The 72,089-nt window shown below is 40.3% G+C and overlaps 2 protein-coding genes across 5 annotated transcripts in view; one reads left to right on the plus strand and one right to left on the minus strand.

The window, feature by feature from the left end:
- Positions 1-5,616: 5,616 nt before the first annotated feature.
- adamtsl2 (ADAMTS-like 2) lies at positions 5,617-57,877 on the minus strand. 4 transcript variants are annotated; one of them, XM_055660326.1, is made up of 19 exons: positions 57,626-57,877; positions 52,487-52,604; positions 50,645-50,787; positions 49,525-49,600; positions 45,946-46,048; positions 43,360-43,505; positions 43,143-43,266; positions 38,690-38,770; positions 34,765-34,940; positions 31,121-31,445; positions 27,956-28,349; positions 25,087-25,190; positions 22,108-22,234; positions 16,819-17,032; positions 14,138-14,293; positions 12,326-12,496; positions 10,028-10,204; positions 8,373-8,517; positions 5,617-7,039 (listed from the first exon to the last, which is right to left on the minus strand). In XM_055660326.1, exons 2-19 carry the CDS (start codon positions 52,601-52,603, stop codon positions 6,921-6,923), a joined length of 2,898 nt encoding a protein of 965 aa, XP_055516301.1. In that variant the 5' UTR covers position 52,604; positions 57,626-57,877; the 3' UTR covers positions 5,617-6,920. The 4 variants fall into 4 exon arrangements, with proteins under 4 accessions (XP_055516301.1, XP_055516300.1, XP_055516303.1 ...); XM_055660325.1 differs by having other exon boundaries at positions 49,525-49,603; XM_055660328.1 differs by lacking the exons at positions 49,525-49,600; positions 52,487-52,604; positions 57,626-57,877 and having other exon boundaries at positions 43,407-43,505; positions 50,645-50,776.
- Positions 57,878-63,191: 5,314 nt separating this feature from the next.
- Positions 63,192-72,089, plus strand: part of mymk (myomaker, myoblast fusion factor) — a 12,701-nt gene continuing 3,803 nt past the window's right edge. The window contains exons 1-3 of the mRNA XM_055660329.1: positions 63,192-63,511; positions 63,795-63,909; positions 67,150-67,298. Coding sequence (XP_055516304.1) covers positions 63,377-63,511; positions 63,795-63,909; positions 67,150-67,298 — 399 coding nt within the window. The 5' untranslated portion in view covers positions 63,192-63,376. The remainder of the gene's footprint in view (positions 63,512-63,794; positions 63,910-67,149; positions 67,299-72,089) is intronic.

Here is a 72,089-nt window from a genome sequence, read left to right on the forward strand (position 1 = left end):
AAGACTGTGCATTCACCCTATCTACTGCAAATCAGAGGAAGCAGAAGGGGCTATAGTGGCTGTGGTGAGATAGAACTGTGACTGCTTAAGAAGGAACTGCAGATGCTAGAAAATCGAAGGTAGACAAAAATGCTGGAGAAACTCAGCGGGTGAGGCAGCATCTATGGAGCGAAGGAAATAGGCAACGTTTCGGGTGTGAAGAAGGGTTTCGACCCGAAACGTTGCCTATTTCCTTTGCTCCATAGATGCTGCCTCACCCGCGGAGTTTCTCAGCATTTTTGTCTAGCCTAGAACTGTGACTGGTTCTATTTCTTTGGATAATTCTGCTGATGTTATATGTAAATGCTGTAATTCCAAGTGCACCATGTGATGTTTGACCTTTTTTTCACTCATGCCCTTGCGGAGAATTGCAAAATACAGGGCAGACATGCCCATCGGGTGCCGACTCATTGATGCCAAGTTGTGATGTGATTATCGAGAGGGTTTAACGGACTGATTAGTGCTTTCCTGTTTGTTTATTTCATGTCAATAACAGGGTATTTGAATAATAAAACACCGCCCAACACGTTGAAGGGCATTCGTGCATGCTTGAGTGTAGTGTAAGCTCTGGCTTCACATTTAAAGCTGAGATATATTACAACTTAGAACATATCAACGTACAGTATAGGAACAGGCCCTTCGGCCCACAGTATTTATGCCAAATATGATGCCAAGATAAACTGATCTCATCTGCCTGTACATGATCCATATCCTCCCATTCCCTGGATATCCATGTGCCTATCTAAAAGCCTCTTATGTATACATTGTGTTTCCAACAGCAAACAATGATCATACTTCAAAGACATTTCATTGGCGGGGCAAGGTCCTGAGACTTTCTGCAGTTGTGAAATTGTTACATAGGTTATAAAACATAGAACAGCACAACAGATGAACAGGCCCTTTTATTTGTCATGTTTGCACCTACAATTATATCATTCTAATACCAATCCCATCTGCCTGCAATGGTCTGTGGCCCTCTATTTTCTGTAGGGAGGAACTGCAGATACTGGTTTAAACTGAAGATCGACATAAAAAGCTGGAGTAACTCTGCTGGTCAGACAGCATCTCCGGACAAAAGGAATTGGTGCCGTTTCGGGTCGAGACCGATATTCAGACTGACAGGGAATAGAGAGATGTAGAATAAATAATTGAAAGATATGCAATAAAGTAACGAGGATAAAGGAAACATGCTATTGTTATCTCTGGGCTAGGTGAAAACGAGTTTTAGACAACGAGACTCAACAAGACATCTTTGAAGCTTGGGTGGGGGAGAGACGGAGAGAGAGGGGATGCAAGGGTTATGAAGTTAGAGAAATCAATAATCATACCACTCTGTTGTATGCTGCCCAAGCAAAATGAGAGGTGCTGTTCTGTTTATTTATGCCTTAAACATTATTTTTGTTTTGTTTTTACCACCTTCCCTGACAGCACATTCCAGGAACCTCCTATTCTCAGGATAATAAACGCCTCGCAAATCTCCTTTAAACTTACTCTCAACCATTCTGTCCACTTGTATTCCCACTTTCAATCAGCTGTGGACTTCCTCCCTCAGAGTTGTGGCTGATCTTCCCATCAAGACCCCCTCAATGATCCAAAGCCCCTCCACCCCCCCCAATTCACTGTATAGTTTAATCCCACATTTGACTTCCTCCTCCCTTACTGCTTAGCCTGAAGGTGGAGAAAACTTAAGATAGACACAAAAAGCTGGAGTAACTCAGTGGGTCAGACAGCATCTCTGGAGAAAAGGATTGGTGACGTTTCGGGTCGAGAACCTTCTTCAGACTCTTCAGTCAGGGGAAAGGGAAACGAGAGATATAGACGGTGGAATAGAGAGACATAGAACAAATGAATGAAAGATATGCAAAAAAGTAATGATGACAAAGGAAACACTTGTTCTCTTAGCTGCATCCTGTCTTTTGTAATTGCTGTTCTGTAAGTTTAATATTTTGTTGTTTTTTTTCTCTCGCAGTATTATTGCTGTAAGCGAGAGGAATGGGATGGAGATGAGGAGGAGCCGGACTTTGCAGTGCACTCCCGTCTACCGGCTGCTTACTACAACCACAATGCCGGAAATGGACTTCACTTTAGTTCTGTAGCCTATCCCCAGGATCACGGCCAGTCCCGAACTCTCTGCTCCAACTGCAAGCCACTCTTCTATGTGCACCAGATAGAAGAGATTCGAAATGGGGGCGGAAAGATGAGCTGCAACTCTGTGAGGGAGGAGGATTTTGAAATGCTGGATAATCCTCAGGAACTGCCCCTGGGCAGGGCCAAGTTAGCCAGAGACATTTTTAGCAGAAGTCGAAGTATCAGCACTGACGTGTGAAGGTTTGTTACGAATGATTTTCTACCACAGCTGCTTTCACATAACAAAATTAGACCATTAGTTTACACATTTCGTGGAAAAAATGGATGGAATGATTGAATGCAATTTCTTAAGCATCATTAAATTTTTTTCAAACCCAAACTACGAAAAAACATTTACTAATCCTATAAAAGGAGTGGCCTGAATATTAGAAAATGTAATTGAAACAAATAGTTATTGATGTATTTATAAATTAATTTATCTTCTAATGGATGAGATGTTTGTTTAAATGAAAGTTTTATAAACTGCTGCTTTAAATGGGCCAGATACATTGTAGTAATTTTTTTTGTATAATAATGGCTGCTAATATTGTTTATATGTTCTTTAGTACGTCTGATCTAATTTTGCAAAAGGAGTTAGTTAGTACACGGCTGGTAATGTATTCTGTGGCACTGATTAACATTATGTTGTTCAGGAACATTATTGTTCAACTCACATGAATAAACCAGAGAAATTTATGAATCAAAAATAAATTACCGCTTATCACTTTATCTGCCAGCTATAGATTTACAAAAGCATCCTTGTTTTCTTAGTTTATGATCTCTGTGCGAAAGGTTAAATGGAAATCAATGGGGGAATCTGGAAAAAATGGGCTGGAATAGTAAGAAGAGATAGTGCAACATAAAACATTTACCGGCTAGTGATCTTATTGATCTCTAAATTGATCTTAGACGTGTACAAATTCATGAGCGGAATAGATCTCGGTAGACCCTGTCGCTTGCCCAGAATCGAGAACCAGACGGCATAGGTTTAAGGTGAGGGGGGGGGAAAGATTTAATAGGAACCTGAGGGGTAACTTTTTCACACAGACGGTTTCAGTTTAGTTTATTGTCATATGTACAGAGGTACAGTGAAAAAGGTTGTGCGCTATCCAGGGTGGTGGGTGTATGAAACGAGCAGCCAGAGGAGATGGTTGAGGCAGGTATTATCGCAACATTTAGACAGGTAGATAGATAGGGCAGGCTTAGAGGGGTATGTACCAAATGCAGGCAGGTGGGACTAGTGTAGATGGGACATGTTGGTTGGTGTGACCAAGTTGGGTCACACGTCACATGGAACAATTTGCCCACTCAGAGTCCCTCTACACAAGTGCAAGAAGCTTACTGCCATTCAGCTACCTCTACAAAAGATCTAAGCTTCAGTGCCTGAAGAGGGTCAAATCATTGATGATGAGTAGTTTCTGCTTGTGCTACAATGGAAGTTGAGATATTGGCAGGCACAGCAACGCGGTGTCTAATAGCTGGAGTTTTCCACCACTTCTTTACTTCGAAGAATGTGCTCCAACCGAAGTGCACTGTGCTCCAGGATATTTTATGCAGCCTTTTTGATGGGCTTGTGAGTGCTGGTCAAGTATCTTGTGAGTGCTGATCACCACTTGTAAATGATTCCATCAAAGTTCTCATCTCAGTTTTCAAGCAGAAATCCAGTGACACTGGAAATACTACTAGGGACAGAGTCATACAGCGTGGAAACAGGCCCTTTGGCCCAACTTGCCCACACCGGCCAACATGTCCCAGCTACACAAGTCCCACCTGCCTGTGTTTGGCCCATATCCCTCTAAACCTGTCCTATCCATGGGCCTAATTGTTTCTTAAATGTTGGGATTGTCCCAGCCTCAACTACCTCCTCTGGTAACTTGTTCCATACACCCACCATCTTTTATGTGAAAAAGTTACCCCTCAGATTCCTATTAAGTCTATTCCCCTTCACTTTAAACCTATGTCCTCTGGTCCTATATTCACCTACTCTGGGCAAGAGACTCTGTGCATCTAGAATGGTTAGATTCTAGATAATAGGCCAAGTGGGACCCGTTCTCCCAACGCAATATTCCACCACTCACCCATAGCCCCCAACTGCGCAGGCACGGCTGATGGATTCCCATTGTGACACGAGTCACAGCAACCCTCCCACAACTGCGCCTCAACATCCCTCTTCCACCCGTATCCTCCTCCAATCCCCCTCGTCCCCAGCACTCCCTCCCCTTCCTCTTCTTTCCCCTCTCCTCCCCCACTCCCTCCCCTCTCCCTCCCTCTCCTTTCCCCTACCCTCAGTCATGCCCTCCCTCCATAACCCCTCTCCCCCTCTCTATCTCCCTGCTGCCCCACTCTTCACCCCCCCCTATCCCCCCCCAACAATTAAAATCATGATTTTTTGGTAGATGAAACCTCCCCCCAAGAATTTGATAAAACTGAGGTTTTTTTTAAAATCGCAATCTTTTATGTAAAGGAGTATCGGGATCCCATTGTGACGTCATTGTGAATGAAAACGGAAGAATTTGAATAAAACAGATTTTTTTTTTTTAAATCGTGATTTTTTTAATGTAAATGAGATTTGGGGTCCCATTGTAACGTCATTGTGACTTCGTACGCTGCTAACGGGCAGTGCAAGTGGAAGTGATTTTTGTCAAAGTGGTTTTTGTAAAGTTTAAAATCTGAACGAAATGCCACAGCACACCACAGGACAATGGTGAACAAGGTGGGCCAAAAATTGTAGTGCTATTGTGTACCGTTTTGGCATAGTTTCGGGTCACACACACATATTTACAAACAAGATGAGAGTTTTAGTAATATATAGATTATATTACGGATACCATTAATCAGTTAAAAACAGTGATACTCGCAATAAAAAACATGTAAATATGAGTTATTGTATGAAATTAATGTCAAAACTCTGCCTTGTGGTCAACAAACATGTTTATTATTATTTTTCATAATGTAATAGTTTAAAATATATACAAACTGTACATAAAATATTCCAATTGTCTTTTTTTCCATTTCCCTAACTTCAAGTAGCCAGGGTAAATACTCTGGACTGAGTTAAAACTTAAGACTTCAACAGTTTATCTGATTCATAAAATGCCTCTGGGAAAAAAAAGGAAATCACTTTATCATTAATAATAATAGAATTATAAAATTACAGGTTACGTTATTAAATATCATAATAAAACATGATAGCCTCAGTCAGCATGGGTTCTTTTGCACATGCTTACATGATTTATAACAGAAAAAGAACATTATTTTCTTTACAAAATCACATCTGCATTAACCATCGGAAAAGTGAAACAACTGGGATTATCTGTAACAACCGGTAACATTCCAGTGGTGAATCAGGAACTTAAAGATATTTGTTGCCAATATTCACGAGGAGGAAGAGGATATCATGGAGTATTTATTTTCACATGCACTTTGTCAGCAAAATGAAGGGTCTGTCAGCAAAATGAAGGGTCTGGAGGGTGTCTTGAGTGCTGCTGGGTCAAATGTTGTATCAAATTTAACATAAATACTGGCAGATACAGTATAACTAATATACTGGGAGGTCGTTATTTTCAGGTCGATCAGATGATTCCAATTTCAATACTTAAGCATGATATATGTTTGGCTTGCGTAAAGTAATTATCCAAGAAAAATCAAAATTCTTTGACTTTGATGTAGTAGCTGAATTTATTAATATTTTTTACGAGATGAAGATCTTTACTGTTATAATCTATGACTGTTATATTATACCTCACAACATACTGTCACTGGCTGTTAAACTGAGTCCTTTCTAAAGAGAAATTGTAGGGTTTAGAGCATTTTATCTGTGGAAAGTAAGAGGAACTAAATATGGTTATTAATGATCATAAAACAGAGTGATTGCTGAACAAACTCATTTCCTATCCATGCTACTTTTTGATGGAGAGTTATATAATATTACATCTGAGAATACTGTGAAAAGCATCAGCAGTTTCACCAGTTGCTGACACAATGCAGATATTTATTGTACTGCTTTGAAGGTAAAATTCACTGATAACATAGGATCTAACAAGGTTCAGGAATGTGTCAGAAACCTAAACACTGAACTAACATTAATCCCAAAGGGTTAATGGGTCTCAAGTGCAGACATACAGGTAGCACCAGGGCAGACAGACTAAAGCTGAGGGGCAGGACTGACTGAGGCAAAGGCAATGCACTGAGGCTACTACTTTAGTATGCGGCATCTTTGATACTTGATGCCTTGTCCATCCTTATGGGAGTCAATCACCGTGAAAAATAGTTGCGTATTAGACGCGATACGGAATGTAAAACCAAGGTTTAAACATCACCTAATCTATCATTTAGCTTGTAATAAAGAATCACATTAAATTAAGAGGGAAATAACATTGTGGTAGCCCATTTTGATTGATAGTTTGAGAACTAGTGACCATAGTTCCAAAATGTTCAGTAGCATTAGTTGGAATGGCTTTGTACTGAAATAATTTATTATATGATACTGTAAGTGGAGTATGCTAGCTTTACCATATTACTGATAGGTAGATATATATGGTGGCATGTACCGGTGGGGGGGGATTAACTGCGCTGAATATCCAGGGAACTGACAGCCGCTCAGAGTAGCTTGGTGCAGCTTAAATGCATTGTTAAAATCAGGTAAGGTATTCTGACAAAAGAAATGGTTAAATCCTTGCAGTAAAACTAATTCCACCAGACACATTGTTCTTTTGTTCACTTATAAAGAGATACAATTATTCTGCCAGTCTGTACTATGAATTAGCAGCTCTACAAGATCTGCAGCATGCCTTACTGTAATACCAGTGAGAGCACAGATTGACTTTTATTGCCAGCACACAGTTAGTCCCAAGTTGATCTTGACAACTGTCATCTGTGGAACAATAATTGTGATAGTCAGTATCTTAAGAAGCTGTCAACTTGGCTTACGAGAAATAAAAAACATAGTTTTAATCCTTGTCGTGTTGTCTTGAAATCCAATCTTTTGGTCATCAACCTGAAGATCAAATTCAGAGCCCTGTTCTGAGACTAAGATTGCACAAACTGGCAGTGAAGACGTTGATGGATTCACAATACTGAACAGAAATAAAATAGGAATAGAGGAAACAGCAATATCACTGAACATGGTCGATCCCAAATCTTTTGGTGGCATGCAACAATGCAACAACTCAAAATTATTTTGATGACACCAATCTCTCCCAAACCTTAAAGTCTGAGAAGTGCAAGAGCACTGTTACTTTAAAATCCCCCTTCAAGTAACATGGCATTTTAACGAAGACATGTTTCACTATACCTTAGATAGGTGTAAGATGCTGGAGCAACTCAGCAGGTCAGGCAGCATCTTTGGAGAAAATGGATAGGTGAGGTTTTGGCTCAGGACCCTTCGAAGGGTCCCGGCCTGAAAAGTCACCTATCCATTTTCTCCAAAGATGCTGCCTGACCTGCTGAGTTACTCCAGCACCTTGTGTTTATCTTTGGTATAAATCAGCATCTGCAGTTCCTATTTATTACAATTTCATAATATCTTGATCTATTGGATACATTTTAAACAGTCTACCTAACACCAATGAAGAACTATTTTTAAAATCAAGAACAACAGAGGAAGACAATTTGCCAACAGCTTCTTCGATGCTAAGGATGGACAATCGAAATGGCCTTACTAATATTGACTATAACTTGCGAATAAATTTGTAAAAAGATTAGTTGTGTGGCTGAGTGCACTGCATTGTGATTTGTCGATCTGATTTCTGCCATCAGCTGCTCATATCCTGGTCTGCTGCTGAGGGAAAGCTGCATAACAGTGGCATAAATGGGTGGATGGTGAACTTAATCAAGAGGTCCACAGCTGTCCCCACTATGATGCAGCATGCTTGGAATATTGCCCGAAAACATTTCAGAATGTTTCTCAGTACAATGCTGCATCGTCTTCCACAGGCTTTCCACTGGAATGGAGTTAACCAACAGGACAAATAGGGAACTGTTCGACCCATGTCACCTCCACTCCTGAATTAGGGGTACTCCAATTTTGGTTATTGGGCTGCAGTACTCAGACAAAGTTCATATGTGCACACGTTCAAAGGCTGACTTTGAAGTCAGGGTTCAAATTAAAATGTGTAGAAATACAATAGAAATGAATCTGCAAAACCAGCTCACTATGACAAGTGTAAGAAGCACAGCACACTGGAATTTAATGTACACATTATTACCTGGGGGCTGCGTAGGGCAGGCCTGGAGGTCACAGGTTTGCTTTGCAACAGGTTTCAAGAGTGGATCACATCCTCGGACAATTTCTTTTCCCTGATAACATTTCACATCTCGCATTCTTATTCCAACACCACAGGTTTTAGTGCACTACATAAAAGCGACAAAAGAATATGTTGTTAAATTGAGTGCAAGAGCAAGAAATCCAAACACAATTTGGAAGGAAATTGAGAATCTCGTAACCTGAGACAAAAACATTTCCCTCAACGTTAGCAAGACAAAGGAGATTGTGATCGACTTCAGGAAGTGAAGCAACACATATACCTCGGTACATATAAGTGTCGCTGAAGTACAGATGGTTGAATTCTACAAGTCACGAAGAGTAAATATCGCCAACAAGTTGCCCTGGAACAGCCATATTGAAGCAATGGCCAAGACAGCACAGGCTTAGGAAGTTCAGCATGTACCCAAAAACCCTTGCCAACTTCTATAGATGTACCGTAGAAGCATTTTATTGCATCACAGCATGGTTTGGGAAAAGCTCTATCCAAGACCGCATGAAATTGCAGAGAGTAACGGATGTAGCCCAGACTATCATGTAAACGAATCTCCCTTCCATTAGCTCCATTTACACTTCATACTCTCTCGGCAAGGCTACCAGCATAATCAAAGACAAGGTCACTCCCGGTCACTCCCTCTTCTCCCCTCTCCCATCAGGTAAGAGGTACAGAGGTTTGAAAACACATACCTCCAGATTCGGGGACAGTTTCTTCCCAGCTGTTATGAACCATCCTGTCACCAACTAGAGAGTGATCCTGACCTACCATTTCCTTATTGGAAACATTCGGACCATCTTTACTGGATTTATCTAAACTTTATTTCCATTATCCTGTATTCGTATAATGTGGACGGCTTGATTGTAATCACAGCCATGGGGCAAGGGAATAAAATTATCACACCAACTAATGAAAATAACATTGTTTTAACTTGAAAATACATCATATAAACTAGTTCCCAAACTTTGTTGGACCAACTTGGCTCCATAAACTCATGGCCAGTGCTCCCTACCCTACACTATAAAAAACATTACTCAGTATAGTGGTTTACATGTCCACTAAGGAAGATAATAACACAACACAATTCAGAAGAGTAGCAGTTAATTACATATATATTCAAAATCCAATTCCAACTTTTTAATTTAATTAATTTAACAAAATTGATGAACTTGACCTAGTGACTTTTCAAAGTCTGAAGTCATTTAGAAGGAGCCTTAGATACATTTAGTAGCTATTTCACTGTTCAGTAAATTCTCAATGGGATGGATGGGTTTCATGAAGTGATACCAGTTCCCCAAATTTGAAAAGTTCCAAGAAATACTATTTTGCAAAACAGTGCGCCCTTTTATAGGTCAGAGGAGCGCACATCAGAACAACCTATGTTAAGGGCGTACAGACACCTCTTGCCCATTGCCACGCCCATCTCCGGCACCCCCGTCACCTCCTTGTTTCTTAGCGTCCTCCCTAGGTAATCCCACAGCCCCCCAGAGGGCAATACTGCTCATTTTAGAAACCACTGATATAAACTATTGTCATTGTTTGATTACAGCTGATACCTGTTTAAAGCTTTGCTTGTATCAGTTTCTAAGGTTTGCACTAATTACCTCAGACCATGAAGTAGTGAACCATTTGAAACATGGGCGCTCGAAGCACGTTGTTTCTTCAATTAACTTTTGAGCTGGGTCGCATTCGTCAGAATTGAAAATGTTAACTTTTCCATTCACAATTCCCACACACAAAACAACTCTCTTTTTTGTCCCTCGGCCGCACGTTGTATTACACTGTGGAAGTAGATCAGATTGAAATCTTCAGGTTAATGTTATGACTAGAATCTTGAATTTAATGCAGCTGGAATTTCATTAATATTACTACACAGTTACTTTAACAATGTTCTAGTGATCTCTGGTCAGGAAATCTCCAACAAGGACCATAAAAAGAAACATCAATTTCTCAGTTTGATTGAGATTCCTAACAATTTACAGTTCAAGTGAGCTGCAGTCATAGAGTTGTACAGCATAGAAATGGACCTTTTGCCCCACATTGTCTATGCTGACTTGTTTGCCTAACTGCACTTAAATCTATTTGCCCCTATTAGGTTTACATTCTTCAAGGCTTTGTCTGTTTGAGTGCCTGTCTAAATGCCTTGGAAAAAATAGTGTTGTACCTGACCATCATTTTCTCAAGCAGCTTATCTAAATATCAAACACTGTGAAGATCCATAGAGCCATAGTGCTATGGAGAACGGAAACAGGCTCTCCAGCCCACTTTGTGCATGCCCACCGTTGGCATACAGGGCTAGGCCTGCATTTGGCCTATAGCTCTCTAAACCATTCCTATCCATAAACCTCTAGGTAAAATATTCACAGATCATTTGATGCAGGGAATGCATAAACAAATATTCCCCTCAAATCCCCTTTAATACTCATTTCTCTCACCTTAACACTATACCTTCTTATTTTTCAAGAAAAATATTCTGATTACCTACCCGTTCTATCCCTTCTGCCTTTCGCTCAAGGAAAAATAAACTACTATCCAATCTCTAGAACTAGTGTTTAGTAAAGTTGCATCATAATGTCCCAACTCTTATATTCTATGCTCCAGAAGTCAGAATGCCACATGCTTTCTTTAAAATCCTATCTATTTGGGTTACCAACTTCAGGGAATAATGGACTTGAACCTCAAGGTCTCTCCTTTAATCTCCTTGCACACTACAATTTACTGCGTATGTTCTACTCTATTTGACTTCACTTAATGCATCATTTCACACTAGTTGGGATTAAATTTCATCGGCCAAAGTTATTCCCAAGTTTCCATCTGATCTGTATCCTGTTGTAGCCTTAGATAACCTTTCCTTACTGTCCTACTAATTTTCAGGTGATAAGTAAATGTCCTATCATTCTCCTACATTCACTTCCATGTTGTTAGTATATCACAAACACCCAGCCCCAGTACCAAACCCTGCTACACAACACTGATCACAGAATTACAACCAGAAAAACATCCTTCCAACACTACCCTCGGACCTACCAAGGAATGTTGGATCCAATTGGCCAGCTTCCCTTGGATCCCATGTACCTTAAACTTCTGGACCAGTCTACCATGTGAGATCTTGTGAAGTGCCTTTCTAAAGTTCATACAATGTTTCCAACCTGCTTTCATCAGTCTTCTTAGTCACCTCTTCAAAAAGCTTAATCAAATTTGTGAAGCAGGATTTCCTGTTGACCTGATCAGATCTTCCCTTTCCAAATGTACATAAATCCTATCCTCTAGGATTTTCTCCAATATATAAGGCTCACCGGCCTGCAGTTGCATGGCTTCTCTCTGCTGTCCTTCTTAAGTAAAGGGACAAACATTAGCCCATTCCTTCTATCCATAGATGCTGCTAGACTAAGAGGAATGAGCCTCGAGCATGAGGCAGTTTAACTACGCTTCATAATCAGTTTTAACCTGTCATTCAAGATGAACAATAGTACACAACCATATACTAACGAAATCAACATATAATCCCTCTAACCCAGTAACGTTCACAAGTTATAAAATATACCCAGGAATAAAATTAGGCCATTCGGCCCATCGAGTCTCCTCCGCCATTCAATCGTGGCTGATCTCTACCTTGTAATCCAATTTTCCTGCCTTCTCCCCATAACGTATTCTAATCAAGAATTTGTCTATCTCTGCCTTAAAAATATCAACTGACAGCCTCCATGGCCCTCTGTGGCAATGAGTTTCATAGCTTAACTACCCTCCGACTAAAAATGGTACAATGAGAAGGTAACATGAGAAGGCTTTGTAGAATGAAGTGAAGGTTATACAGTATATATTTAAACTATGACACTTACTTATACGTAACACACAATGATAGCTTACACCTAACAAAATGTAATGACAATTTCTTAGCTCACCCGATCCCAATCCTGGGCCAGCCAATGGGGAGAGCAATCTTTGGCTCCACAGGGATGTATTCCATGGGGTTTTGTCTGTGGGCTGCACTGTGATTCGGGCATTACCCTGCCATCTGAATTTCTGCAATATACGTGCCTTATCATTCTTCCCTGTCCACAAAGTCCTGAACACTGATTGGAGAGGAAATAAATGATCAAATTAGCATCAATGTACAGACCACAAAATATAAGAATTACTTCAAAAACTAATACAAGGGTACTGTTTATAGATTGCTATTGCGCAGGGAAGACCAAGTATGGTACTGAATCATAAACCCATTAATATACCTTTGTTAACAGTAAAGTATCCGCCGGAGACTTTACATAACTACATTAAATTGGTAAATAGGCTTAAAGACACGATGGGAGAGATACTGAATCCTGAACCTAAAAGTTGGTTTGGATGTGTTTACTACAGGGATGCATGCTTTATCCAGAGTGGAACACGATGGTCACAAGTTTCATGTTGAATTGCACCATTCCAGGTATTTGATCAAGTTCAACACTTTTATGAATCTGATGCAATTTCTATGTCAAATGATCGCCATCTCCTATGCAATTCATGTTTTGGACAACTGCCAGCAAAAACACGTCCCCTTTATCGTCCATCGTCGAATCTCTAAGGGTAAACGTGCCTTCATAGTTTGGGACTGGGACCCTATCCAGTTGACTCCCATTACTTACCTTTTCTCTTTAAGAACCTGCTGTCAAAACTTAATTGAGAAACAAGATATATATAAATCTTTCTGTTCCCTCTCATAATGCCTAATACTTCCCTATAACTAATTTTCCTAAGTATTTCAAATGAGAAGTAAATCATGGCCTCTTTACTGCCTCAAGGGAGCACATGCAAAGAACCAAGGGTACTATTTTGAACAAGAGCAGAGAATTCTCTCCATCATCCTGGTTAATATTTATCCTTCAAAAGAAGATGCTGTGCTCGTAAACATACTGTTATTTGTGCGAGCTTGTAATGTTTAAATTAGTTGCTGTGTTTCTTACTTTAGAAAAAGTCACTACACCTAGTCCTTAAATGACTTTAAAGCACTAGTGGATCCCCTGAGGTTATGAAAGTCCCTGTACTAATGCCAGAATTTGAATTTTCATTATAATTCTTCACAACAGATGGCAATTTAACGGGTCAAGAAGAAAAGTATAATTGCACTCCAATTACTCTTTATGACAGGAAAATCAAGCTCACTGAAAAATCTGGAAATTTCTGAAGGAAACCGAAAACTTATTTGTGAACTTATTTGAAAATTAAAATAGGTTGTTTTATGCACATGATATATGAAAATATATAATTGAAATATATAATTTAACATTTTAATTCCAACACAAATTAATAAAAATTTTAACAATACTAACGGAGAAATAGATTGCATTGGTCTGTATGTAAAAGTCCTTACAGCATAATAGCTGTCAACATGAACTTGATTATTACGCCTGTCATTGTTAGGATGATGTAGCCAGTAATGTAGCATGTCCAATGAGTGAACTGATTTCTGCAGTCATTAAAATGGCAAGTGGGAGTCAGTGAGCTGGAGGTCCAGAACTGAATTTGTTTGTTATTTAAAATAAATGGCTCTGCTGGAAACAGTTGTCAGTCTAACTATTTGTTTTCCTTTAACAGTCTGAACTATTAATTTCTGCCAGTGAAAAGATCATTTATATATCAAGGTAAAATAAGGAAGTTCAAAGTTGAAAGAAGACAATTCAAAGCTTTTGGATAGAAAGTAAACACTGTTCAAAGGGTCCTGCGGTTGGACTTACTGGCCCCCAATCTGAAAATGTCCACTGGCGATCACAAGGGGGTCCAACACAATCTTTCTGAGATGTTGGCTTTGTTTTTTCATCACACCTCCATTCTTCATTTGAACATCTCACTTCCCTGGTCACAGCAATCCGTTCTGCACACTTTGCTGTACACTGAAAAATAAATGGCATTAGTTGTTTCTACTAACGATCTACTGAGTTCCTCCAGCTGTTTTTTTTGTAACATATTAAACCTTGGCTGTTTTCATTTATGTTGCCTTTGAGAATCTAATACCACAATTGGACAGAATTACATTTACTGATATCCTCTGGATGAGTAGTATGAAAGCTATCAAATTGATATATTTCCCACCAGGCCACGGCTACGGACTCAGAACGCGGCTGGAGGCCTTTATCGAGGCGCCGCGGTCTCTGTGCCTCCAGGATGGTCGTGAGAAACCTGGGTCGCAGTCTGGCTGGGGCCTCGCATGTCGGAGGAGCCTCGCCTTGCTGGGGCCTCGCGGGTCGGAGCGCCTGGGGCCCGGGTCAGGAGAGGACCTGACAGCGATGTGGAGAGGTCAGTGCGGCGGCCGATGATGGCGCCGACTGACGGATGAGACGGACACATGAAGTGGGGCGTCGGCAGCGGTGATGCCTCGCAGGTCGATGGCCAATAACAGCGTGGAGAGAGGGGGAAGGACAATGGAGGACCCAGTGAGGGAGGACTGCCATGAGGAAGGGAGGGGGAGGGGGTGGTTGGGGAGAGGAAGAACAATGGAGAGGGAGGGATAACAAAGGACAATCGGGACCCGGCGTGGGGGAACTGCTGTGGGGAGAGGGAGAACAAAGGAGGAGCCGGTGTACTTTGTAACTTTGTCTGTACCATAGGCGGCCGCTATTTGTATACATTGGGTATGCAAGCAATGAATTAATCTGTGCCTTGTCACATGTGACAATAAAGTATTCCATTCCATTCCATATTTCTCAGCATATCTAAACGAGCTAGCCACAGTAAACTTATGCAGCCACCAAGTTATGTTGTGCACAGCATAAATAACCAGAGTTTATGATTTTGATTGATAGCAAGTGGCCGTCAAAGAACAACATGTTCAGCACAAGGTTTGTACTGATAATATACTGCCGAGCCACAAATGGAATATATGCAGTCATACTCGTAGATCATGAATTGATTTCACATTACACGAAAGAGTAGATGAATGAGATCTGTTGTGACAAAGGCTCAGTTTAATCAGCCGCAGTGTGAGCATTGTCAACTCTTTCTATCACAGCACTGCAACTGCTTTTGCTTGTACGTCCAAAGAATTTAATTCTATTCATAAAGGATTAATTTGGGTTTTTTTAAAAACCTTTTTCAATACATTATACGATGAGGTATTGTGTTGTCTGCTATTTGTATTCAAAAGACATACTGTCGTTAATTCTGCACCTGAAAAAAAAAAGAACTAAATATCCTCAAGGATAAAAATACACTGCTGAAAGCACTCTGGCACCTTCTGTGGTGGGTAGAGTCCGACCCGAACATCACATGCCCATTTCTCTCTATGAATGCTGGTTGACCCAACTGAGTTTCTTCAGCGATTCGTTTTTTGCTTAAGTTCCCAGCATCAGTAATCTCTTGTGTCTCCATTGCCTTATGGATGATTCCTTGCCAGTTTATCCTCATAGCAATGGAGGCAGAAGTAGGCATCTCTGGAACTATACAACTGGAATTTCTCTAAAATTTCTTATTGAACCTAGCTTGGAATATCCGTCAGAATAAATGAGGTGCTCCATTTGTAACTATTTAAAATTTTGACTCCATTAATATTTTAGGCTAGAACTTATTTTACTGCACTTTGATGGCACTAAAACAGCAATGAGTCTCATGTTAACAGCCCCATCAACAGTGCGATCTTCCATTATGAACTTCCCAGCTCTATGTTGTCAGGCTTCCTGTGTATGCTGCTGATTTTATCTATTGAAAGATTTTGCAGCAGCCAGCACTTAGTTGTGAAAACAGCACCCAGCCCTTAAAGAAACAAATCACAACATAAGCTGTAATCTTTCAGTTACTATAACATTGTGCCCCTCAACAGATGAATTCTCAAAGGAGACTGGGAATGGGTGCAAGATGCTAATACAAAATCCTGCTGAAACGTCAGGAGCCACGTTTCCCAAGGAAATTGGTTCAACTTTGCTCTTCGCTACCTATTTTCAACTGACCAGCACTGTTTCTTTATTGCGATTGTGTCCATTTATTTCAAGGCTTTTGTACATATGTCCTGATGTATTTGGATCAGAACTCATTCTAGTCCTGTAAAAAGGTTTCTGAATTCTGCAGAAAACACCCGTCTACACCAGTAGTGATGTGAGTGCAATGAGATGAAAACAAATTTGTAGAGAAACTTGCAAAAACAAAAACATAAAAATCACTTGCACTTAGGGTCAACAATCTGTGTGCCAAGACTCCTAGACGTTGAGTTACCCCAGCATTTTGTCTATCTTCAGTTTAAACCAGTATCTGCAGTTCCTTCCTACATACTTCCAGAGATCTGCTTTGGTGTAAAATTAAAACCTGGATAACTACACAAGGCATGTATATGTCCATTATCTTCCATGCACACAAGGTAAGTGGAACTTATCAAATAGATAAATGAAGACTGGATAAATTATATGTAAACACTTGAAAATAAACCTACCTCTGACCAATCTGACATCTCCCACTGTGGGCCACAGGCTGGATTTTTGCAGATTTTACGCTCTGATGGCCTGAAGAGATCAGCAGATTCACACATTTCATTGTACACCGAGCTGTCAAATCCTGCAGAAATAATTTTCCAGCAACGGACTATTCGGAATTGGTATCCTTCTCCACAAGTTCGTGAACATTCACTCCAACTACTTGTCTCCCATCTGCAATGAAAGTGGACAAACCATATAAATAATCATTCCCAGCCATCTACTCCAGAATAAAAAGGATCCAAATAAGGGGAACATTTTGTAGTTTTGAGGACTTTAAAAGCTTAGCCATGAAAAACTTTGCATGCCATCACAATCTATGAGCCGGGAGATCAGAATAAGAATGTAAAGATGGAATGAAAATAAATAAGTCCATCATAATTTTTGGAATACTAGGATTACTCAAGAAAGACAAGCAAGGGCAATAATATCAATAATTCTAAGACTATTGGATAGACATTTAGAGAAGTTCATTGAATGACAAATGTTTTTTTTAAAATTTGGGCATTGATCAGACTATTCAAAATAATCCTAAACTTGGACCTCCTGCTTTTACCGCTCATTAGTAACATTCTGTAATAAAAAAGTCAATAAACTAAATGTGGCTTTCCATTGATTATTTATGGACTTTCTGCTAAAATCAAAAGATTCTCTTTCTTCACGAGATAGGCCAGCATAAATGGATTTTTCTTCTTAGGTAAACTGCTGGAATCTCAAGCTTTATCCTTATTAATTCTTGATTCTTGTGTGGTTTCTCACATAACAGTAGGTCCATGGCCATAAATAGGCCCAGGCACATTTCTACTCTTATGACTTCAATTTTTAAGTCAATTTCCACTAGCCCAGTCCCCTCAATGTACGGCTTCATGTAAATCCTTCCCATATTAACAACCAACCACTATATAATGTCCCTGTTTAAACCACACGTGGTCATCTTTTCCAACCTCGACAATTCTCAGTGGTCTCCACTATAATTGTCATCTCATAATTCTCCTTTTTCCTATATCTGCCTTCCTCTGTGATTCAACCCATGCCATCAACTCTGTCTTGCAATCATTGCCTAACTGACCTTCACTTCTGCAGATGCTGGTTTACAAAAAAGGCAAAGTTGGTGTAACTCAGTCTGTAGAAGTGTACCAACCGACCAGGAACGACACCTATCCATGTTCTCCAGGGATGCTGCCAGACCCACTGAGATGCTCCAGCACTTTTTTCTATATTTGTCCACTTCTGAATGGTAGGTGCGATTGAACGATAAATCTTTGTGAAGTTCTGCATGCAAGGATTTTTTTGTCATGAACAATACTTAAGGCATTGTGCACAATAACATATTGCTGCCAGAGGACTTAGTGCTTAAATTAGCCTAAGTCCTTCACACAACCCCGCTTTAATCAGGTCAAAGCACATTATAATCTCTAAAGTAACTAACTATCTTACTTTAATTTTTTCGCTTTTCTCCCATATTCTAATACAAAATGCTTTTTCCAATCATTGGCATGGGCTTTCCTATTTCAGATCCTCTGCCTACTTTCTCATGAACCTACTTAGTTCAACTATGGAAGGCTAGTCTTGTTGGTCGAGGTGGTCCTAGAGCCAAGTGGCAATAGGTACCAACTGACAATCATGTATTCTGGGCAGGCCAAAACAGTCTTTCTCATGAAACTACTCCAGAAAAGTTAGAAGGAAACTCGTCTGGAAAAATTAGACAGCAAAACCATGCCCTCAGATTGTGATTTTTTTCAGTCATTCTGGATTTAGGGGTATTCAAAAATCATTATAAAGTACTTAATTTATTTTTAATAAAAATAAAATCAAACTTAAAAACCTTAAATAATTAAAGATATTAAACCACACACCAATAATTAAACATAATATAACCTACCTCATTCATAGGGCCATCATTCAAATGGATGTGCTTGATGATTCTATGCCAGGTCTAACTGGCGCAGAATCTGAGAGCAGATTCTCCAGGGCAAGTGCTGGAGAATCTCAGCAAGCTCCTGCCACTGGACTTTGTGAAGTTTAGCAGCTGAGAGCAGTTGGGAAATTGCCAATAGAGCTCGGCCAAATAAGTTCAGAACTTCTGCATTTGCTCAGGCTTTCTGAAATTTGCCAGCACTTACTCTGAGAAATGCCAGGCAATACTGCCAGTAAAAAAAAAAAAAAAAACAGGGGATAATTGAACCTCTCCTTTACTTGCTAAAGCATTCCATGGCCTGTTAAACATCTTGGAGCTAAGACTTCTAATTTTCCTTCAGCAAGATTCAGTCCTATTCTCTCTATAGCCAAATCAGTTATCTAGAAAATCAGCATCTAGAAAATTGAAAAGATTCTAGCAAAGAGCAAAGAAAATATTCAAATCTTATCAATCTAAACACCAATTAGTCTTTTCTTGTCTTCCAGCTAGCTGCCAATTTACTATATTTTCTTTAATTATAGTGCCACAGCTCTGTATTATATGAGGTGCAGAGTCCAGCCAGAGGGCCTCAGACCCACTATTGTGGCTGACATAACACTCACTGTTGGCTCCAGCAGGATAATATATAATTGATTGAAGGTAAAAACAGATCTAGGACACAAAGCACAACGTTCTGGGAAACTCAGGGGGTCAGGCAGCATCTGCTGAGGGAATGGACAGATGACAATTTGGGTTGGGACCCTTCTTTAGATCAATGCCAAAAAATTGGCAGATGGCACCAGTGTATGTTTGAATTAAATACATTTTATTAGCCAAGTGTGTATACATACAAGGAATTTGCCTTGGTGCTCTGCTCGCAAGGATAACAACACAATATACAGTAGACAATTAAAAATAAAACATTATAATTAAAACATGTGAAGAATAAAATAAAATACCAGAGCCAAAGGAGGCTACAGACATTTGGCTGTTGAGTAGAGCAACTGCTCGTGGAAAAAAAGCTGTTTTTATGTCTCCCTGAGGGAAGTACTTCAAAGAGTTTGTGGCTAGGATGAGAGGGGTCAGAGATGATCTTACCCACTCGCTTCCTGGCCCTTGCAGTGTACAGTTCGTCAATGGGGGGGGGGGGGGGAGGTTGCAGCCAACAACCTTCTCGGCTAATCGAACGATGCGCTGTAGCCTCCGGATATCGTGCTTGGTGGCCGAGTCAAACCATGATGGAGACGGTGAGGACAGATTCTATGATGCCAGTACAAAACTGGACCATCATTGCCTGTGGCAGATTGTGTTTTCTCAGCTGCTGCAGGAAGTACATCCTCTGTTGGGCCTTTTTGAATGTGGAGTCAATGGTGGCCTGCCATTTAAGGTCCCTGGAGATGATGGTTCCAAGGAACTTAAATGACTCCACATATGTGACTGATGTTGTTGATGGTGAGTGGGTGGAGGGGAGGGGAGGGGGAAGCTATCCTAAGGTCTACAATCAATTCCATTGTCTTAAGAGCATTGAGCTCCAGATTGTTGTGATGGCACCAGGACTCCAGCTGTGTCACTTCCTGTCTGTAGGCAGATTCCTCCCAATCCTGGATCAGTCCAATCAGGGTTGTGTCGTCCGTAAACTTGAGACGCTTGACAGAGGTGTCTGTGGAGGTGCACTCGTTGGTGTAGATAAAGGAGGGGAGAGTATGCAGCCTTGTGGTGCTCCTATGCCGATGGTCAGAGGGTCCGAGATGTACTTCCCCATGCTGTGTGTAGTAAGTGTGTAAGAAGGAACTGCAGATGCTGGTTTAAACCGAAGATAGACACAAAAAGCTGTAGTAACTCTGCGGGACAGGCAGCATCTCTGGGGAGAAGAAGCGTCTCAACCCGAAACGTCACCCATTTCTTCTCTCTAGAGATTCGGCCTGTCCCGCTGAGTTACTCCAGCTTTTTGTGTCTATCTTCGGTTTAGACTGTTCGATGTCATTTGAAAATAGGACTATTCATTAAAACTGACAAAAAAGATTAGCTAGGGCCATTGCAAGTGCCCGTGGCTCTGATGAAGCCAAGTTTTAGTAAAAATATAAGAAGATATTAAATTGGTTTCTGGGCTAGCTTACAGCTTATATTTAGTGTCAAATTAGGCTTGCCTTAGGTTGCGGGTGTGTGAGATAATAAATCCTATAACATTGTCTCCCAAGTGACAGGCAGAGAGAAGGAGCTAGAGAGATATCTTTGAAAGTAAGATGCCATAAACCAAATGACCAATGTTTATGGGGAGGAGGCAATAAAGGAAGAGAGAAATAGCCAGTCACATCTTTGTAAACAAATGACCTATGTTTATGAGGGACCAAATGACAGAGGAAGCAGCGAAAAGAGCTATGGTGGTCTATTTGGAGATAAAATGACCTAAAGCAAATGGCTAATGTTTTTAGTATATCTTGTACCGTGTAAACAAAAGGTTTGATGTGATGCATTCTGTGGAAACCTTTTCCTGTACCTCTGACCATGACTAATGTCTGTGGAATGTGCTAAGGGGACAAAAAAACCCTATTTAAGGCAATGTAATTCTGTTGTTAAGGGAAGGTGGCTGAGCACAGTCAAGTGTCTGTGTTGGTCACTTGACTGGAATTCTCGCTCCCTTCCATCGGCCGATGTTAAGTAAAGTTTTGAACTGATCTATCAAACAGTTTGTGTGGTGTCTGTTTATTAAGAAGCGAACCTGGTTTAGTAGTTAAGATAAGTAACTTTTTCAGCTCCCTATTTGACTTGAAGAAAGTGAGAGGAGTCAAAGAAACATTTTAGGTGACATAACATTAGCTGCCAGAGGAGATAGTTGTGGCAGGTACAATAACAACGTTTAAAAGAGATTTGGACAGATACATGGATAAGAAAGGTTTAGAGGAATATTGAGCCGTAGAGAAGTGTGGGCAATTAGGAGTAGGAAAGAACTGCAGATGTTGGTTTAAATCGAAGGTAGACATCAAATGCTAAAGTAACTCAGCGGGACAGGCAGCATCTCTGGAGAGAAGGAGTGGGTGACGTTTCTGGTCTGAAGAAAGGTCTCGACCCGAAACGTCACCCATTCCTTCTCTCCAAAGAAGCTGCCTGTCCCGCTGAGTTACTCCAGGATTTTGTGTCTTCCATGGACAAATAGGACTAGCTTAGATGGGGCATCTTGGTCAGCATGACGAGTTGAGCCAAAAAGTCTTTGTCTATGGCTGTACGACTATTCATGCTGTTAATTTTTGTCAGGCAGCAATATTTGATGCCCTTCAGCTCTAGCCACATTTTGAAAAATATTTACTTCAATAATACCAGGAGGAATAATATAAAAATAGAACAGAGTGCTTACCTTGGTTGACATTCTCTTCCTACACAAAACTCGTGAATTGGCTCTGGTCGAGTTGAAGAATCACAATACGAATCTTCAACTTCAATGCCATCATAACGAATACACACTGCAAATGAAGTGACTACCCCTGCACACAATAAACAGTGTTTAAAGAAAAGTACATGATACAAATTTTATTTCTGCTCCATGGATAAGGATAGGAGAGCTAATGTTAGCTCTCGTCATTTTATTGTGACGTAATCTCAGTACATTACAATCTGACTGCAAGGTAGTTTTACTTCATCATGTTTAAGCTATTTCTTAGTGAAGAATTAAACAAAGCTAACATTATAAAACTATCCAAAAATAGAGTCTAACAGATAGTGTCACATGGCTCTCCATGTGTCTGAAGATTCTGAATGTCACAGGATTAAATATGCTTTCTTAACCATGCTCTCCCATCTTGAAATAATTAGCTACCAAGTCCAAATCTCAGTAGCCTGTGGGAAGCAATTTAAAGCTGCTGACAGAAAATCAGTCCAGCAGAAAAACTGAGAAGACAATGGTCAGGAAACTTAGTCTCTAACAAAAAAATTGTTGTTCTGTTAACTTTTCTCATTGTCGGTTGTGGATTGCCATCATGAGGCGATCATTGGTACACCTAAACCTCCTACATTAAAAATGAAAATGGTGGGTAATCTGAAATGTGAATGCTATGCAAGAAGTTCGAACTATCTCCCATACTGTGCAAAATTGCTCTTTCTACCGAAAAATTAGACAAAGCTATGGAGCAACTCAGTGGGTCAGGCAGCATTTCTAGAGAACATGGATATGTAATGTCTTGGGTTGGGACCCTTCTTCAGATTGATTGCAGGGGGAATGAAATGTTGTTTCTACTAGTATACATTAGATACTACAAGAGTTGGTGAAGTAGCATCAGAAGCATTGAAATGGCTCTCATTATATTAAAAAAAGTAACGCTTGCTTAATATTAAGAATGGAGAGAACCAAAATATAATCAAAATCAGTTGAGTGTAGGTATATAATAGTGATTGTTTAGTATAGCACTGAGGGGTTAGTTCCAAATATTGATTGGGTAAGATTATTATCCATTGCACAAATGACCCAATAGTTGCTTAACTAAACAACCAGCAGACAAACATAGATGCCTACATTGATTTCCTAGTCAAAATGATCAAAGTTGGGGTCATCTCAGTCTTTGAAATCTTGCCTCAGTATTCCTGCCAGATATCTCTGGTGATATGTGCCAAACATAACACTTTGCTACTGTGGTACAGAAGCCAAAAGAATCTCTACTGTCAAATGGTTAGCATTCACACGTGGAGTGAACATTTGAGGGCATGACAAGGCTCCTCAAAGTGTAGGTGTTCATAGGAGCACTTATATCCGCATATACAAATTACTCTGTTTATTAAAACTCATTTCTGATCTTATAGACCTAACTTCTGATCTGTGAACATATAAACACTTATCTTATTGCAGGATTTCATCTGGCATTTCTTAATTTTTAAAAGGGAGCTTGTAGAAATCACCTCAGCGTCTGCTACCAGACATCCAAGTTTGAGTCAGTATATTTGAGATTTGTTTGACGGAGGGTTGTGTAATAATCTGCCTTGCCAAGAGTTAATGGCATCTGCCATGATTCATACTAATGCTGTTGAACATCTCTCACCAGAAGTGAATTATGGGCTCTGAACAAATGTTGATGTCTCAATCTGAAAGTCAGGTAGACACCATTTTGGTACCTAGAATTATTACACTACGAAGTATGAACTTTCATAATGATTGATGCTCTTTTACAGAAATATGAATTAATATGATTTTATATGTTCAATGGTAGTTATTTATTTGCCAGTATGTCAGAAATTCTAGTTGCAAGCCGATCATAAATATGTGTGCAGTGATTTTGCTGAGAGGCAGTTAGTAAATGACAAAAAAGCAGCATTTATGTAAAAATTAAAAATACTTTGGATACACATAATGTGAACTTTGCTTTAGGCGTGTATGCATATGAATTATAGTGATGAAGCAACTATAATCTCTATAAGCCCACAATAATCATGCAGGAGTTTCAGTTCATCTAATATTGCAACGACCATGGATGCAGAGGTCAGACTAATCTTATTACATATAAACATATTTTCACCACAGTGTAAACTTAGGCAGAGATTAGTTTTAACATATCTAAAAAATCCCTTTGAATACAACCCACTGGGAAAACGTTTCTTCCATTCTGAAATGGATAGAAAGCAAATATACTGATCAAGCTGTTTGGGAAGTGTACTGTGAAGGAGATGTAATGGAATTTCTTTATTTGGAGTTTCAATGGTTAGATTTCACTGTTTCACCAAAACATCCCAAATCTATGACATTTATCCATGCAAAGAAAATGAATAAAGACTTCTATTTATTTGGTGCCTATTTAAGGACCTCAGAATATTTCAACCATTTCTCAGCTGCAAATTCCCTGAAGGCTTTTTTGAATGGCCACCACTATTTTGGCAGAACTCCCACTTATATAATCAACTTTCCTCTGCTCCACTGGGAAAATCTGCTGATTCCCAATTATTAATTGGGTTCTTGAGTCTCTGAAATGGGAAATGAACCATGACCACCTGACTTAAGTTAAACGTCCCTTGTCAATTCTGACACCAAGTAGTGAAATGCTGAGACTCAGTGGGGTTTGTCAACAAAAGTCAATGATAATGCTTGATTTTTTGGAAGATGTTTTAGAGCCTGCATGTAATATGATGGGTTGCTCATAATACCAGGTAAATTATTATACTTCAAAAAGTCCTTTTAGCTGCAGAGACTTAAAGTAAAAGGTCTAGTCTCATATACCAGATATATTCATTATAAATTATTTATAATTGTGTTATTAAATAATACTAATATATTATATAAATATACAAGATATACTATATTATACAGTAAGTTGTGGTACTGAAGCACAAATTTTAAAAAAAGTCTACAGGATACCGGTTGTGCAGGTAGAACTGCAAGGTTCATGAGAGGACAGTTTCCATCGATACATGTCTGCAGGGCTCACACCCAGACCCTTTCTCAGCAGCTTGAGTCTGTTCCTGAAAGAAAGCAATGGAGAAAGAAATTAGAGCTGAAGCAATGTAAAGCGAAGGAAGCGCTGCACAAACATGTGAGTTACAAACCTACCTGTCCTGCTGTTCAAGAAGAATTCCAAGACCCGTTACAAGCAGAGCTTCAGCTGGCTAGAAACAGAGAGAATGTAATAAAAATACCCAGCTTTAAAGAAACAAAAGACCATTTAAATATCAGACAGCGGCACTTTTTAAATATCATGTGTTATGACTGATATTCCAATATCAATATACCGGCCCAACAGATGACTGATTTAATGAAGATGCTTTGACTGTTGAAATAGTTTCTGACTGTAATGCTGAAACTTTCAAATTACAATATTTTGGTTAAATATCATATTGCACCTATGATTAAATATGCCTTTAAGATTTCTGCTTCAAACAATTTGATATAGCTGTAAAAGATTTAACTATGTGCATAATATTAAAGCAAATTTGTTACTGCACATATCTCCATATATAATCTCTAGACAGCAGAAGCTCTGACATGAACGACAAACAAGGAAAAGCACTGATTCCAGGAACATCATCACTGATGCACAGCAGCATGAAATTAACGTCCTCAGGAATGGCTCACTATTTATGCACAGAGCTTCTGTACAAACTTCTGTGGGCATTGCTCGTATTGAGATTTCTAAAACATTGTGATGTGAAGTTTGGTGTAAGAATTAGAGACGTTCCTGACGTTCTAACTTTGGTCATGCCTTCCCATTACCTTGCTGTGAGCATAACTCTGCTGGCAGGTACAGCTCTGACAACACTTTCAATAGTGGACAAATCTGACTTTCCTAGATTTAGGGCTACATAAAATTGAATTTGCATCAAATTTACATTTAGTCCTTCACAGAGTTCAGTCAAGTTCACAATTATTTAAATGATGGAAAACTGCAAATAGAGGCCATGTAAATTAGTTATTTTTAAATTTGGATTCTCCGTGTTTATATTGTTAAATTTTCTGGAGACGCTGTATGATGCAGTGTTAATCTGATTTACTATTTTAGTTAAAGGTGGCACTGAATGTGCTTGCAGTAAGTGTCAATATTAGCTTTTGTTAAACTGCATAATGAAAGTAATAAAAATCTCCATCTCTTCAGATTTGGATTCCAAGAAGAGAACTACAGAATTTTTGGCAAATCTATATTAAGGTTGCATGGGCATGTATTTTCAAGGTTGCATGGGCAGCATCCAGGTGTGCTTAGCTGAAGGGTGGAATATTTTTGGCAGTGATCTCAGACAACATATAATACTTTGCAGGCATATATCCTTGTATACGGGTAGGAAGGAACTGCAGATAGACACAAAATGCTGGAGTAGCTCAGCGGGACAGGCAGCATCTCTGGAGAGAAGGAATGGGTGACGTTTCGGGTCGTGACCCTTCTACGGAACTGTAGATGATGGTTGACAAAATGTGCAGGAAGGAACCGTAGAGAAGGAACACCTTCGCTCAGTCCGCCTTGGCCTACATGATTTCCCGGTTGCCAAACACTTTAACTCCCCTTCCCATTTCCATACTGACCTTTCTATCCTGGGCCTCCTCCATTGCCAGGGTGAGGCCCAATGCAAATTGAAGGAACAGCACCTCATAATTTGCTTGGGCAGCTTCCAACCCAGCGGTATGAATATTGATTTCTCTAACTTTAAGTAACCCTGGCATTCCCTCTCTCCGTTCCTCCCCCATCCTAGTCATTATACTAGTTTCACTGTTATCCTGTTGAGTTTCTCTGTTTGTATAACTTGTTATCACCTAGCCCACAGCCAACAGTGGACCATTGTGGGCTCCACCTTTACTTTTACACCATCGTTACTTTTTGCATATCTTTCATTCATTTGTTCTATATCTCTCTATATCACGTTCTATATCTTTTGTTTCCCTTTCCCCTGACTCTCTGTCTGAGGAAACCCGAAACGTCACCCATTCCTTTTCTCCAGAGATGCTGCCTGATCCGCTGAGTTACTCCAGCTTTTTGTGTCTACCCTTGTATAAGGGAATCTAAAAACAGGCGGTATCTTTAGGGAATCAACCAATGATCTATCAGTCACTTGGCATGCACCAGCCTTTCTACAACATTTTCGAAAATAAATCCCATCGGGTCCTGCTGGCAGCACTTCCCAGGAAAAGGTAGCAACAAAAGGCACTGAATTATCTAATATTGCCGCTGGTGAGCTTACACACAATAAGGAAATATTAATTTTCGGATCAATATTTCCATAGCTTCTTGATTCCCTGTGTGCACCTTGTTTTGTGGAATTTCACTCATCTATTTATGTACTCACTATTAATGTCATATTTAGCTCCTTGGTTCAATAAAAGACTGAAGCACTCAAGATTTTACAAGTAGGGTTGTTATACCATTTATCAAATAGAGCTTGCTTTTCCAGCTTTTTGATATTGCTGAATGATACCTGACTGTGTGACTCAAGCACAAGAGGCCAAGCATTGTAAGGCATTGTACAGCTACAGGTCAGGTAAAATTTATAGTTGACAGCTTTTCACACCATTTCTTGGCAAGAGAGCAGTAATGAATGGGCAGGTTTCTATTTGATTACTTGAAGGTCACTGAACAATAGCAGCCAAAGGATATATGTGGCCTTTAACAGGAACTAATGCATGTAACATTTGGCAAGAAATTGTGCAATTCTCAATAGATTTTTTTGATAACATGGTAATAAAATTTCGGAGCATCAATAGATTAAACAATGCAAAATCACAACTGTCAATTATTTTAACTTACCGTAATTTCTGTGTTCGGTTTGCATGTTGAATAATGTGCATAATTGTTTCATTGGAGAAGAGAATCTCTGCAGACGTATTGCCAAAAGTCAGTTCCAAAAATGTATCATTAATTTTGTAGCTCCCCAACTTTTCGTTTTCGTCATAATACATCGGGAAACTAGCAGCAGTGGACTCCGCATTATAAAATGGGTTTTCTTCTGTATTATCAGTCACGTTTACACCAAATTCAGTTTGTTCCTTTATATTTGAAGAACGTCCATTAGCAAGTGCGTCTGTCAAATGATTCTCCGACGTAAATATATATTCTTGCGTGGTCAACTTTGAATCTGTGTAATCTATTGCCGTGTAATCATTGTCTTCAACACTGTTAAGTTGGGTGTTATTTTTAATGTCTGTAGCAAAAATAGGAACATGGATTAGGCCAACTAAATATTATGCAATGGTAGAGCAGTACATGAAACTAGTAAGCCACATTAAACAATGATTTATATGTAGAAAATATTAAAAAGCTGTTGCAGTTACTAAAATCTTAATTATAAAACTGGGTTTAGATGGTTGTGGAAAGTGAGGAGACAGGTAAGGGTGAGAATTACAAATATGAAACCTAAAGGATTAAGGATCAAATACCAAAGTTAGGTTGAAGGGGACATATAAAAGTATTTAGCTGTGGGTTGTTGGACTGGAAGAGATTGCAAGAAGGGACAAGAATTAAATTAAGCATGAACTTAAAAACTTTAAGTTGACAATTCTGAGCCAGTGTATATCAGTTATACCAGGATTACTGGCTGAGCAGAGATGGGTGAAGGATACAACATAGGAAGATTTCTGGATGATCCTAATTTTAAGAAGGACAGACGATTGAAGTGTAATCAGGAGAGAGTAGTATTATCAAGTCTGAAAGTAACAAAGATTAGACGAGGATTTCGGAATCAGAGGTCCTTGTGTTGCAATTGGGACAAGTAGTAAATGATCATACCCAGCAAGCTGATCACAAAAATGCTAGACCTTGGTCTCAGCAGTCAACTGTGTCGGTGGATATTGGACTTTCTCAGTGGACGCCCACAAACAGTGAGACTTGGACCCTACACCTCGACATCCCTGACCCTCAGCACAGGAGCACCGCAGGGCTGTGTGCACAGTCCGCTCCTCTACGCCCTATACACACATGACTGCTTGCCCCATCACCCCGCAAATAGGATCATAAAATTTGCGGACGATACAACCGTGGTGGGGCTCATCTCAAATGGGAACGAGGTCGCCTATAGAGAGGAGGTGCACAGACTTTCTGAGTGGTGTGCTCACAACAATCTCTCTCTGAACACTAAAAAGACAAAGGAGATCATCACTGATTTCAGGCGACATAGAGCGGAGTTCAGGCCACTGGAGATAGGGGACGAGGAGGTGGAGAGGGTGCCTAGTTTTAAATTTCTGGGGATCAACATCAGTGAGGATCTTAAATGCATTTTGTTGTCTCTGTACTGTACACTGACAATGACAATTAAAATTGAATCTGAATCTAAATGGTCTGTGAACTCTGCTGTAGTTGTAAAAACGGCGCAACAGACTTTACTTCCTCAGAACACTGAGGAAGGCCCATCTGTCTGCTAAATTGCTGGAGTCTTTCTACCGCTGTTCGGTAGAAAGCATACTGACTTACTGCATAACTGCCTGGTTTGTGAACTGTTCAGCAGCTGATAGAGCAGCTCTCCAGAGGGTGATAAAAACTGCCCAGGGTATCATTGGACTCCCCCTGCCCCCTCTGGAGGACATTTACCACTCCAGATGTCGCAGCAGGACCTGTAATATCGTGAAAGACATTACACATCCTTGTCACCACCTTTTCACACTGCTGCCCTCAGGAAAAAGGTACAGGTCGCTAAAGTCACGCACTGCCAGACTCAAGAACAGCATTTACCCATCAGTAATCTTGGAACTGAACTCTGTCTCGGGAGCGGGTTATGGGGAAGGAAGGGGGGGATGGGAGACAATATTAATTTATGTAAATGTGAATCCATGGGTGGGTTTGGGGAGGGAGGGAGTGTAAAAAGTATGAGTATGTGAATGTTTGAAGTTCTTTTAAATGGAGAGACACAGTAATCTTGTTGTATGTGACACATGCAATGACAATAAAGCATTCTGATTCTGATGTGTGTAAGCTCAGTTCACAATCAAGTAGCATGGTGGGGTTGTACATATAAATTCTAAAGGTAACAGTATTAAAGTGATTATGTACAAACTAGAAAACGACTGATTTGATAAATATTATTGGAAAGAGTTTTCCCTATTTACGTACGCCGATATGGACATTTTATTATAGAGAATTGCCACAACAAGAGACTTCTTGGGCCAAAACAAACTTGGAAAAACTCAGCGTGTCAGGCAGAAAGTAGCAACAGCAAAAATAGAAGGATGGTCACTGTTTCGGATCAAGACCCCGCATCAGGGTTTTTGGTTTTTCCTCCAGACGTCAGCAACTGCAATCTCAAATGTTCCTTGCCTGGTTTACTGTATGACCTCACACGCTGTCTGACTGAGTTCTATTTACCACTTTTGTGCCTACCAGAAAGAGAGATCAGCCGTGATTGAATGGCGCTGTAGACTTGATGGGCCGATTGGCCTAATTCTGCTTCTATAACTTATGAACATGAAGAACTTTCTTCCAATTGAACATTGCAAATTTCTTCATTGTGGGAGTATAAATTATTTATATATGTCATAAAAAGCAATGGCTTAAAGCAAATTAATTACATAATTCTCACTGCTCTCACATTGCCATGGATAATTAGTTTAGAGATGCAGCATGGAAACTGGCCCTTCTTCCCACTGAGTCCATGCTGACTATCGATCACCCATTCACGCTAGCTCCATGTTATCCCACTTTCGCATCCACTACTAACTAATCCAAACTGACCATCTTTGATTTATCTGGCAGTAGTATTTCATACATGGATAGATTCAGAGGTTGTCACCCAAATTTAAATATATATTTACATAATCTGTCTTGAAGCTCCTCATATAGGAAATGTTGCACAATATGGAAGAAGACACTCAGAGATAATTAAAAAAAGAAAAAAAAGCAAGGGGGAGAATTTTTCATATCACACATGAAATATTCCCTCATATTTTCTGGAACCCATTCCTTTGTTTTGATGCAAAATCTCACCTTCTGATTCAGGTTCTGGACCTTCCCCATTATAGATTGTGTTGGTCACATCATAATCAGCCAGATCATGTTCTGGTCTCAACATCTGGTTTTCCTTTCTTGTAATTCCTTTTGACAGTTTCTCACTGTAACTTGCATTTGTATAAACGACACCCGTACTCTCATCTCTGTCTAAGCCAGTCCTTTCATCATTTTCTTTGCCTTGAGTATCTGATCCAGGCGTAAGATACGAATCAATTGAAGGTCGAAGTCGTTTGAAGTGCAGAATCCGTGGCATTGTGTACTCGAAGGAAATGTAAGGATTCTTCCCACTTTGAATTAACAACTGTGAATGTAATAAAATCTATTAGAATGTGGAGAGCACAGAGGGAGCAGCAACCGTTACATTATATTTCAGAATTTCGGCAAATATAGCATTTGAACAATGAGAGAACATTATAAATTCACTGGTAAATATACCTTTAAAATCACCCAGTCACTGTAATGTGGTAATGAGACCAGCTGTACATTTTCGCATGGATTACCTGCTCCTAAGTAGGAGAAGGTTTGGTGTAAGCCTATGACATCATTTTCTATCATTTAAAATATCATATTCCAAGTCGTAGATTGAAAAAAAATCTATTTTTTAGGGAAAGGAGAAGGGAATTAGAGAAGATAAAGAGTAAGAAAATAATACAAAAGGATTAGAATAGTTAGAAGAACAAAAAAAAAATCACATCAGGGATAGGACAATGAATAGTTGTGCAAGATACAGTATAACAGACATTTATAAGACATGACCTTAGAGGAAATCAAATATAAATGGAGACATACAAGATAACGAGAGGAGATAATTGTTAAACTGATTAAACTTGGAGAGGATAAAACAGTATGTGTTCTGGATGGTGTCGATACTAAAGGAAGCTATAGAGGCAGCAACATCCTATTTTATGCATGTAGAAACTCACAAAAACACTGGATAGTGAAAATGACTGGAAAATAACAAATGCTGTCCTTATATCATAAAAAGACTGAACAATTCCAACTGGTAAAAGAAAACAGATTATTTAGGTGAAAGCACCCTAGAAACTTAAAATGAAGAAAAATCAATGAAGATTTCAGAAGGAAGAATATTCTTGATCAAACTTTCTCATTGTTTGAAGAATTAACAGACTGGAGAAGGAAAATGCTGCAGAAGTAATATAGCTAATTGAGCTTCATATCTCAAACGCTGTCTGTGTGAGGTATAGACTTTTTCCCCTGTGAACACGTGGGTTTCTTCTGGGTGCTTGGGTTTCGTCCCACATCCCTAATATGTGTGAGTTGGTAGGTTAATTGGTCATTATAAATTGACCCCAGTAGATAGGTGCTAAATAGAATTTAGAGGCAGTTGAGAGGAAACATCGGGAGAAAAAGGATTAAGTCTAAATGAGTCCTTGATGTTAGCACATTCTCAGTGAGCTGATGGACCTGCTTTCATACAGAATGAATGTATGCCTCCTGTTAATACAAAGGATCAACAAAAACCTTTGAAGGCTGAGATTGGGGTGACCTCCCGTGGCCTTCCATCACAGCGATGTGATGGATGTTTATGTAAATTATGTTCTGTCTTGGGTCTATTTGTTTGTAATGTATGGCTGCAGAAACGGCATTTCGTTTGGACCTCAAGGGGTCCAAATGACAATTAAATTGAATCTTGAATCTTGAATCTTGACCTCCTTTCTACAAAATGCGCCCAAGCCAAGCAACTCTACGTGCTGGTCCCATGAGTGGATCTGCAATCGTTCATTACAATCGCTCCACTCTTTTAAACCTCTACTCCAATCTATACAATAATTAGTCCAAACTAAATACAAAAGCAAGGGAACAGATAGAGGCACTATCAGAATTGGGCAGCAGGTTAGTAAGGCAATAAAATAGCAAATTAAACAACGGGGGTCCAATTCTACAGGAATAGAATTGAAAAACACGCTAAAATGAATGCTGATTTGATTATTGAGTTGACAATGCACTGTTCTGCCATCCGTATTATGAAAGCAGTAGATTGCCATCAGGAAAGAATAAAAAACATATTGCAACCATATTTATAACCATCAGGAAGGGATGAACAGCCTGAGATAAGGAGGAAGAATGATCTTTTAAGGTAATTAAATTAAATTAATTGATGGATCTGAAGATATTTTCAAAAGGAAAGACCATAAATATAAGACATTCACAAGTAAATACAGTAAGGAATTTAGGATTAATGCCTTTTGTCAAAGAAAACTAGGAAAGGCAGCCTTGGCTAATAGACAAGGCAAATAACAAGACAAGGAGATGCTGATAATGTAAGATAAAAGAAGCATCTCGAGTTTGTGTGGAGCATAAATGCTGGCATTGAAATATCAGGTCAAAGGGTTCAATTCTATGCTGTAGATGGAACGCTATAAATTTGCATAAGAAACTATTTGCACTTCCGGTGTTATGAAGTACAACACACTAATATCTGCACAGAACTTCAAGGAACACAATCAACGTGAGAATGTGGCCTACTGAGTTTCTACCTATTCTCCTCCATTTCACGCTTATTGAGACTAGTTTTCAACACATTGGACATTATATCTGGGTCTTAAATCTTAGTGGCCACTGGTCTCAGCCATACAGCTAGATAGTCATAAATTATAGTAGTAAAGTTTTAATGAAAGAGTGACATTTATTCTTGATGATACCATCTTCGTAAAGCTAGTTTCTACTGATCTGTATTTAAAACCACACCCTTCTGTTCATTTGTCTATTAAAATAGTAAAGTCTGAGATTATACAAATATTGAGCTTTAGTTTTATGTTTTATAGTGAAGCACATTAACAGTCTGATTATCATGACAATGAAAAATTGCATCAGTCATGTTACTGGATCAGAATTTGACCAAGTCAGAAGGAATGTGGGGCAATGCGGACCAAAGACAACGCAATGCAAGGTTGGGATTAGAGCCAAGAATCATGGAAGCTGATTAAGAATTTGAAAATCCTGTAGGTAAGATAGGGAGGATCAGGGATAAAGAAGACCTAAAGATTTTATTCATAGGCAAGTTACTTATTTTCTTTGTTATGGGTGATCCCCATGGCTGATTTTCTTAAGTTATTAGCCATTATGGGGTAATCCACCCCTGGTATCCGATGCACTTCAGCAAGTAAGGATCTAGATGCTAATTCTAGCACAGATCTCATCACTGGATGGTCCATACATTGGGCACTTCTGATTTGACTAAAATAATAAGTTTTATTGTGCATCCAGATCCTGGCCTGTGAAATTAGGTATGTAGTTATTCTGGGTTATTCTTGAATATCATTAAACACATGCTTGTTAACTGCTGACAGGAGGTGGACAGGAGTGGTTGAATGGATTTTCATATTTTATGCTCTGCCTAAATGATTAGCTTGTTTGTTCAGAGAGTGTAGTGGGGGGGGGGGGGGCGGTGCAGAAAGAAGCAGAAAATAAATCCTAAACTATCTGCCATTTTGATTGACAACAATCAGTATAACCAGAAATAACACTTCAGCTATTTCAGGAGAGAAAGAACTAGTTAACATTCTCCAAATTACAGCGCTACTATGATGATAGACGTTCACTAAATAATTTGTTACTTAGAATTTGTGATTTTTTATTTGAAATTATTGAAGTTATACCAGTATATTAAGTCCCAGATCTGTAGGTCCTTGAGCCACAATATATTCAAGACCAGTTTCAAATACGTCCATTGGCCTTCTATATTTAAAAATTGTGCCGGCAAGTTGGATGTTTCTTGGGCCTTCTACCTTCAGATCACCATTCACAAAGAAGTTTCCAAATTCATTAGCAATAGCTGCAACAAAAATAACAGCACAGGTAAAACACATTTTTCCTGCAGCATGTAACAATTTTGGCTTTCAAGACAGGAGAGAAAAAACAAAAGTTGTAAATAACACTGGACTGTGCATTGTTCCAGGTAGATGAATTAGGCCAGACTTCAGAAGGTTTTGATTAACAGTAATTGACCTTAGACATCACTTCTGATTCTGTCTATGGAGACTATCTTGCCTGCTAAGCATTTCCAGCATTTTTTGTATTTACATTACAAGTATATTGCGAGTGGCAGTTAACTGTGCAAGCGTGCAAACCAAATTGATATTGTCGTCGATGTAAGAGAATGGGCTTCCTGTTTCCTATATTCAACTTTTGAGGTTAGGGAGGAGCAATAATGATGACACAAAAATACCTCTCATATGGGAGGAAATGAAAAAAAATCAAACATAGTTTCCAATAGTGCCTGAAAATTGTGAGCTGAAGCTCACTATTCTGACTGACTACTTCTGGTTGCTCACCTGATATCATTTCTGCAGCTACTGCACGCAGCATGAAATCATAACTTCATCATATCCTACCCCACTGCTTGATCCAATTTCTTGCCAATGTCATTCTTCTCTTCCCAACTCAGGTCTTGTGTGGAGTCACTCTCCTGCTCACTTTTAGTCACCAACTGGATTCCAGCTTCTGATTGAGCTTATGACCACTGATCCCTCCCTCTACTTTGAACCCCACATCCAGCCTCAATCTTGGTAGGCACAATTTCAACTACAAGCAAGCACAACTCTGCAATCGAAGGCCCATAACTGAAATTGTCATTGAAATGTCACTGCTCTGTGCTCATCTAGCACATCCATTAAGATGCACTAGAATTTTCAAGTTACTAACTTGAAAGGTGTAATATTGAAGTATATTTTCCATTGATATTCCCTTGTTGTTGGTTCAGCAAAATCCTAGGAAAACCATGAAAAATGGCTGTCCAGAGATTCTGTTATTATTACAGCTGGATAATGTCCATTGGGGATTTTACCCAAACTCTGGAGTCATCACAGCAGAGTTCACTGCACCTTTCAAGAAATATTTTACTGAAAATCAGGAGAACATGTCAATAAACACAGAAGAACTGTCGCCTTTTCTTTACAAAGGTTCCATGATTCAATGATTCCCTACAAGTTTGAGAGATAGTTAACCTGTGACAATGTCTTAGTAAAGAAACTGCAGATGCTGGAATCTAGGCCAAAACAAACAACCCCAAAAAGGTTGATGAGGGCAGAGCTGTAGATGTTGTGTACATGGATTTCAGTATGGCATTCGATAAGGTTCCGCATGGTAGGCTGCTCTGGAAGGTTAGATCGCATGGGATCCAAGGAGCGATAGCTGAATGGATAGCAAATTGTCTCCATGGAAGGATGCTGAGGGTGATGGTGGAGAGTTGCTTCCCCGACTGGAGGCCTGTGACTAGAGGTGTGCCTCAGGGTTCGGTGCTGGGCCCGTTACTGTTTGTCATCTACATCAACAATTTGGATGAGAACGTACAGGGCAAGATTAGCAAGTTTGCTGATGATACAAAAGTTAGTGGTTTTGCCGATAGTGAAGATGGTTGTGAAAGATTGCAGCAGGATTTGGATCAATTGGCCAGGTGGGCGGAGGAATGTTTGATAGAATTTAATACAGAGAAGTGTGAGGTCTGGTATTTTGGGAAGTCAAACAAGGGCAGGGCCTACACAGTAAATGGTAGGCCTCTGGCGTAGTGTTGTAGAGCAGAGCGATCTAGGAGTACAGGTAGATAAGGTGATCAAAAAGGCTTTTGGCACTTTGGCCTTCATCAGTCAGAGTATTGAGTATAGAAGTTAGGAGGTCATGTTGCAGTTGTATAAAACGGTGGTGAGACTGGATTTAGATTATTGTATTCAGTTCTGAGCCTCACGTTATAGGTAAGATATTGTCATGCTTGAAAGGGTTCAGAAAAGATTCACGAGGATGTTGCCAGGACTAGAGGGTGTGAGCTATCGGCAGAGGTTGAGTATGCCGAGTCTCTATTCCATGGAGTGCAGGAGGATGAGGGGTGATCTTATAGAGGTGTACAAAATTTTGAGACGAATAGGTCGGGTAGATGCACAGTCTCTTTCCCAGAGTAGGGGAATCGAGGACCAGAGGATATAGGTTCAAGGTGAAGGGGAAATGATTTAATAGAAATCCGAGGGGTAATTTTTTTCACACAAAGGATGGTGGGTGTATGGAACAAGCTGCCAGAGGAGGTAGTTGAGGCTGGGACTATCCCATCGTTTAAGAAACAGTTAGACAGGTACATGGATAGGACAGGTTTGGAGGGATATGGACCAAGCGCAGGCAAGTGGGACTAGTGTAGCTGGGACATTGTTGGCCGGTGTGGGCAAGTTGGGACGAAGGTCCTGTTCCCACACTGTATCACTCTGTGACTCAATGACAAGTGCTGGAATAAATCAATAGTTAAGGTAGCATCTCTGTAGAACTTGGAAAGGTGACGTTTAGTAGGGGGTGGAAAGAGGAACAGGTAGTAGGGGCGGGGCAAAGCCAGGCAAGTGATTTGTAGACATTGTAAGGTGGGGGTTGATTGGAAGATAGGCGGATAAAGGCTATGGCCAAAAATGAAAAGAGACAAATACTTTGAGATAAGGAGAAACGATGCATGAATTGTGACCTCTTCTAACCAAATTGAATGCTTTGGATGCTTCTGATGTGGTCTAGTCGACTAGGCAACCATTTTGCCAAACATTTGCACTCAGTCCATCAAGGCTTACTGGATATCCTGGTCGCTAACCACTTTAACTCCCCTTCCCATACCAACCTTTCTGTCCTGGGCCTTTTCCAATGCCAGAGTGAGGGCACAAGCAGACTGGAGAAGCAGCATCTCATATTCTGCTTCTGTAGCTTACAACCCAACGGTATGAACTTTAGGTACCAAACCAACAACCCACCCTCCCCCCTTTATTTCCTCCTCACTCTCTTCCTGTTCCCCAGCTGGATGAGCACCCATTTGTCCCATTATCCAGCTCCGTTTTCCCTTTCCACCTACATCCCTTCCTCTGACCTCACAATCCATGCCTCTTCTCTCCTTATCTCAGTCCTTTGGGTCGTTTTCATCTCTGGCCTCTGTTCACCCACCTGCCTATCAACCCACCTCATTATGCATCACCTATCACTTGCCTGGCTTTGCCCCTCACTTCTTTCAACTTTCTCCACCCCACTACAATCAGTCTGAAGAAGGGTCTGGATCCAAAGCAGCATCTGTCTATAATCTCATGAGATGCTACCTGGCTCACTGAGTTACTCAGTCTTTCCATACAATTAGACGACACAAAGTGCTGGAGTGACTTGTGTCAGGCAGCATCCCTTTCTTTCCATACGATTGAACTTGTCTCTTGATTATGGCATTGTTATTGCCATAATCATACAAATGTCTGTGAAAAGCTTAATGTGGAACAAAAAAATGCTTTATAAGTAATCGATGAAACAGTTAAGTACTTACATTTCATCAACCAGTCTCGATTTCCACATTCCCTATAACTCTTCTCCTTATATGTGCATACTTATTTTCCAAGTTGTAATTATAATTATAACACATTTTAGATTTAATAAAGAAAACATTAGGATTGTTGAATTCAGACTGATTGACCTTAGCAACGATGAACCGCATAAGAAGCAAACTAACATAAGCCAGTGTTAGCAGACAACTCTAGCATACAATACACTGAAAGAATATAACAAAACTGCTGTTTCTATACATACCCAGAACATCATCAGATTGTTTTCTTTCAATTATCTGTATATCTGTTGCACCAACTGGGATATGTGTTATGAGGGAATAACCTAGGAAATATGACACACTTTGAGTTCAAAGTCCATGTTAAACTAATCTAGAAACTTATTAAAATGCCAGACAATAAAATATGATACAAGATATTCAGGGGCTAAGAATGCAATAATAGGTATCTGATGATCTTCTTCTCCAGATCAAAGAACATGGAAAAATCATACAACGGAATATAGAAGCTTGTGCAGAATGAATGCAGTCAATTAAGGAACCAAGAGAGCAGGCTGTCATAGTAGTTACACGGCAGAGAAAACATAGTGCTAGAACCAAGGTGATCAAGAAAGTCCTACAAATGATAAATATGGTTAAAATAACCTTGCTGGAAATAAACAGCATATTTATGTAACATGCACACGTCACTATCTGATAGTTTAAATAAAGTTAATGGGTATTTCACTGGATGTTTTAATTAAACTAAAATATGCATATTCAAAATATATTTACATTTAAAAGCTTGTTGGTTATTAATGAACAGAGGAGATCATTTGGTCAGCTATGTTATGTTTAACCCCCACTGCTCCATCCTCATCCTGTAGCCTGTGTTTTTCTTGGGTTCAAACATTTATTAAAATTGTGTTAGAGGTGCATCCATTTCTTCTGGCAAAGCAGTCAGTACCCAAGCAAATTTAAATACATTTCTTCCAATCTCAATCCTCAACTAGTGGCAGCAATTTTAAACTGACGATGCTCCTCGTTGCTAATTTCCAATTTTTTTAAAATAATTTGTTTATGGGGTATGAACATCCCTTGCAAGGACAGCATTTACTGCCCATTCTTAATGACCCATGCAAAGGTGGTTGTGAGCTGCTGCCTTGGCCCACTAGAAATAATGCTGGCAGAGCTGTTAGATAAGATCTAGGATCGGCGAAATACTTCCAAGTCAGGAAGATATGCACGTTGGAGAAACATATACAGAAAGATGTAATGCCCTTCAGGTCAATTAGACAGAAAAGTGGCAAGTGGAACAAGATAAGTATGAGGCAATGTATTTAGGGAGGTGCTATGAGGTGAGGAAACACAACAAAATGCATGATATTGACCGGTATGAACAGAAACTTTAGGTGCTTGTCAACAGATCTTTAAGAGTAGCAGGAATTGAAAAGGCATACATGAGGTTTCTCTTTTTAAACTGAGACGGAATACAGGAGCGGGGAGTGATGTGTTTAGTTATGGTTACACCATAGTAAAAATGTGATTGTATTAGAGAAGGGTGACATGAGATTTACAAGGATGTTGTAAGGATTGGAACATTTTAGTTGAAGACTGGAAAGATTGGGATTGCTTTCTTTGAAAAAGAGGTGGCTGAGGAGAGACATTATTGGATTTACATTAAATTATGAGCAGCCACTTTCATTTCACTGCACATCTCGTATGTGTATGTGACAAATAAACTTGACTTGAGTTGACTTGACTTGGCCTTGATAAACAGGAAGGATTTTTTTCCTTTGACAGGTTGGTAAAACCAGGGACATAAATTTACAATATTGGGTGGATGAAGGGAAATGAGAAAGATCCTTTTCCTCGTGGGTGGTTGACAATTATAATGGTGATATAAAAACTATCAACAGCTTGCATGTGTACTTGAAGGCCAATTGCTGGAAGGTTCAATTTAATTGGGCACTTTTTGGAGTAGAAAGAAAGTAATAAATGCCTTCGTTCTGTGTTGTACATTTTTTATAATTGTCTAATTTAATAAACTCTTCCAACAGCAACAATATATTCCTTGTCAATGTCCACCAGTCAGGTAAATGAATACTATATGTAGACTGCCGTGGTAGATTATGAGACAGTCATCCATTCCAAAGATTTGAGCCCTAACACAATTTCATGGCTGGTTAAAGAGTGACAAGGGATACTTTCCATTAGCATGACTTCTGAAAGCCACTGTTAAACCACTGGATTACAATTCATCCAGTAGAATGTTTCTGACTGCACCACATAACCATGGGCTAAGGGTCACCATATGGCGTTTGGGGTAAAGGGAGGAGGAAGGGCTGGAGGAGGGAACACAAAAGCTGGCTTCTGGCAATCTTTTCCTGCTAATGATTGCCAATGCACCACCTTAGAAACATGGCTCGATACACTTAACAAATTCCTTTCAGCTGAGGAGCCAAAAATCAGCATGACATCTACATATGCTTCAGCTGGAGCAGTTTCTCATTCCATGCAAGCTGCAATAATTTGAGTGTAAAGTGTTGTTTTTAGCCATCAGACACAAGATCCCATAGATTGCTGGCTGGAATTGACAAGTTTCTGCACATTTGAGAACATGGGCTCCAGGTAGAAGGTGGATTTTATCGCTCCCTATTCATAACCAATAATTTTCCTCTGACTGTTGTGTCAAATATTTGGCTTGTTCCGCCTATTATCTTTTTTCTCACTTATTTAATTCTTATGCAGCAATGCCAAAATGGGGCTTTGTAATGCCTGCTGTGATTTTTTGCTGGGGGTGGGAGATTGCAACCTTCACGTGGTCCACCCTGTTTCGACGAACGTAATCAACCTGGTGTGCACAATCAAATAGAATAAGTTGTCGTACAACTTTAGGCTGTGCACGTCATACGCAGGAAGAAGATCTTTTCCATGCGTGGCTGCTGCCCCCTGGTGTCCCATTGTGAGGTACTTTCATCTAACTTACAGCTCATACCCGCACCTTGTCTCTCGGCTGGTTCCTGATGCGGTAACTGCGGTTGCGATGCACTTTTCATTTTTTCCCCTTCTCTTTGGAGGTGAGGTGTCTGTTTTGAAACTGAACTTGCTACAGTGTGCAGGAAGGTTTGAAGAACGTGAGAGAGATGGACCTTACTCCTAACAGTTTACGATGTTAAATTTGGAAAAGTTAGGGGTGGGACACGTAGCTAACACACAAATGTCTATGTGATGAAACTACCAGAAGCTTAGAAATTATGATAGGTTTGAATGATTCATGAAACAAGAACAGTTAAGCATCTGTGGTGAAAGCGCAGATAACATATATCTTACATGTTCCTTGCTCTTGTTTCTGACCAAAGAGCCTTCCCTTCCCTTCTCAGTTAAGAGATCGGCGAGTAATAACTGGAAGAATTATTATTCTACTGTGTGCCACGTAAAATAAATAAATAAATAATGCATTTGAGTATTAATTGCAATAACATCCAAATGTCTGGAAAAATGTTCCTCCAGCATTCCCAAAGTCCTGAAGGTGTAAGATTAATAGACAATAGACAATAGGTGCAGGAGCAGGCCATTAGGCCCTTCGAGCCAGCACCGCCATTCAAATTTGATCATGGCAGATCATCCACAATCAGTACCCCGTTCCTGTCTTCTCACCATATCCCCTGACTCCGCTATCTTTAAGACCCCTATCTAGCTCTCTCTTGAAAGGATCCAGTGAACCGGCCTCCACCGCCCTCTGAGGCAGAGAATTCCACAGACTCATAACTCTCTGTGTGAAAAAGTGTTTCCTCGTCTCCGTTCTAAATGGCTTAACCCTTACTCTTAAACTGTGGCCGCTGGTTCTGGACTCCCCCAACATCGGAAACATGTTTCCTGCCTCTAGCGTGTCCAAACCCTGAATAATCTTATATGTTTCAATACGATCTCCTCTCATCCTTCTAAATTCCAGAGTATACAAGCCCAGCCGCTCCATTCTCTCAGCATATGACAGTCCCACCATCCCGGGAATTAACCTTGTAACCTATGCTGCACTTACTTAATGCAATTTTTCTGTATAATTAGACAATGGATGAAGATTGTTGATGTTGTAATGTTGTCGTTCGCAGTGCGGTTATTGGGAATCTAAGTTAGATTCAACCAAGTTCCTCTTAATCTTTAATTTACTAATGCACCGTGCACTAGAATTTCTTTTACCATAATTTAAATGAAGCATTTTCAAGCCTCAGCCCAAAACTAATATTTAAATAGGGATGAAAAATTATAAAATGAATCCTCTGACATCTACTTTCTAGATTTTGTTTCCCAACAGCATAGGATGTAGGCATTGGTCATCATTTGGTCTCAGTGTCTAAGCTACGGAAAAATAAATTAGTTATAACTATTTCTGATTAGTTATCAGTGATTCCTTCTGTAATTTGCACAGGTGAGCGAACATGATCAACCTTTGATGTTATGTTTTTTGTGGTAGTTGTTGTAACAGTACATTGTTTAGATACACACATAATGAACAGAACAATCACACAGCACAAGACAAAGGAAAATGGAGGAAAAATACATTTTTAAATCACCTTCACTGGATCAGTAAGTCGAGTCTCTATCCTTTGCAGTGCTTCAAGTTCAAAGCAGTATAATTTGCTATTGGTTATATCCAAAATGTCATAATTCCAATAAATTAACTGATCAAGAATAGCACATTGGCAGCTGTGCTCTTACCTGTTTGAGCCGCTCTTTTCCTATAGTTTCCAGTAACTCGTATACAACTGCTTCCATTACCCTGACAAATACCACATTTGTCTAAGGTCAGGGTGGAAAAAAGAACTCCATCACATCCTATGGGCTGCAGAATACAAAGTGGTTTTGAAAAATTGAGTCAAAAAAGGTTATAACTTTCTGAATTCTACCATTTATCACTTCATGTTACGTTAACAACCTCACACCCTCCAGCTACACAGACTCCTCTGTATTCCCCGTATTTACAAGATGTTCCATCCCGTGCTGGGACCATCAGCTGTCTCTGTCCATCTGTTGTAGTACACTGAAGATCACAAGGCTTGCTTGAGATGTGCACATAATCATCTACAAGAAATGAACAAGAACAATTTATTACATGTCTCGTATTACATGAAGCACGTAACAAAAATAAATCAAGTGGAAACGCAGTCACTATTTTGTACACAAGTGATGGCTCAGAAGTTTATTAAGGACACCTGCAGAATCCCCTGTTGATCCTTCAACAGAGCTATACGATGCTGAGTGCCACATGAAATAGTGAAGTCAGCACGTTAGTTAAACATCTCAACAATGTAGAAATCCTGAATAAAGCCATGGATATCTTAACCTTTCCTTGGATATATTATATAGATATTAACCTAGAAAAAAGATGAAACTTAGGTCTTTGTAAATATACAAAATAACAATGTGAACTGCATCCATGGCAGACCTCTTGTAAAACATTTTTTAGGACCAAGGTATAAAGGTCCAGCCATCCACCTGCTCTGTCACAGTACTTTACCGACAGCTTAGGTTGAAAAGGAGCAGCCCCCCCCCCCACCCCTTCCGTCTGTACACTCATTATTTTCATCCACTTTCTGCACATTTACTGTTAAACCATATTAATTAGTACTGCCTCACATTTCGGCTTGCAATATTAAGGGCTGTTTACGTGGTGCAACTGAAATGTTATTGTACTATTGTTTATTTATTTGTTTTGTTGTTACATTAATATTGTGCTTGTAAACCCTTAACAAGCAAGAATTTCATTGTTGCATTCCTGATGTAACAATTATAAACTCTTACTGGTCTGTGGAAACTAAACAGCTACATATAAAAATAATGATTTTCAAATGATTACAATAAAACAACTTCTCCCTAAATTTTCCAGGAACTTCTCAGCAATAAAAAAATTAAAGAGGTTATGAAAAGAAAAACTGATAACAAAAGGCAACTCTTTCAAGAAAACATCAATAGACACATGAAGATAGACACAAAATGCTGGAGTAACACAACGGGCCAGGCAGTATCGCTGGATAGAAGGAATGGGTGACTTTTGGATGGATCTCGACCAAAAACATCACCCATTCCTTCCATCCAGAGATCCCGCCTGTCCCTCTGAGTTACTCTCTATCTTCAGTGTAAACCAGCATATTCAGTTCCTTCCACCACACATCAATTGACACACAATGCTGCCTTTTTTAACTGCAATTCTGTCCGAAAATTAGGCAGTACGGTGGCAAAGAATAGTATTTTGTTGACCCATATGTTCTTGAAACCCATTTTCTAATGCAAAAGCTGGCAACAATGGTTTTCTGCTTTCTGTATCATTTCCCTCTTGTTCGGTCCCCTTATCACAACCCCTGGAAACCTACAGAGAGAAATGATGGCAGATTGAGGACATTGAGGAAGTCCACTTCTTCTTCCAACAAATGAAATGGGCCCCATATGCCTACTTTAGTAATCCTCAGGTTGTGTGAACATTTTAAGTGATGTTGAATGTATTTTCCATAATCTAAATTCGAAACCCTGCCATTCCACAATGTCAGACAAATCATGCTATGCAGCTGAAGGTGTAAGTTGGGCTAAAAGCAATCTATGAGCAGCCCAGATTGTAGAGAAGACCAGCTAAAAGATGCACATTTACCTATGTGTTTGAATTGATTTCCAGTATCAAGGATCCTTTAAAAATTATCAGATGTGTATACAGAAAAAAATTCCATACTGCATACTGAGGGAGTGCAGCGTAGGTTCACGGTTAATACCCAGGATGGCAGGACTGTCATATGAGGAAAGATTGAAAAGACTGGGTTTGTACTCACTGGAATTTAGAAAGATGGGAGGGGATCTTATAGAACATATACAATTATAAAAGGACTGGACAAGCTAGATGCAGGAAAAATGTTCCCAATGTTGGGGGAGTCCAGAACCAGGGGCCACAGTCTAAGAATAAAGGGGAGGCCATTTAAAACTGATATGAGAACAAACTTTTTCACCCAGAGAGTTGTGAATTTGTGGAATTCTCTGCCACAGAAGGCAGTGGAGGCCAATTCACTGGATGAATTTAAAAGAGAGTTCGACAGAACTATTGGGGCTAGCGGAATCAAGAGGTATGGGGAGAAGGCAGGCATGGGTTATTAATTGTGGATATTCAGCCATGATCTCAATGAATGGCCGAATGGCTTGAAAGGCCGAATGGCCTCCTCCTGCACCTATTTTGTATGTTTCTATGCATTGTATAGTTATTAGAATGGGAGGTGGCAAAACAGATTTGCTAATTGTTCCCCCTATATGAATGCAAAGCATTATTTATTGAGCACAGGCGGCAGAGAAATAAACTAATTTTGCATTGGTACATTTTTTTTCCTTTAGTTTCCAAACATTTTAATTATATTACAAATAATATAGTCATAAATTTACATTTTTCAACTAAAGTTAATATGCTTGAAGCAGATTAATTCTCCTGTTCATTATTGTTTAAACAAAGGGGCTGATTAAACAAAGTAAGTGCAACAAGCTTTCTCACCTGGGTACAGTGGTTTCCATTTGTAAGTCCCTCCACTATAAATACGAGAGTTAAAAGATGAACATTGCTCATCGCGGAAGCTCCTCCCATTAGCTGGGCATTCCTGCAACAGTTAATGAAATGCTTGCTTAAAGTACAGACATGAATAATCATGTTAAATCTGTTTTACGTGGTTAAATCACCAATTCATGGTGGTGTGGTTCTGACACAGCATTTGATTGGAATTGGTGTGAAAATGTCAAAGTGATTTTTAATTGCTATCTTTAAACTCAATGCATAGAATTTGATCACAATTGTGTCAATACTCTGAGGCAAACTGACTTTGGAGCACCTGTTTCAAAGGACACTTCTCCATTAAACTGCAGCTTAAGCAAATTTGAAAAGGTTGATATAGTTGCAAAGGAGGCTCTGCATGAGAAGGAATGTGCTGCTTACTGTACAAATTATGACCCAAGCACCTTGGTTGATGAGGTAATTCTCAGAGGAGAGATTGTCTATGCCAAGAGTTCCAGGCTGGCACCATGAGCTGGAATGATTCGTATTGGACATTAATGACATTCTGTATATTAACTTTATGTTCTAACGTGCTTGGCTAAGTGCCTTTTGAATACCACAATTTACCTGCCTCTCCCACTTTCTATGACAGCTCATTCCATGTGCACACCACCCTATGTATGAAAATGTTGTCCATCGGGTCCCTTATAAATCCTTCCCTTCTAATCTTAAACTCATGCTCCCTAGTCTTAGTCTCCTGTACTCTGGGGAAAAGGCTGTGGTTATTCATCTTATCTATGCCCTTTATGATTTCATATACTTTTATGTCACCCCTCAGCCTCCTACAGTCCTAGCTAATCCAGGCTCTCCTTATAACGCAATCCATTCAGTCCTAGAAACATTCTCAGAAATTTTTCTCACAATTTTCATTTTAATGACATCCTTCTTGTGGCAGGGTAAATAGAAATGTACACAATACTCCAAATGTGGCCTTATCAACTTCTCCCACAGTTGCCACATGATAACCCAATTCCTGCATTCAATACTGTGACCAAGGAAAGCAAGCATGCCAAATGTCTTCTTCACCATGCTGTCTACCCATATTGCCACCTTCAAGGAAGTAAATACCCGAACTCCTTGATCTTTCTTCCATAACATTCCCCAGGACCCTATCATTTATTGTGCAAATCCTGCCCTGCTTACTAAAATGTAACACCTCGCATTTATCAGAATTAAACTCATCTGCCATTTCTCAGCCCTTTGACTCAGTTGGTCAAGATCCTGTTGTAATGTTAGAAATACTTCCTCACTGTCTATTGTAGCACCAATTTGATTGTACCAGAAGTACAATGGCATACCCATCAGGAAAGGGTGAATGGACTACTTCCTTCTGTCCTAAAAAGAAAATGAAAATAAAAATTCTGAGAGCTTTGGATAGACTAGGCACAAAAATCGTGCTACCACAAGGGCAAGAATAATGTCAGTAGCTATAAATGTGAGATCTTCAAAAAATCAAATAAGTAAAATGGAATCTTCATCCAATCCTCTAACAATGCAGACAATGATCAGAAACTTGTTGAAGCAAATTGTACAAAGGTATAAATAAAATAAAACTATGCAAGAGAGAAGTGGATTACTTGCACCTTCTCGAACCTAGTTTATTGCATTCCGCTGCCAGAGTGGAACTACAAACAAACAAAAGAAGGGAAGAGATTCAACTTTTTTTTCGGTTTCCATCACAGTGAGGAATGTGGAGGAGGCGCTGTGGTGGATGGGGTGGGAGATTGCAACCTTCACATGGTCTGCCCTGTTTCGACTAATGCAATCAACCCAATGTGCACAATCAAATAAGATCAAATAGAACAAGTTGCCTACAACTATAGGCTGTGCATGCCATACGCAAGAAGAAGAAGACTGTGGGGTGCATGTTTATGTTAAAATGTATTTTGTGTGTTCTGTTGCTTTTTATTAGTATGACTGTATGGCAAATCAAATTCCTCGTATGTTGCAAAACGTACTTGGCTACTAAAGTATGATTATGAACTGGAACTGCATCTCATATTTCACTTGGACAGTATACAACTCAATGGCATGAACATTGAATTTTCCAATTTCTGGTAAATCCATCCCTTTATCTATTCAGTTTCTCGCTCTAACCCATGCAAGTTCAAGGGAAACTCTATCCCCGTTCCATTTAGAGAGTAGAACTACGGGAAATGAAGGAGACACGGACAAGGGCTCCATCTACAGTATAACTGTGGGGACAGGAGAGAAGCACGTTTACAGAAGAGGACATCTCAGATGTCCTGGGGTGGAAAGCCTCATCTTGAGAGCAGACGCAGCAGAGACGGAGAAACCACGAGAAAGGGATAGTGTCTCGAGTTTTCCTGAATGCAGAGAATGCACATCAGCAAGAGTATAATGGACAATGTATTTAATACTGCCAAGTTAAATTTCTACTCCTTTCTGTACGTTGCTCGGTGTCACATACTCAAAAATAGTAAGTCCCTTGAGCAGCATATTCCCAGCTCTCAGCTGTTTTCCATGTACAGGTGCACAACCTTTTATCCGGTGTTCCAGAAACCGAAAAGCTCCGAAAACCGGCCATTTTTTCCAGATGTCGTCTGCGCACCAAAGCTCGCGTTTGGCGCCAAACTTGACCCAAAATGACCCACAGTCAACCCAGGTCTGTACTACTGTAGCGGCTGCCTCCTCCCTGGAGACCGGGAGACGCTTAAACATCTGTAAATCATTGCTTAAATGTTAGTCAGTTAGTTTGGAGGGCTTTTATGTGAAGGGGGGTGAAGGGGGTAAACTTTAATTCTTAGTCCCCTACCTGGTCGGAGAGGCGGGGAGCGGTCAATGCCTTACCGGGTCGCTGTGCAGTAAGCTCCGCAGCGCTGTGGCCGGTCTGGCCGCGGGCGGCACCGGTGTGTAGCTCCGACCCCGGCAACTCTACCCCTGGCTGCGAGGTGCTCCAAATCCAGCGCGGCCCGCGGCCGGACGCCCCAGCTCCGCAAATGTCGGGAGTCGGCAGCGTCGCGAGCAATGCCTTACCGGGTCGCCGTGCGGCAAGCTCCGGAGCGCTGTGGCCGCCGACACACAACATCGCGGAGCGTCGCTGGATTTGGAGCCGCGCAGCCAGGGGTAGAGTTGCCGGGGTCGGAGCTCCAACCGGCGCCGCCCGCGGCCGGACGGAGCCCCCAGCTCCGCGAGGTTGGGAGTCGCCGACCAGGTAGGTAGGGGACTAAGAATTAAAGTTTCCCCCTTCACCCCTACACCACCACCACCACATAAAATCCCTCCAAACTAACTGACTAACATTTATGCAATGATTCTCCCGGTCTCCGGGGAGGAGGCAGCTGCTCCAGACTTTTCAAGCCGCCCGCGCTACCTACCTAATCTACGCTAAAAATCTTCCATTCTGAAATCCGAAAATGTCCGAAATCCGACAAGTGTCTGGTCCCAAGGCTTTCGGATAAAAGGTTGTGCACCTGTACTGCATTTCTGTTCAGGAAGTATTTTCACATATTTTGACTTTATCCCAATTCCGAAGTTGTATTACAAGTGAATTATTCTGCTGACCTGTAGGCTGCATAGCTGATATCTTTTGGAAGTGCCTGTACAAGTCTGGTTATCAGTTGCCATCACTGCTATCATTCTGCTTAATAAATCAGATAAATATTTATTATACATTTTGTAGGCAAAATGTAATAGTATCTTTCGTTGATTTCATAATATCTATCCAAATAAACTGTAAGAATATACAAATATAAATACAGGTAATTTGCTCTTATACAAAATCATTTGCACAGAAGTTACTGCATTACATGGCATATATAGCAAAGAACAGGGCCAACCTGCCCAACATTTAAAGCTCTAGAGTCTATAACAAAAGTTTCTCATTCCATTCTCCCTTCTATCCTAATCCTGAAATGCATCTGAACTATAGGTAAAGCTTCTTTTTGACCTGTATCAATGATACTGGGGCATAATTTGGGGGAAAGGAAAAGCAATGGGAGAAAAACAAAAACAAAAAAATCAGATTACTGTTGTAAAAGCAACAATAACTTTGTATGGATCAGAAAAGATTATTCGCAAATACTATTTTTGCAGAAGCACAGACTGAAAATGACTGTTAGATCCTAAAATTGATTAAAATAAAGCATTCTGGCAATCTAAGGTATAGTACTGCACTACTATGGATGTGCAGAAAGGAACTTCAGATGCTGGTTAAATCCGAAGAAAGACACAAAAAGCTGGAGTAATTCAGCGGGTCAGACAGCATCTCTGGAGAAAAGGAAAATATGACGTTTCGGGTCGAGACCTTAACTTCAGACTATGGATGTGTTTGATATTACAATGTTGCTTGTAAAGCTCTTGTGAAATAGTTAAACTTTCAGTAAGAGGTATAAAGGAAAGGTAATAATTAGTGATTAAGCGACTCTCGACTACCCTTTTATTTCATTTAGGGGTCAGTTGAATATGGGAGTTGATTACTGAACTGCCAATGAGCTGCTGTGGGAGAACTAACAATAAATCTAAAGTACAGATCAAACAGAAAATCAGATCATTTCTGGGAAATGGTTATAATATCATTGTATGATTTATTTCCGCAGATGCTTATTTCCATTGAATTATAGTAGTAATTGAGCAGCAATATCTACTTTACTGAAGAGAAAACACTACAAGTATGTTTTTTCACCTTTGCTTCAAACAATGTCTTTCTTTTGTTTTGATGCCTCCTCCACAGGTCCGAGTGCATCCTGTCCATTTGGCCCATTCACCCCACCAATATGCAGTATTATCCAGTCCTTCTTCTAAACTATTATATGTCTGAGCTACTTGCTAGAAGGAAGAAGAGAAATTATCAAGGTAACCGCTCTCCATCCTAATTACTGGACCAGGAAGAATTCACACTTTATAATTATAGGATATTTAGCATTTTTGGGATATTATTATTTTCAAGCTGAAAATTAATATTCATGAGATGAATATTCTGAAAAATACTCTTCCATCATTTCTTCATTTAGCTTTCCCTTTAATATTCATGAACGAATGACATTACTGTGGTGTACAAAAACATAATAAATTCATTCACAAAGGTCAGCAAGATTACTTGTCTAGACGCCTGTGTCTGAATTGCATTAAAATAACTAGTAAAAATTGTTTAAACATTAGCTTGCACAGATCACCAGAAACATCAGTATGCCCTGCCCTGCAGGGCACAGCAGGGTTTAGGCAATTTGCCCAGGGCGGATGTAAAATTGTTTTAATGCCAACAGACATGCAAGTATTTCTTTCTTTATAATTGTATACAACCCCAAAACAAATGTTTAGTTTAAAAAAACATTCAAACCCATTGTTAAAAGTTACTTTACTGGAATTTGTAAAAAGTCTAAAATAGTAACCTGCTGTGACCCTCACAAGTAGAAAGTTAGAGGATCTTGGCAGATAAGATGTAACATTTTGTCTCAGGGGGACGTGTTTTGGCACTGATCATGCAGCACTCACATCTTCAAAGCTTTTACAAGGGTAACAGAATAATGCTACACAATCAAAGCAGCTACTGTTGAAAATATATACACATCAATTCCTATATTATTTGTATTTCAAAATACATGGATAGTTTCTTGCTTCCCATAAAGCCTCATATGTCCCAAATCCTAAATTCAAGCAATACCGTTAAGTTACCTCAGGAATGTGAACACTGGACAGAAAACATTGCTATCCCATTTTAAGGACAGTAAAGCAACTACATTTGTTTCAAGGAAAAATAATCAGCCCATTACTATTTTAACACATCAGCATTGGTACAATTGCTGGAGTCAGGAATGTCATGGTGCAGCCTAACAAGGGTTTGCCAAGGCCATATTCTGGTATTGTGTGAAGTCCTGGTCTCCTCATTACTGGAGGGACGTGGAGGCTTTAGAAAGGGTTCAGAAGCAGTTTACCAGAATGCTGCCACCATTAGAGGGTATCGCTACAAGAAGAGGTTGAACAAACTAGGATTGTTTTCTCTAGAACGCCAGAGGTAGAGAGGAAATCTGATTGATATACATAAAATTATGAAAGGCAGAGAAGAAAGTCAGAATCTTTTTCCCACAATAGAAATGTCAAAGAGAGGGCATGACTTTAAAGTGCGAGGGACAAGTTTTTTTTTTTAACACAGAGGATAGTGTGGCAAGGTTGTGATGGAGGCAGACATGGTAGTGGGGCTTAAGAGGTTCTTAGATAGACACATGGATACATAGGGAACGGAAGGATATGGATCATATGCTGCAGATGACGTTAATTTATCTTGGCATTATGTTTGGCACAGACATTGTGGGCCTGCTCCTGTGCTGTACTTTTCTATGTTCTGTGCTACACATTGTAGCCAACAGATATGCTGGCAACAGCACTGATCACCGATTAGCTGTACTAACTATTTTCACATGAATAACGACTGAGAAGTTGGTCACGTTAAACAATTTTCCAAGAATTAAAAGGAATCACTTAAACAATAGTGATGGTGCAAAGGATGAAAAAATAGATTGATACTCACGTGTAATGCTAAAGCAGCAACATTTTCAATAAATAATGTGGCACCGATCAGGCAGTGCAAAGAGAAAGCTGCATTCCAGCCAGAAGTACGTTTGGAAATACATTTTATGAAGTTCATACTGCAAGAAAGTTAACATATGGAAATTTTAATTGAATAATTATTTTAAAATTTACTGATTTGCTAACAAGTAGATGGGAAATAGCATATATTACACAAAAAACTATAGATATTAGAAGTCTTAAAACAAAAGAGAAAATGCTGGAAATAATTGGCCAGCCAGATAGCATGTGTGGAGACCGGAATAGGGTTAGCATTGCAGGTAATCAATACGATGGAAGACCTGAAACTTTGTCTGTTTCTTTCTCACCACATGCTGCCTGGCCTACCGAGAATTTCCAGCCATTTCTGTTTCAATAGCAGATATTACAGTCAAACATAAATACTTTATAATTATTGATGGTTATTAAATTTGATACATTCGGTTCAAAGGTGGGATGATAAAAGGCAGTTTCACTCCTCCTGCAAGAAAGAAAGCAAACGGAATACCTAGTCTGCACCTGACCATTCACAAGCAGAAATGGAAACTTGAATGGGGAATAGATAGCTCCGTAATTCTCATGAATGATGTACGAGTCCACATGATTAATGGATCTACAAAAGGGAGACAGGCACACATACCCCTGGCCTCAATTGTTGCCATCAATTGGTCGAGGTTGAACCTGGTTCATGAAATTATTTCAGATTAGGGTGCCTGTTCATGAGATTATTTCAGGTTGGGGTGCCTGTTCTTGGAAAGGGAGCATGTGATGTCCATTACTAACCTTGATGCCCATGTGGCTGCAACATTTTAAGATTCAGGAATGACTATTATTTATTTTGATAAATTTCCTTTAGTTTTGTTTATTATTTGGATTATACCGTGTATACTCTTTTCAAAAATAATTTAATTTTGATTGATCAAGTTGGATGTTTGGTTAATGATTAGAATAGCAGGAAGATCCATTCCCTCAGCTTAAATTTATGCCCACCTCAATCCAACACTCTGGCGAGCCTGTGGCCAATACACCATGGTGATTATCAGTGTTTTACGCTGGTAAACTGTCTGACTATAACTCTTTCAAGCCCAGTGCCACTGTGGTACTTTCTCGCAGCACCCCTAAACCATGGGTCATTTGGATATCAGCAACAGTTTGAGTTACCCAGATATGTTATATATTTTATGGAATTACAGAATCTTCCAGCCCTTTTCAATGAAACAGCAATTAATGTGTATCGTGTTTGGTTTAATATACTGACTTCAATCAGGTCAAATGGCATCTGTGGGAGGCGAAACAATTAATGTTTCAGGTCCAGGATCCTCATCAGAAATGAGAAAGTGAAAATGAGGTTGTTTTCATTAGCAGAGGTGGGAGGGATGGGTAAAACTATTGGGAAGTGACAGCTATAATGATGGGTTACAGTGGAGTAGTCATTAATAAAAACAAAAGTCACATCAAGAATGTATCAATTCAAGAGCCAAGAACTAGCCTCCAAACCATTTTTTAATGTAACGCATAAGCCGTAATCAGTTTTTAATTCGGAAGAACAGCTGCATGAATAAACACTGCTGATGTCAAGGCGGTCGGCTACTACTCCATTTATGGGGAGGATACAAAGAAATTGGGGGAAAATGTCATAACATAAGTATGCAATGACCAAATGTACAGACAACAGGGCTGTGTTAATTGGATTTCGGCAGCAGTTAACATTGATGAAGTTTCTTTGTCGTTGGAGAATTCAATGTTCATGCAAATGGGTTGTACGCTACCCAAGTAGAATGACGTGTTGTTCAAGTTTGCATGTGGTCTCGCTTTGACAGTGGCGGAGACGCCTATGTGAATGGCAAGGAGAATAAAATTGGTAACAATCCAGAGCTCCAACAGACAGTGTGCAAGTGTCCGGCAAAATGGTCGCCTAGTCCATGCTTGGTCTGGTTGATGTAGAGGAGGCAACATCGCGAGCACTAAATGAATAGATGAGGTTGTGGGAGGTGCAGTAGCATTCAGATCTTACAATGTAGTCTATTCTGCTTTGGAGGAAATAAACACTGATTGGATGATTGCTTTACAGAGCACGTGTGTTCAGTTCCCTGGAGAAACCGTGAGCTTCTAATTACTTGACACTGTAATGATTTAATTTATCATCCGACTCTCACTCAAACCCCACTCTACATTCAGGATTTAATAGAGAATTTGCCAACTTTAGATAACACTTTCCCCCCCCCACCGATTGCATTGGGAAAAAAGTAGCTTATTCTGATCTTGGAGGCTACTTAATAGATATTAATTCCCCATTTCTTCCCATCCTTTCTGCTACTGAAAACTTGTTTTCTCCCTTTCCTAGTGCCAATGCAGGGTCCCAGATCTAAAACATTGACTGCTTCTCTTCACAGAAGCTGGCTCATCTCCTGAGTCTCTCCACTATTTTGAATGTTGTTGCAGATATCCAAAATCTGCCTTTATAAGTCCATATTTAATATACTGAACTGCTTTTGTGATGTAATGTTTTGTAGGCAACACCCATTTAGTCCACACACCTAACCTGAGTTTTTGCTCTCTGAGATCAAATTCTACATTCCACTCCCATAATGACCTTTCTGCCCTTGGCCTTACATACTATTCCAATGAACCAATGGATAGCAGTTTTTCCAATCACACAGCCTTTTCAACATTCATTTCACAGATTTTAGATCAAGGCTTATTAGCATTTTTTTTATTTCCATATTTCAGTATTTTCCTCATGTACAGGTGATTCTGCTGTTTTATAAAACCAGACTTTTGTTCTAGTTCCAATCTATTTGCTATTTGTCATTTAATCTCTGCTGCCTTTCATACTTTCCTTTTTAGTCCCCCTGTGCTTATCTACATTTCAGTTTTTGCTTAGTTCTGATCAAATTATCGGTCTTGAATGTTACCCCTTGCTCTCTCTCTCTCTCTCTCTCTACCTTGCCTAACCTAGTGGCTCCAACATTTTTTGTCCGCTGCCATCAGGTAGAAGGTACAGGAGCCTGAAATCTGCAACATCCAGGTTCAGGAACAGCTCTGAACTATAACTGCCTATTGCACTTTATCTGTTAATTTATGTGTGTATAATATATATTCTATGATATATGGACACACTGATCTGATCTGTATTTGTGCCTACAAAATTCTGTTGTGTTGTCACGCAAGCAAGAATTTCATTGTACTATCTGGGACACATGACAATAAACTCTCTTGACTTGACTACATTCATCTACAACGTTTACCGGTCTCATTTTCCTGCATTATTATGGTCGACCCAAGTGACATGATTTCATGCATATTAAAAACAAATAAAGGATTACTATGGTACTAATCTGGTTTATTTTACTGCACCACCTCTATACTAATACAAAAGGGTAACTTGTTTGCTCTACACTAATGAATATTACAGCTGATCTTATAACTGTGTTCTTCAGTACAAATGGATTAAATGTAATATATTTTACTATACTATTTCATTCTGATGCACCATGATCAACAGATTTTATTACACCCTCTATGTTCTAATGTATTCATGTAATACATCCACCAAGAACATAACTCTATGAAACAATTTTGGCACAATAGCAGGTGAATGAATACTACAGGATCATCTGGCATTTATTAAATTGGTACATTCTCAGAAGAAAATAAAACATAAAATAGTCTATAAACTAAATCAAAGACTGTTGTCCAAAATTACTTTCTTCTTCAGAAGATTATTTCCAGAGGTGTTGAGTACTGCAATTGATGGAGAAATGGTCAATGTATAAATACAATGTATAAAGTTTCCAGAACATTTTAAATGAACTAAATAATAGCATGATTGAAAATCATAATGAATTTCAATGTTTTCATTGCACCCTAAAGGTGTAATATGTTTTTTTTGACACGTGTGTGAAATATGTCACTTTCCTGCACTGTGCTCAAATACATCCTCAAATCAAATGCAACCGATATTAAAATTCAAAGTAAAACAGAAAGTGTTGCTCATCATGTCAAGCAACCTGTGGAAGGAGAAAAATAATTAACATTTCAAGTCAATGATCTTTCTATCCCTGCAGAAATAAACAGAGTGGGTGCTTCAGGAACATGAAAGGTCACTGATTTGAAATACTGTTTCGTGCTCCACAAAATCTGTCTAATCTGCAAAGTACATCTTGCACAAAACAAAACATAAAGTAACTCAGCAGGCAGCAGGGAGTAACTCAGCGGGTCAGGCAGCATCTGTGGAAGGAATGGATAAGCGAAGTTTCGGTCGGGACGTTTACCTATCAATTCCCTCCAGATAAGCTGTCCGACCCACTGAGTCACTCCAGCACATCCGAGTTCCTCCAGCACATTACTTTTGTAAGTTCCACCGACGGTTTTTTTTTTAATTTAACTTTTGCTCCAGCATCTGCGGTCTCGCATCTCTCCTACTTCCTGCACTTTTTGTTTTACTTGAACTCACATAGATGCTGATCTAAATGCAGATATGAAGGCTGAAAACAATCATTTTGAAGGTAGTGTACCATCAGATCACATACTCATCGGTCAATCAATGCAACTACTGAGGGTTATCAGTAGTTGCATTGATTAACCGTTGTGTTATGTCCGAATCAATGATGGCAAAGCAAGTGTAAAATTACAATTGTGCTGCCATAGCACAACCCTTAATGATTATGCCCATCGCTCATGCCAACTCCAATGCCCTATACTTGTGTGGTGCCATGTACCCGTTTAATTCCCTATTCCCGCGCTCTCTCCTCAATACTCTCCCCAGAAATGCTGCCTGCCTTTAGTTGTTCCAGCATTGATGTGTCTATCTTCGACGTAAAGCATTTGCAGTTCCTTCCTGCATTCATTCACATTCTTTGTATGTAGGGGCGCAGACACCCAGTTAGTTGTCTGTGGCCGGTCCCCAATATCAAAGCCCAGGGAACTAACCGCGCTGCCCCCGGTACAAGTCCAAGCTACCTGTGGCCGCTCCCCGATGTCAGAGCCCCATGAACTAACCGCGCTGCCCCCGGTACAAGTCCAAGCTACCTGTGACCGCCCCCCGATGTCAGAGCCCCATGAACTAACCGCGCTGCCCCCAGCACCATGTCCACGGTACCTGTGGCCGCTCTCCTGCGCTGCCAGTGACTGACAGACACCGCTCTCGGCTTCGCCTCACCGCGTCGATCTCGCTGCCGTACAACTTCACCCGGGTGTTCCCTTCACCGTGCAGCAAAACGCACCAAGACTCACTCCTCCGTTGCTCTTTGCGATAGTTTCCACCGTACATTTGACAAGCTGTTTTATACCTGGCGCTGCGGGCGCACTCGCGTCCTCCCCCCATAACCGCCTCCCTCCTCCTCATCCACCCTCCCTTCCCCTCAGCCCGCCTCCCGCCCGACTGCGCCTGCGCCTGCGCCGGAGCGTCCCCGCCCTCTCTGCGGCTGCGCCGACGGGCGGGGGGCGCCGCGCGCGCGCGTTGCCCTGGCGACTCGCGCTCATTCCGCGCCACGTGGCGGCCGCGAGACGCCTCTTTGAACACCAACCGCCGACAAGTGACCTGACCGTCGACGCTCCCCCTTTACATCGGGGACCTGTGGTGGGGGTGGAGTTGCCAACAGTTCCGTATTAGCCGGGATATCCTACATATTGGGCTGAATTGGTTTGTCCCATACCGGACCGCCCTTGTCCCGTATTTGACTGCTGCTACTACTGGGATCGGGGGACTGCCGCGTCCGGCCACGCCTCGCCACGCCTCACCCGTCCCGACGTAGTGCAGCCCATGGAGTGCAGCAGCAACACCTCGCCTGTGGCCCCGTGGGTGGCCAGCCGGCCAGCTGTCCGACCTTCGGACCTTCGCTTTCCGCCGACACCACCACCTTCTCATGGCCGATCATCGGTTCTTGCGTTGGATGGGGCGCTGGACCAAAACTCTTCAGCTGGCCCGCCGGCTGGGCTTTGTGTGCAGTCCAGCACCCGGGCCAACTCATCATTCACCAAGCCATGGCCGAGTCGGTCAACGAATTGCCGTCAGGATTTTTGTCCCTTATTTTGACCTTTTGTCCCTTATTTGGGAGTGAGAAAGTTGGCAACTTGGAGGGCACTACACCCAGTAGTCCCATGCAACCTGTTTCTGCCCCGGTTCACAGAATTGCTAGCTGCCTGCCCCTTTTGCAGGCTGGACGAGTCTGCGTTCCACATATATATGTATCTTTTTACAATACTGCACACAAAAATGTGACGGGGTCAAATTTCAAATTTCTTCAAAAAAGTCGACAAGCACTTCATTGGGATCATGACTAACATAGTATCAACAAAAAATATTAGAAACGATAGCATATTGATGGCAAGTTTCCGAAAATGGCATCAGAATACACAAATACATTTTGTGTAACGGTTGTCGCGTGATGTACACCAATGACCTGGTTGGCACAGTAAGTGCACGTATTTCTTATTCCTTTCTATGTTTATGAATACCGCATGGAACAATAAAATTGCAAACACCTTTTCCACTTCATTCACCTGATCGTGTAGTAATATACTGCGTCTATCTGAGTGGATGCAGTATTCTTTTAGTCTTTTTTGTGTGGGGGGGAGAAGGGGGAAACCGTCTTCTCAGTCATTACCTGGTCGAGTATGCGTCTTTTCTCCAAGCTGCATCTTCGCCCCCCCCCACCATCTGGATTGGCGCGGCCTTTCCTGCCGGAGACCGGCCAGAGCTTCAGCAGCGGCGCAGCACTGAGTTGCCATCGCAGAGCGGGCGATGCCTTATGCTCCTGTCCCACTTAGGAAACCTGAACGAAAACCTCTGGAGACCTTGCGCCCCACCCATGGTTTCCGTGCGGTTCCCGGAGGTTGCAGGTGGTTGCCGGAGGTTGCAGGTAGTGGAAGCAGGTAGGGAGACTGACACAAACCTCCGGGAACCGCACAGAAACCTTGGGTGGGGCGCAAAGTCTCCAGAGGTTTCCGTTCAGGTTTCCTAAGTGGGACAGGGGCATTACTGGCATAGCCGTGTTGGAGCTCCGGAGTGTTGGGCCTGCCGACTTTAACACCATGGAGCCGTGGTGTGCGAAGCTTCCAGCTGCGGGTGGCGCTGACTTTAACATCGTGGAGGTCTGGGATCTTTTGCCGAGGATCGCCAGTGATCTGCCCAGCTCGGCCTGTGGACTTCGGAAGCCGCGGTCTCCGGTAGGAAGTGGCCAATTCGGAAACTCCAAGCCCCTGAGAGTTTTCTTCCATTCCGACTGGAGCTCCGATCATCTGTTCATCCCAGCGAGAGGGCCTGAAACATCGGGACACCGTTGCGGCGACTGCGGGGGCCTTAATAGGCCCCGACCATGGGTGAACAAGAGGAAGATGACTGAATTTTGCTGCGCTCCCACACAGTGGGAAACTTTGATTCCGCTGTGGGGGGAATGTTTTTATGTTTTATGTTAAATTCTATAGTGTTTTTATCTTATTTGTGTGCTGCATGGTAACTCAAATTTCACTGCACCAATTGCTGTATGTGACAATAAATGTCCTTTGTCCTTTGACACCGCAATGCGCATTACACATCATTACACAAACATTAGTTGTGTGGACACTAAAAGATTTGTTGTCCCAGAAAACGAACGTTACATTATTAGTGAAAACCAAACATTTTTACCAATGTGATCTAAACGGTACATTACATTATGGATTTGAGCTATATCGATGGCCGATGATTCATCAGAACTATTGATTTGGGCTAATTTTTCAGTAAGTAAAATGTCTCCATAATGGTCGGTGGGGAGCTTCCCGAAGTTGACATGAAGGAATTAAGTTAGCGACTTGGTCTGTATGAAAGTTAAATAAGAGACAGGGTGTTGCCAAATTGAAGATTGGCTCAATTTCTTAGTTTTGATGACCAATTTATGTCCAGATTTTTTTTTAAATTGAATTAAAAAAGTCGGAAAATATATCGTAAACAGTCGTTGCGTTTTTGACACCACCATTTATGACGGTATGGCTAAACTGTAATGCTTTGATATGATCCATTGTGGGATTGTCTGCTAATATCAATAGCACACTGCCTCTGCACTTTAGCACATATACACAGTAGTCCAGTATTGTAGCTTGTATGATTGATAATGTTAGTATTAGAGCAGATAGCTTTAGACAAGCTGCAATGGAATATATAACATCATGATAGATAATAGAGGAATGGTTAACATTGAAGTGGATGCAGCAGTTCATGCTGCAGTGAAGTGGAATGACAGGCAATGGAGTGGTTGATATTTGAAGTGTTAGTTTAGGTTAGGTATACAAGAATTGTTAGTATTTTAGTTATCAGTATTGATTCTGGCACACAAATCTGAACCATGGGTCAGGTCACACAGTTCACCCACATTGCCAACCCATCAGGGACCTCAGCCCAATTTCCATGGGTCTGTTCACAACCGGCCCATGCGAACCTCTGGCCCATGGGCACTCAAAGCATTTAAGATAGTGTTGAGAACCATGAAGCCATGCACCATAAGCACACAGACATGCAGTGTAAAAGTGGGAAAAGAAACACACTCTCTCATAAACTAATCTGCTGCAGCTCCATCACCCTGGGGCTCCTCCAGGTGTGAAAGAGTTTGTAGTTCCTACTTTGGCCTCATTGGCCATCTCAGAAACTACCAAACTGGACAAAGAACAAGGTAATCTTTGATTCCCAGGGATTGTCTAAGAAGAGACATGTTGGCGCAGCAGAAGAGTTGCTGCCATAAAGCGCCAGAGACCCAGGTTCAATCCTGACTACAGGTGCTGTCTGCATGGAGATTGTATGTTCTCCCCGTGATCTGCGTGGGTTTTTTCTCCGGGAACTCCGGTTTCCTCCCACACTCCAAAGGTATAAGTTTGTAGATTAATTGCTTGGTATAATTGTAAAATTGTCCCTAAAGTGGGTAGGATAGTGTTGGTGTGGCGGGATCGATGGTCGGCGTGAACTCAGTGGGCCAAAGGGCCTGTTTCCACATTGTATCTCTAAACTAAACTAAATTAAAGATAATTGGAATAATTGATGTTGGAATTCTGCTAGGTAGGATTAAGAATAACTGCTACATGAGTGTTTGGGGTAAGAATGTTAAATTTCATTTAAATCAGAAAAGAATAAGGAAAAAAGCCGTATACAGTATTAAGGATACTTTGCTCCCTCCCTTCTGTCCTTCTCTCTCTTCTCTCCTCCCTCCTCTCCCTCTCCCTCCCTCTCTCCCCCTCTCTCCCTCCCCTTTCTCTCCCTCTCTCTCTCCCTCCCTCCCTCCCTCCCCTCCCTCCCTCCCTCCCTCCCTCCCCTCTCTCCCTCCCTCCCTCCCTCCCTCTCCTCCTCCCTCCCTCCCTCCCTCCCTCCCTTCTCTCTCCCTCCCTTCTCTCCCTCCTCTCCTTCCACCCTCACTCCCTTCTCTCCTTCCCTCCCACACACACATAATGCACAGACAACTAACACACAAACATCACGCACAGGCAACTAATACACACAACTAAGTTAGGATGGGGTAGAAGCCCAAAGGGTAGGATGGGGCTGAAGCCCAAAATATAATGCCTGGACTGGTTTTTCACCAATGGTTATTGGTTTTCCAGGATCTATTAAATTAAATTACTTTATTTTTCATTTCACAATCACTAAAACAAGTGGTATTATAACTTTGTACTTTTCAGAGGTGATTTACACATTTTGTTTGTTAATTGTAGGCTTACATGTATGCAATTTTATATTGAAATGTAGCTCAGATCTGTTTGGTCCATTAAGTCGCATGCACTTTTTAAGTGCACATTTTGATTACTTTCCATTCTACCTTAGAGATATAAAGTCTATAATAGACTTTAATTATATTTCTATGAATCTACAGACCTTGTCTGGGAACACCAAAATTGTTCCCAATTGGACCCCGCAACTCCTAACGCCGGCCCTGGTTAGTATTAGGGAAGATGGTATGGGTAGGGTTAGCAATTGATTTGGTGGCATTAGGCTGGTTGACATGATATTGGGTGGCATTGGAGTAGTTAATACTTAAGTGATTAGTAACATTTTGCTTGATACAAGTATTGGAGTTATTGATTTTTGAGAAATATGTACTGTGGTGCTTGGTGTAGAAGCAGCTGGTATGATGAAAGCTTGGGATTGCATTTGCTGGTGTGAGTCACTCTAATTCTTTTTTGTGTGAACTGCTGCTGGATTTGAGTACCAAACAACTGCAACCAGCTGCTCTTCCAGACATATGCTAAACTGAAATGCATTGTGTGATCACAGCTCATACCAGCTCTTTTTAATGTGTTACGTTATTCCTGATTCATCTTTACAGAAGTAACCACATCCATGTTAACCTTTGGTGCTAGCTTATTTCCAATATATTTCTACACAAATTGGAAATCTTAGATAAATTTAAGGAATAATTTTTGACATTAAAATAACTTCTAGTCTATAATCCTGTTTGGAAAGTGGAAGATTTGATTTAATTGTACATTTTAATCAAAAATGTTGTTCTTATTATTATCAAAATGTATAGTGCTTTAAAAACCATGCTGCCATGAAACACTATGTTAGCACCATGTAAGGGACTGAATCTTAATGTAGCAGATGCTAAGTGGGATTAGAAACAACGACAAATGTTCTGATATTTTCCAAAAAACTATTGGTTTACTGGTCCATTTACGGACTTGGTGAACCGCAGCTGTTAGGATCCAATGACGTGTTAGAGTGAACTGAGTGGTGGACTTTTAAACTTTAAAGGTCCCTTGGCAGCTGAGTTATAACATTCAGCAATCAACACGATAGAGTACGTCTCAACCTATTTGTGCTCAAGAGACAAGAAACCTTTAATGATGCATACTTCTTTTTAATTCTTGGTCCTCTGCGGATATTTAGATGGGGGCTGCGATTGCCAAACTTCTCCTTCCAACTATCAGCAGCTTGGTCTTCCTCCCCATCATCACAATTGCAGCGAAGCGGCGATTCCACATGGAGGCAATGGTTTACTTCTTCACAATGTTTTTTATTGCGGTGAGGAGATTTTGTACATTTTTGTTATTTACCCATCAGGCTATATGCTAAGTGCTGACGTCCTGTTGCCACCATAGGTCGCAAGGGAACAGTGGACTTTTCTCTGTTTTCTTAATACTGAGCCGTGAAGGTGTGACTAAACCACAGTTCACGGCTATTTGAAGCGCAGATTGCATCTCTTGAGTGGCATGGTTTAATTTTGATCTATTCTATTCATGATTTAAATTTTGTTCCTTTTTTAAAATACTTGCTATCTATTAAATCTGCATTTGTTTCACTGCAGTTTTTCCATGCTTGCGAAGGTCCTGGCCTGACAATTTTGTGTATCATGCGGCATGACGTTCTGCAGTATTTCAGCATTTATGGCACTGCTCTATCCATGTGGGTCACTTTATTAGGTAAGTGGCAGCCTGATTCACAAACTCCAGAATAAAACTCTTAAGAGGAGAGCACCAACACACTGTGTGGCATTGCATTGCAAAATAAAGATAATTAACTTTACCTTTTCCTGCATTCCAATACTTAACAGACCCTGAAAAAAGCATATCTTAATTATGCATAATCAGAAATGTATCATTTATATAACATTGCAGAACTGTTTAAGAAAATATGTCACTATATTGATGTCTAAGGATGTGAGTATCTGTGAATGGAGTTTGTATGCACATGTGAATATTCCAGAAGTTAACATTTATACGGTTGTGCTATATGTTTCTGAAGTAGATATAATGAAGGCATTCTACAGGTAGACATGGTAAATGTGTTTTTGAATGAGTCTGTGCATGGACATTAAAATATTTAAGAGGGAGTCTTGAGTATATATTGTGAATTTGTTTCTAAAGGAAATTGGTGTCTTGATGTGAATGTGTTTCTGAAAGGAGTGTGTGAATAAAAGTATTGAAGTGGGTTTGTGAGGAAGTCTGTCTGTTCATTTGAACATTTTTTTTAGAAGGGAGCCCTTGAGTAGAAAGGGTGAAGATGTTTGTAGGTAGATAAACTAGACTCGTTTCTTCATGGAGCATTTACTGATATAGTAAATTTATTGGTTTTGGGAGAGAATTTGGTGTAGATGGCTATAATTCATGAATTTCAGTCAAATAAAATTCATTTAGATCCATTGTCACTATATGGCTTGAAATCCCTAGCAAGTTTGAAAATGAATTTAGTTTTTATCCCAATGACCAGATATATTTGCAGTCAAGGGCATCTACACATGATGATGTTACGCTGCATTCTTATTAAAATTGATTAGCAATATATGGTTGGTTAATCGGCAAAATTGTCACCCATAGGCAGGCCAAATGTGCAGCTGTCATGTTTCTTGTGCACCTATTGTTATCGTGTATGGCTGAGGGTGGAATGTTTTACTTAATGCACAGTATTTTCTAGCATATTTATATTGCAGTTTTGCCTCTATCTGGTAAATAGATCATGTTTTTGAAAATAATTGTCTGAGCTTCAAACTCAGGTTAATCACAATCCCCATCCATTCCTATATCATTTGTTGGATAAAACTGATCCAAAGCATAAAGACATAATATTACAAATCCAAGTTCAATCTCCATTTTAAGTTTAGGTTTATTATTGTCATGCGTACTGAGGTACAGTGAAAGGCTTTGTTTTGCATTCTATCCAATCAGATCAGATAATACAATACATATATACAATTGGGTCAAATTCAAGTACAATAGGCAGAGCAAAGCGGAAGATACAGAGTGCAGAATATAGTTCTCAGCACTGTAGCGCACCACTTCCATAGACAAAGTCCAATGCAACTTATGGAACGACCATTCAGAAACCTGATAACAGAGAGGAAGAAGCTATTACTGAGTCTGGGGACTGTCTTTCATGGTACTTTAAATGCAGGTTTAGCTCATGCCTAATTTTGGCCTAATTTTTTTAGCATGGAAAGCAAACACTTTGCTTAATCTATATAATGGAGACTGACCCCCTCCCCCCCTCCCCCAAACTGGAAAGTGTGTGTGACTGATTTGAATAGTTTTGAACTCTAAATCAACAGTTCAGTTAAATTCAGATCACTGATACTGTGTTAATAATAATCTTACATGAAGAAAGGTTACCAAAAAGCATGAGACAATGCAATTCATGGGCTCATCAAGGTACAGACCAGGACTAATCAATTAAATATAAGAAAATAAATATAAAATTATAAATTATAATGAAAATCTGTATTTTCTGAATTTGAAAATATCCAAGTGGCATAACCAGAAAAATAGTTAACACAAATACAATGATGCAATGCAACTTCATACTTAGGGATTTGTGCAGGTATTTGAGTAGGAAAGAAGTAATGAATAATGGACCCAATGCAGGCAAATGGGATTAGAATAGATAGGCATCATGGTTGGCAGGGTCAAGATATGTTGAAGGACTCTTTTCTGTGTTGGTTTTATACAGCTCTCGGACTCTGTGACTTTTTGACATAGGTTTCCAGTATGAGTAAGGTATTTATTGAGGCAAGGGCCCTACCAAAAATAGAAATGATAAATTTGCTGAGTGTGTAGTATTTGTGGAGAAATCTGATGCTGAAATCTTTAACAAAAAACAAACCACAAGAGCAATTCAGCAAGACAAGCAGTATCTGTGGAAGGAAATAAATTGCAAGCATTTTTGGTCAAGTTCCTGCATCAGACAGTATTTATATATTATGGTCAATATTCATTTCTAGGTATGCATTCTTCATGGATGGACAGGAAAGGTTTAGAGGACATGGACCAAATGTGGGTAAACGGGGTTACACAAAAAAGCTGGAGAAACTCAGCGGGTGCAGCAGCATCTATGGAGCGAAGGAAATAGGCAACGTTTCGGGCCGAAACCCTTCTTCAGACTGATCGGGGGGGGGGGTGGGTGGGGACAAGAAAGGGAAAAGGAGGAGTAGCCAGAAGGCTGGGGGATGGGAGGAGACAGCAGGGGGGCTGAGGAAGGGGAGGAGACAGCAAGGACTAACAAAATTGGGAGAATTCGATGTTCATGCCCCTGGGGTGCAGACTCCCCAAACGGAATATGAGGTGCTGTTCCTCCAATTTCCGGTGCTGCTCGCTGTGGCCATGGAGGAGACCCAGGACAGAGAGGTCGGAGACGGAGTGGGAGGGGGAGTTGAAGTGCTGAGCCACCGGGAGGTCAGCTTGGTTATTGCGGACCGAGCGGAGGTGTTCGGCGAAACGATCGCCCAACCTCCGCTTGGTCTCACCGATATAGATCTGCTGACATCTAGAGCAGCGGACGCAATAGATGAGGTTGGAAGAGATGCACCCGCTGACCCGCTGAGTTTCTCCAGCTTTTTTGTGTAACCTTCGATTCTCCAGCATCTGCAGTTCCCTCTTAAACAGTGGGTAAACGGGAGTAGCTTAAATTCGGCATCTTGGTTGGTGTAGGCGAGTTGAGCCGAATGGCTGTATGACTATGACTGTTTATATAAGGATTAAAATATCAACAGTGCACAATATATTTCTCACAAAATAGAAGATCAAAGAGTTATCAAGAAATATGGAGCACATTACTTAAAGTGTTATTTTTAAAAATTGTGATGTGCATAATTACCATTGCATCTTCCAACTTAATTGTGTGAACCAGTACATATTCATAAAAATGTAAATATTGCTTTCTTTGCTATTTAGCATTGGCTGAATTTGAGGAACCAAAAAGGTCTACCTTGGTTATATTTGGAGTGCTGACAATAAGTGTGCGTATTTATCAAGATCGATGGGGCTACGGAGTCTACTCTGGACCAATTGGAACAGCTGTCTTCATAATAACTGTCAAATTTGTATGTAGAATCACCATTACCATTTACATTGTACAAATTTATATAGCTGTTTCTTTGTTCTATATGCAATGCTTTCATAGGCAGCCGAGAAGTGGGATAATAAAGCAATTATTTATCTGGGTTTTGGATCATGAGCTGTCACTCATTTTTCTTGAAAATAAAGTTGAAGTGACCCCAATATGATCTTTAAAACTATGCAGGATTTTAATAAAAGTAAACATAATGATTCCACTAATGCCGAAGAGCAAAGGGAAAGGCTATCAAGTTGAAATAATCACAAAATAATAAAATGAGGAACAAAAGTAGAAAATAATGAAAACATTTAATACTAGGTTGGGCCAGGGTTTGCTGTAGGAATGGGTTGATAATGGGGCAGTCAGAGGGTGACAAGGAAGTGTGAGGTGTTGCAAATAGTAAGTCATAGTGTGCGAATGGAGAGGGAAAAATGGAAGGGCGGTTCGGTGGTGCAGCAGTAGAGTTACTGCCGTACAGCGCATTCAGTGCTAGAGACGCAGGTTCGATCCCGACTACTGGTGCTGTCTGCATGGAGCTTGTACGTTCTCCCCATGACTGTGTGGGTTTTCTCCGAGATCTTCGGTTTCCACCCACACTCCAAAGGTATACACGTTTATAGGTTAATTGGCTTGGTATAAACATAAAATTGACCCTAGTGTATATAGCATAGTGTTAATGCGCGGGGATCGCTGGTCGGTGCAGTCTCGGTGAGCTGCAGGGTCTGTTTCCGCACTGTATCTCTAAACTAAACTGAATTAAAGAAGAAAACATGCCAATATCACAAATGAATGACTTAAATTTTTAATTTTTTTTAATATAGAGAAAACAATTTATCAGAAGTGTAGATTTCTGTAAGTCTAGAAGTCTGCAATGTGTGCAAATGATGGACGAGATACTTTTCCCCCAGCTTGTTATAAAAGTGCAGGAGGCCACAGACAGAGTCGGATGGAGAATTCAAGTAATAGACACAGGAAGCTTTGGGTTCCTGTTGTCTGTCACTTTTGATTTTCAAATAAATTGAGACATTCAGCAGAAATTTTTTAACTCTTCCTACTTATGCAAATTACATTTAAATATTATTTTCTCCATGCCCCGTTATTGCAGGGAATTTTAGCTCCCTTACAAATTTTAGTCAGTAAATTAATTATGTTTCCTGAGCTTTTGCTAATGCCACTATGGAACTTCATGTTTGAAAGTTAGATTGCATTTGATTACACTTTTACCTTCTCTATTGGTTAACGTGCTAAAGAGACCCCTTAGCAAGCTCAGTTCTGAACAGAAACTCACTCTATAGGGAAATGTTCAAAGAATCACCTCCACTTGGTGGCGTGTTAACATTTCTCATGCTTTGAGTCCGTAGCTTATAAAATGGAGTTAGAAATTTTTAACTGTGGATAACTGATACTTAATAATGCTACAAATTTTATATTTTATTGAGTGATCTCTGTCACATTGCAAACAATCATAAGTATGTATTTTGTTCTGGTAATTTGATAATAATTTGGTTAAAAAAATTAGATTGTACCTTGCTTAGAAAAAGTAATTCTAAATATGTACAGGTACAAATACACAAATCACTTAAATTGCTTGCATAAAAGGAAAGAAAACCATGTGCGAAAGGGAGAACTGGAGTGTAGAACTAAATTTGTATCACCCCTTCAACCCTTAATTACATCATATTTGGAGCTATCTGTCCAGGCCTCATTGGCCATGTAATAAAATGGATATAGAGATACAGACTTAAGATACCAGAGCTACTAGGTTATAGTTATCAGTAGAGCCAGGATGTTTAGGCACTAAAAAACTCTGAAATAGGCAGGCAAAAGGGCACAATAAAATTACAAAAAAGGCACGAAAAGGCATTTATTGACAAAAAAGGAATTTAAGGCATTTATTTCCACCACCAAAATATGGTTAAAAATGATAATATAAAGGTGTACAACATTAAATGACCAAAGTTGTCTGGTTGTACATAATTACTAGCATTTGTTTCCAAATTATCTGGTGTTAAATTATGCCGTCTGTCAGACAGAATATGCTTCAGTTGTGAAAAACCTCTTTCTACCTCAGCTGAGGTCACTGGTGCATACCCAAAACAAGCTACAGACTCTATATTCATGTTGATATATTGTGCATTACAACTATCTTTGAGAACTTTAGCTTTGTTTTCTATTTCTTCAAGATCTTTGTTAGCTAAAATTACTCTCTCACATTTTCCTTGTTTGTCTTTACCTACATCGCCTGGAACTTTACGAGTATCGTCAGTTACTTTGTTGAAAACCTGCAAGTTATTCACTAATGTTTTGCTACGTTTCTCAAGGGAAGTGATTGCTTGTGGAAAGTTTGCAAATTTGGAAACAATAAACACAAGCGCGGTGGAGGGAGTTTTTCTGCATGATTTCACTGACGATCCTGACTGCAACAGATTCTTCTTCTTCAAAACAGTTGATGACTTATTTTATCTTTTCAAAATTTGCAGCATAGTAGAGTACAGCAGAGAGCCATGTACCCCACCTTGTCAAAACAGGCTGAGGAGGTAGCGGAATCTCGGGTGCCATTTTCTTGAACTGCACACGTGACGGTGCTTTGCGGAAGATCTTCTTGATATTGGAAACTAGGCGATCGACATTTGGAAACAAGCTACATATGTGCTTGGCAATTCTATGAAGTTGTTGAGCTAAGCAAATGCAACATTTTGGGGAATAAAACTTTGTCACAAACAGAACATTCTTGTATTTTATGCCTTCCGGCCAAAGTACAGCAAGTGAAGATGTAAACAACTGAGCAATGGTTGAGGTGTTTGACTTCTCCAGTACTTCCGATGACAACTCCTTTGATGGTTGACCTGCCTCCAGTTTACTGATGACCACATTGGCAACATAACTCCCCACAGCATCGGTTGTCTCGTCTATTGAGAACCATATTTTGTTGCATGCAACTTCATCTCTAATTTTCTGCACAACAATGTTGAAGTTGCTGTCAATATAATTTTTCCATAATGATGACTCGCTTGGTATAGGTTCCTCTGTGTATTTCTCTAAAAAACCTCTGAGAGATTTGTTTTCCAATTTCCACAGTGGAATTCCAGCTTCAATGAATGCCTTGCACAGATCACTTGAAAACTCAGATTTGCAACTGGAACCAGCAGTAAATGTAGTGAGGAGACAAGCTTGGGTAGTCTACACGCCTTTTCTTCACCCTCCTCCCCCTCCCCTTCCCCTTCCCAGCTCTCCTTCTAAGTCCTACTGTCTCCGCCTCTTCCTTTCTTTTTCCCACCCCTCCACATCAGTCTGAAGAAGGGTCTTGACCCGAAACGTCGCCTATTCCTTCTCTCCATAGATGCTGCCTCACCCGCTGAGTTTCTCCAGCATTTTTTGTCTACCTTCGATTTTTTTTCCAGCATCTGCAGTTCTTTCTTAAATAGATCTTGGAGAAGACTGAACCAGCGGCCAGCGGCACGAACGAATGAATGGCCGATGGTGGCGCCCCCAGTTTCACCCCGGTGATGGAAGTTTTCTTTAAAGTTATACTATGTTAACACGTAATAATAACATTAATATTAACATGTTAACATAGAAAATTTCATTGTAATCACAGGACAACTAGCACGACCTTTTAGCAAAATGGCAAAAAAAGGCTGATTTAGGCACTCGATCACAAAAAATGCATTATCCTGGTAAAATCATCAAAAAGGGCATGAAAATGCACATGTCAAATTCCTGGCTCTTGTTATCATTAAGGAACAAGTTAAGTCTCGTAGGTAGACAAAAATGCTAGAGAAACTCAGCGGGTGAAGCAGCATCTATTGAGCGAAGGAAATAGGCAACGTTTCGGGTCAAAACCCTTCTTCAGTCTGAAGAAAGATTTTGATCCGAAACGTTGCCTATTTCCTTCGCTCCGTAGATGCTGCCTCACCCGCTGAGTTTCTCCAGCATTTTTGTCTACCTTTTTTATTCCAGCATCTGCAGTTCCTTCTTAAACAAGTTAAGTCGTGTTTTCATTTTGGAAGAAAAAGGGTGATCTAATTGAGATGAGACTGAAACATTGGGGATCCCAAATCCTCCCCCAAACATACTCCCAGCTAACATTTAATCACTTGAGACCAAGTTTGAAGAGCTGCTGTGTTCTTTGTTTCACAGAAGCATGGCTTATCCCGACACCTGACCCCTCTATACTACCTGAAAGGTTCACCATTTGTCCTATAGACTGTATCCAATCCTCAGGCAAAGGGAAAGGCAGTGACGTCTGCTTTATGATCAATGTTTCATGGTGCACTGATGTGATGGCCTTTACACAATTCTGCTTCTATGACCTAGAATACCGTTCATAACATTCTGTTCTTTTTATCAGCTGAGGAAATTCACCTCTACCATCTTCTCCGTGGTACATATCATCCCCAATAAGGCACTAAGGTGATGTTGGACAAATTATATTGAGTTGTCGATTCTCTTGAGACAGCAAACCCTGATGCTTTATTTATTGCTGGTGACTTTAAGCAAGCCAACCTCACCGATGTACTCCCCAAATATCATCAACATGTCTTATACCCCATGTAGGGTGTTAACACTCCTAACCACTGCTATGACACCATCAAATATACATATCGCTCCAGCCCTCAGCTTCATTTCAGTCTGATCATATATTGGTGCTATTCCTGCCTGCACTGCACCTGTCGATTTACGGTCAAAGACGGAAGCGTTGGGCATCAGTGGAAAGAGTAATAGAGCAGTGGTCTGAGGAGGGCGGTCTACTGCAGGACTGCCTGAAGTTGGTGAA

Source organism: Leucoraja erinacea, chromosome 31 (genome assembly GCF_028641065.1).
Source record: "Leucoraja erinacea ecotype New England chromosome 31, Leri_hhj_1, whole genome shotgun sequence".
Lineage (NCBI taxonomy): Eukaryota > Metazoa > Chordata > Chondrichthyes > Rajiformes > Rajidae > Leucoraja > Leucoraja erinaceus.

Bases quoted from the DNA above. Each gene is read 5' to 3' on its own strand.
- adamtsl2 (XM_055660325.1), bottom strand. From the start codon at position 52,603: ATGAACTTCATAAAATGTATTTCCAAACGTACTTCTGGCTGGAATGCA. The intron at 17,033-22,107 runs GTAAGCACTCTG...CTTTCATTGCAG, and splicing joins GGAAGAGAATGTCAACCAAG to ATGGGAGACAAGTAGTTGGA. The intron at 7,040-8,372 runs GTAATAATGTGT...ATTGTTCCACAG, and splicing joins CTGCCCTACGCAGCCCCCAG to ATGACAGTTGTCAAGATCAA.